General features: G+C 51.0%; 2 protein-coding genes across 9 annotated transcripts in view; both read right to left on the reverse strand.

The window, feature by feature from the left end:
- Positions 1 to 6,444, reverse strand: part of TNRC6A (trinucleotide repeat containing adaptor 6A) — a 42,093-nt gene extending 35,649 nt beyond the window's left edge. For 2 of the 3 annotated variants that reach the window (XM_059484137.1, XM_059484135.1), the window contains exons 1-3: positions 6,287 to 6,444; positions 5,534 to 5,581; positions 3,232 to 3,267 (exon numbers count right to left, since the gene is read on the reverse strand). In XM_059484137.1, coding sequence (XP_059340120.1) covers positions 3,232 to 3,267; positions 5,534 to 5,581; positions 6,287 to 6,291 — 89 coding nt within the window. In that variant the 5' untranslated portion in view covers positions 6,292 to 6,444. The remainder of the gene's footprint in view (positions 1 to 3,231; positions 3,268 to 5,533; positions 5,582 to 6,286) is intronic. The other variant, XM_059484136.1, reaches the window with a different exon arrangement.
- A 24,312-nt stretch (positions 6,445 to 30,756) lies between these two features.
- RBBP6 (RB binding protein 6, ubiquitin ligase) lies at positions 30,757 to 58,401 on the reverse strand. 6 transcript variants are annotated; one of them, XM_059484506.1, is made up of 18 exons: positions 58,171 to 58,401; positions 53,038 to 53,137; positions 51,183 to 51,221; positions 50,508 to 50,544; positions 45,902 to 45,946; positions 43,430 to 43,518; positions 43,214 to 43,310; positions 42,539 to 42,678; positions 41,509 to 41,681; positions 40,553 to 40,656; positions 39,754 to 40,103; positions 38,836 to 38,929; positions 38,669 to 38,747; positions 38,536 to 38,581; positions 37,050 to 37,412; positions 36,602 to 36,703; positions 33,458 to 35,203; positions 30,757 to 32,763 (listed from the first exon to the last, which is right to left on the reverse strand). In XM_059484506.1, exons 1-18 carry the CDS (start codon positions 58,334 to 58,336, stop codon positions 31,179 to 31,181), a joined length of 5,355 nt encoding a protein of 1,784 aa, XP_059340489.1. In that variant the 5' UTR covers positions 58,337 to 58,401; the 3' UTR covers positions 30,757 to 31,178. The 6 variants fall into 6 exon arrangements, with proteins under 6 accessions (XP_059340489.1, XP_059340490.1, XP_059340491.1 ...); XM_059484507.1 differs by lacking the exon at positions 51,183 to 51,221; XM_059484508.1 differs by lacking the exon at positions 36,602 to 36,703.
- Between the last annotated feature and the right edge of the window lie 10,279 nt (positions 58,402 to 68,680).

Raw genomic sequence — 68,680 nt, forward strand, 5'->3', positions numbered from 1 at the left:
TGTTAATCCATGGACTTTGTGTGGCCAAAATGAACAGGTTCACTGCTGGGCTTTCCCCACACCTGTTAATCCATGGACCCTGTGTGACCAAAATGAACAGGTTCACTGCTGGGCTTTCCCCACACCTGTTAATTCATGGACCTTGAGTGACCAACATGAACAGGTTCACTGCTGGGCTTTCCCCACACCTGTAAATCCATGGACCTTGAGTGACCAACATGAACAGGTTCACTGCTGGGCTTTCCCCACACATGTTAACCCATGGACCTTGTGTGACCAACATGAACAGGTTCACTGCTGGGCTTTCCCCACACCTGGCAGCTCTAATCCATCCACCTTGAGTGGCCAAAGTGTTTGCAGCAGCACGCTGCCCATCAGCTGGCCCAGGAAGAGCAGGGACAGAGCATTCCATGGATAAGGGGAATTTACAAACAGCTCTGTGATTCCCCATCACACACCCAGCCTCCACCAGAGCACAGGCTATGTCCTCCTCCTCCTGGGTAACGGGATTAGCTCGCTCAAGGTTAAATGGCCTTAGCAGAAATGCAAACCATATTTTTCAATTTAGATCAAGTGAAAATAAAACACCCCGGCAATAGGAAATCCACGTCGGAGACAGAACAAAGGCCTCCGGTTTCAACAGCTTAACTTGAAAGGTGCTTTATTTTCAAGTGAGGCAAAATGAAAATGGATCTTGATCTCAGGAGAGACTGCACATTTAATGGCTCTGAAGGTGGGCAAGGAGAAGCTGCTGTCATCTGCATAAATTTAAGCAGACCGAGGGTCAGATAAATATTTACCATTATTTATTTAACAGAAAATTTTTGTTCCAATTGTGTACCCCAGCACAATTCTTCTTTGTATACAGCGGAAAAAAATCCAACAAACTACAAAAATACTTCCCTCAATTAAGCTATTAAAAAGCCCAGAAGAAACAAAACCAACTTTTTAGTCTTCTAAGACAGGTTATCAAGACAGCACAAGGCATTTTATTTTTGTATTGCCTGATTTGTTATTTGGCTTCTGAAGTGGAAAAAACTGTCATGTTCTAACTGCAAACATTTCAGGAAATATTTGTATCAAAACGTGCTTCACTTATTACTTTACTTCTTGAAAAAAAAGTACTATTAATGTTTAATTTCTAAAGCTCCAGCTTAGCATTGTAAAAATACCTGGGCTGAAACAGACATGGTTAACCTTTATTCTTGTGTTGCAGAAGAGCAAAATCGAGTTCACCCATATTTCCCCTGGCAGACAGGCTGAGGATGAAGTAATTAATGTTTGTGCAGCTTTGTTATCTTTGCTGTTACAATTTATCAAAGTGCAACATGTTTTGCCACAATAAAATCAAAATTCTATCCCCACACTGAGGAAATGATGGTTGCAACAACTGTGAGCTCCCATCCATCACTGGAGGGATGAACAGAGGTATGGAGCAAATACACAAGTAAGAATTAGAAGTGATTATACACAGCAGCTTCTGAAACCAGTGTAAAATTTCCAGTGCTGGACACATTAAAATTTTTTTTAAATAAATAAATAAATAAATCCTTTCTACCATTTTCTCTTCTTCTGGTTATAAATTAACTTGCAGTGCTACAGGTGGAACACTGCCAGGTAGCTACAGGTAAGTATCAGGCATTGAAAGATCTTTAACAGTTCTGCAAAGACAGCACCACGTGCTCAGCCTACAGCTGATCTTCTGCACAGACTTTCAAATGTTCCTGAGACTGATAAATCTTCTGTATTCTGACCTGCAAGCTCCCTCATCTCTCAATTTTTTGAAAGGACACAATTACATAAAGTTGCCAACGAACGTGATTTCTCAGGTTCTGTAAAAACCAACAGCTAGCTTTCCTACTCACCAGCATTCTACAAAAATCAATTATAAAATGTGTATTTTGATTAAAATGGGATCCTACCATCCTTTATCAATGCCATCCACAGAACAGCACACTACACCAAAGGAGCACTTGGAGTTTATGAAACAGACACGAGTACTTTGAAGTTAACAAAATAATCCCAACAAACCCTGCCAGAGCCTCAGATGGAAAAGCTCTGGCACCTGAACCCACCCAGCGTGTTCCTGGGAGCACTGAGAGCCTCAGGCAGTGAGAACAAAACAAACCCACTCATTTCCAGACGTGTGTGTGTGTTCTTTCCAGCTATTAACAGAGAGGAGAGGTGCTGCCAAGCTAAAAACTGGGAAAAAATACTTCAATGAATAATTAATTAGAAAATGTGTATCAGCTACTTTCTTTTTTGCTTTTAAATACCTCAGGTCTTTAAATTTCCACCCTAAAGGTGAAGCGACAGAATCCTCCCTACCACGTCTGCCATGCCAATCACCTGGAATCCTCTCAGCTTTCCCATTTCCATAACACAGAAACTGGCTCATCAGAATGATACAGGGACTACAAATGGACCAGAATTCTGGAATATTGGGGTTGGCTTTGCCCTTGAGTTTCACCCAAGATGTTTGCTGCTACACAAGCAGACAAAACACAGATCTCCTTCCCAAGAAGTTTATCATCCAGCCACACAGGACTCCAGCAGCAGCCATAAACAATCCCTATCTTCCTGTAACAAATGAGGAACCAGGAAGGCAGATTAAACTGCTCCTCCACAGTCAGCTGCTCGAGCCCAGCAGCAACCTGCCCCTCTCAGGCTGCTGCAGTGCTGCTGCTGCACAGGGGCTGCTGCACCCCTGGAACACCAAAGGGACCCCACCTGGCAGCCCTGCACAGCCTCAAGGGTGTCTGTGGAACAGAAAGGGATATGTCATTTACCCAAGTGTCTGTAAAGGTCCTGGAAGCATGAACAGAATGTTTATGAGGAAAAAGACCCATCCCCAGAAACCCAACAGAAAATCAAATGCTTACACATCAACAGAAACAACTACATTTCTCCCTGGTTTATATGTCTCTATCACTGGGCCAGCTCTATGTTTTCCCTGCAGCAGATAAGAAAAATATCACAGAAATATGGCAGTTATTATTACATGAAAGCATAAAAATCAGTTGTACAGTGATAACTTTACAGAGCACATGGATGGAAGCTAGGGGTGAGAAGCTTGCTCTCCCAACACATGGCCAGTCTGCAACCAAGGTGGGCAGAATCACAGGTGAATGGAAGCAATGGAGACTCTTCCCTATGGTTTGCATGCTTGTGAAGCAACAGCCAAAGCCCTGGGTTTGGGAACATGATTGTCAATGTATTTCAGATATTTACCTTCTCTCAGTTCCACATAAATGAGGCAGGAAAGCCCTGTTTACCAAACAGAATTGAAAAGTTATTCCTTAAATCAGAAGACCTAAATGGTGATTTGTAGCAGTCCTGATTTTAACCAAATTTAACTCTTAGATTTCCCTAGGTAAGAGCAGACACTCTTGCTGTGGCTGACCAGGTGACACTTAATTGGTAACACGATGCCACAACAGAGCGTGGATGGATTTATTTAATCACTGTCGCCAGTCATGCACTAAGCTGATTTTTGAGACCAGGAATATTTGCACAGCACCAGGCATGTATGAATTTTAGAGAGAACATAGACCAAATGAGGATTCCTTTCCAAAAGGCCAGACAAGCCAAATGCTAATCCTGAGTGTGAAACAGGAATCACTCCAATGGGATAAGCAAGCTGCACTGAAAGCTGTAATACTTTTCCTATCACAAACCCACAGTCTAGGCCAATATTCCCAGCAAGATTAAAAAGTGTATTTGCTACCCATTAATTTATAAGCATGAACTCCAGAAGTGACTTCAGAACACAAAACAAAGCCAACATCCTGTGGAGTTCACAGTCTACATCCACACTGTGAAATCTGAGATTAACATAAACTCTAGCACAGGTCTGTGTACCTTGCCAGGAAAGGATATTTGCTCTTTTACAGTTCCACTAGGTCACTAAAATTTAATAAGCCAGTAAATAATGACATTGGAGGAAGAACGAGGGCTATCTGCTGAGCTCTACCCCAGTAAAACAATTAATCAGGTCTACCCAGCGCAGGCATGCCATGGTTTATCAGCTGTGTGCTCACACAACGAGAGCTCCCTGGCTAAACATAAACCAGCCGGGGCATTAATGTGAACTTCAAACCAGTTCAGAACCTTTTAAATTAATAAAACATACTCTTCTGTGTCAGAGAGACACAGGACCCATTCCATAGCAGAATTTACTCTCCAAGCACCAAATTTTGGAAGCGCTGTAGTTTCCTTTCACTTCCCCTCACACTCAGCACCGTCTGCCAGCATGACAAGGTCTCTGCTAAGGTCATAAAAACGTGAAGATCTCCTGACTTACTATGACTGGCACCAAGTAGTGCTCCGAACTCAGCACTCTGTCACTCTAAATAACAGTTCTGAAATCACTTCTGGCATGGCGACTGCAGCGAGTCCCTGAACACTGATGGGTTATAACACAGCAACGTGCCAAAGGCACCTCAGAGGCTCCCAGGCACCCCAAATATTCCCTGCATTTCAACAACAACGTGGGGAAAATCATTCACTGATTACACATCATTAAGTGTATTAGCAAAATAAAAAAAACCAAAAGGAAGACACGCACTGAGAGCAGGGGGGAGCAAAGCAGTTTTCAGGTTCCACAGCCCAATCACAGCTCACCCTGGAAGCTGGAGACTGCTCGGGCTCAGGAGAGAAGGAAAAAAGCAGGGCACCAAGCCTGAGATTCTATCTGCTATACTCAGGGTTCAGGCACATCTCAAAGGGCCCCAGTGGAAATCCCTTTAACGGATCACTAGCAAAAGGCCTTTAAAGGTCTAACTGAAAAAGAACCCAAAAAGGAAGCAGGACAGAAGTTGAAAACAAAGAATGTAACCCATAGAGCGGATACTTGCGAGAAAGTCACCTGACCAAAACCAAACGGTGCAGAAGAAACAACTGCTTAAACACAAAGAGATACACCTTAGGGCACAGAATTCTTCCTTCAACGTGACCCTGAACTCCCGAGTCAAGGAGTTAACTCCCCAGCCCATTCTGCTAATCTCTCATTCTAAAAACTACACGTAAACAGGACATTCACCAGCTAACTCTTCATGGCAAAAGAGGCACAGCCAGTGGTTATATGGCAACATAGAGTTTAATCCAGCTCTTGCCACAACTGTCTTGCCTCCAAACAATATTTGGCTGAAGTGTATAAAAGAACCCAAAACTCTTCATTCATTTTCCAGTTATTCTTAGGTACTACAACTTAGTGCAGAAAAGTTATTTTTCTCTTCAAAAACCTCCCCTATTAAATAAACTGTATTAAACATCTGAAGTAGTTAAACAAAAAAAAAAAAAAAACAACAGCTAAAAAGGTGTTTAGCCTACAGAATTAACTAAGCTTGCAATAGACAGCGTTTTCAAACGCTGTCTATTTCCCCATGCAATAGACAGTGTTTTCAAATTCAGATTTTTTTTTATCCTTACAATTAACAAGAGATTAAAGCTCCCGATAAAGCCCACAACTACTCCTAGCCCTAGGCCACCTTTCCATCTAAATAGTGGGAGGGAATTTAAATGAGTCTCTTACCTGCTTAGTTTTCTTTCGACTTCTTTGGTAGCTTTAGCTTCCAATTCTCTGCAACAGAAAGTGGTATTGGTTTCCATGTCAACAGCAATGCAGCAGGAAAATAAAGCCGGTGCGGGTCAGGATGCACAGGGAGCTCAGGTGGGTTGGTCAGGACGGATGGGGAGAGCAGGGACCGGCGGGGACGGGCGGCGGTGTCCCCGGGGCGGGCGAGGGCAGCGGGCGGGCCCTGCCCGTGCCAGCCCTGCCCGTGCCAGCCCTGCCCGTGCCAGCCCGGTGTGTCCGGGCACCATCCCTGTGCCCGCAGCGGCCACCGGAGCCCATCCGCATCCCGGCGCCCCGCACCCATCCCCGCGCCCTCCCCGCGCTCCGCCGTCTCAAGGACTTTAAGGAAAACGATTCTGCTGCATCACTTCAGCCGCCAGCGCGCTCCGAGCGCGCTCCGAGCGCGGCACCGGTTCGCTCCGTGCGGCACCGGGATGCTCCGTGCCGCTCCGGTTCGCTCCGCGCCGCACCGGCGGCCACGGGCGCTGCCGGCCCCGCAGAGCCAACTCGGAGCCGGGGCGGGCACGGCTCGGCCCGGGCGGGGGGACCGGCACACCCCGCTCCGGGCGGGCGCCGCGGCCCCTCCGGGCGGCCCCTCGGCCGGCGGCGCTGCCGCGGGAGCCCGATCCCCATCGCGCCCGCCGCGGCTCCGCGGGGCTGCCCCGCCGCCCGGCCCTTCCCCGCCCGGCCCGGCGCCGCCCGGCCCGGTACCTCATGTATGTAAAGTGCTCGGAGTCCGTCCCGGAGGCTGCGGCGCGGGCCCGGCGCGGCCGGCGGCTCTAGGCGGGCTGAGCCCGGCGCTGCGGAGCGGGAGGGCCCGGCAGCTGCAGCCGCAGCTCCGCCGCCATTTCCTGCCGCCGCCGCCCGCCCGCCCCGCGCGCAGGAAGCGAACCCGCCCCGGCCGCGCTTCCGGGGCGCCCGCTCGGGGGGAGCGGGGCCGGGAGAGGGGGAACGGGAACGGGGGAACGGGGCCGGCACGGGGGGAGCGGGGCCGGGAGAGGGGGAACGGGAACGGGGGAACGGGGCCGGCACGGGGGGAGCGGGGCTGGGAGCGGGGGAACGGGGGAAGCGGGACCAGGAGCGGGATCCCGGCGCGGGGGGAGCGGGAACGGGGCATGGAGCGGGACCCCGAGCCCGTCCCGGGCCGCTCATCGGGGCTGGGAGCCCGGGAGCCTCGGGCCGGGTCCCGTCCGGGTGACAGAGTCACGGAGTCATCACTTGGGCTGTGCCAGGGGAGTTTGGGGTCCATTCTGGAGAAAGGCTCTTCCCCCCGAGGGTGTTGGCACTGCCCAGGCTCCCCAGGGATGGGCACGGCCTGAGGCTGCCAGAGCTCCAGGAGGCTTTGGCCAGGGATGCTCCGGGGAGATTGTTGGGGTGTCCTCTGCACAGCCAAGAGTTGGGCTGGGTGATCCCTGACGGTCCCTTCCAGCTAAGGAGATTCTGTGGTCAAGGCTGGAGGAGATCTTTACTTCAGCAGCACTACCACTGTAACCCCTAAACCCCAAACCGGCATCACCCAGTGCCAGATCAGACACCTCTCAAACACTCCCAGGCATGGGATCTCCACCACCTCCCTGGGCAGCCCTTCCAAAGCCTAACCATCTGAAAAGTGAACAAACAATTTCTAATGTCTAATCTGAACCTCCCGTGTCTCAGCTTAAGGCCGTGTCCTCTTGTCCTCTCTCTGCAGCATGGCAGAGGAGATGAGCCCCACCTCACTATGCCCTCCTGGCTGGGGATTTTGGGGAGCAATAAAGTCCCACACACGGATGCAGCCTTTATTTATCCCAGTGACACACAGGAATTCCAGGCACTCTCAGCAGAACACAGTGGTTCCTCAGGTGATGCAGGACAAGGCACAGATGGACAGAACATCTATTTCCATGTGTGTTTCCCTGTGTGGGGCAGCTACCCCAGGGTGCTGCTGCTGCTGTGCCAGCTCTATGCCCAGCTTGGGGCATCAGTAACTGGCACATAAAAGAGTTAATGTCTAAATAACCACACAGACATTTCTCTAAACCTTCCACTGACTGTTGGGTTGAGGAAGGGAATAGAAGAGTCCCAGCACTGGCAAACTCGGTGAGAGATCGATATATGTGAACATGGAGCTTAATCCAAAACACACAGAGATACTTCAAATACAGCAAATGAAGAGTGAGGAGTATGTGAGCCATGCTCTGTTACTGGACTAGGCTTCAGTAACAATGTCACAGGTATTAGAAAAATCAAATCAGTCAAAGGGCTGATAATGGATTGGAATTGAGAGTGGTAATGTCAGGAACACACAAAACCGAGAGTGGACAGGAATTCCCAGTAAATGCTTCTGCAGCTGACAAGCACTCCCATCAAGGCTTTGTTGCCATGGGGAAGTTCTTGCTCTCTCCTGAACCCAGCTGCACATTGGCACCAGCATTTTCCAGCCCAGTTTTTGGCCTTTGCTGGTTTTACCAATGCTGGTGAGAAAAGGAATGCTGTTTGATTCGGCTGTGAGACAAATGGGTGCCCGGGGCACAGGAGCCATTGTCCCTGGAAATCTGCTGCAGCATCCCCTGTCCTTCTGCCAGCATGAGTGAAGCACAGCGATTTCCAGCTGAAGAAGATCCTCCAGTCTGAGAGGCAAGGTTTATGACAATGAGAGTAGCCAGTGAATGTATTTTTGTCCTTAGAGGCTCAGTAATGCAGAGTGCATCGCTGTGAGCTGAACAGGCACAGCCGTGAAGTGGCAGTTTGAAATCAGTTCCTCGGCACCTCGTAACAACTTGTAAGTTAATTTGGTCTTGTTTATTTTGCTTCATATGAAAAAGTTTGGACTGTCATGTAATTGTGTGTAACTGAAAGCCATTATTTGCTGAAGTGTGACTCAGCTCTCTCTCACTGCTCCATTCACAGCAGCCCTGTTTCATGTCTCTTTGGAAGCACTACACGTGGTGTAGGAGGGCTGCTGTTAAGTCTGTCCTCAGTTGGGAAGGCTGATGAATTCATTATGTACTCCTGTTATGTCAGTTTGTTAACTGTATTGTGCCACTGTCAATAAAATTCATAGTCAAGGTCTGCAGCTTGCTTTATTATTTTAGATTGTTCTCTGGTGTTATTTATGCACGTGTTCCTAGCAACTAGACCACTGCAGCAGTGCCTTTCTTTCTGCATGTAAGAGCTGCCGCTGGGTCCACACCGTCAGCAAAGCCTCTGCAGGAACCACCCCTCCACCACGTACCCCATCATCTCCTCCTTGCATCACCTCATGATCTTACCTCTCACCCTCACAAGCAGCACTTTGCTCAGCTGAGTTCTGATGTGTATGAAATTCACACTGGTGAATTCCTAGAAGGACTAGGGAAATTCAGGAATCTTCAAATGGAAGAATGTTTTCTTCTAGAAGGAGCAGCAGATTGAGCTTCAGCCAGGCAGCAGCCCATCATCCAAAGCAGGGGTAGTGGGTGCTGGCTGGCAGCAGCACTCAGGTGTTAACCACTCCTGGTCTTAGCCTTAATATGTGCTGAGCGTGGGGTTATTTGGGAACTGGGGTTCTGCAGGACCTTCTCTCCTGCTTACCACAGTCCTTTGGTTCATTCTTTGTCCCTTGGTGCTCTCTGAGGCTTGGACCTCTGGACTTCTTTGCCAAGGACTCAAATTCTGATTCTTCCAGCAAAGGGACAGCAAAACACCTCTGTGCTTAAAATGATGTTCATAACCACCTGGCTTTGGAGCTGCTTCCAGCTGAAGGGTAGATAAATCTGTGTAATCTTCCCATCTGTGGAAAGTCAGTGCTTCTCTTCCTCATGGGCCCCCTGCCCCAGGACCCCTGCGCTCCTGGGTGGGAAGGAGCACTCTGGGCAGCGTGTGCAGGGAGGAACCAGCTCGTGTCCCCATGATGCTCCCTCCTCACGCTGGCACTGTTGTCCTGCCCTGCGTGGGTTTGCACGGCTCTGCAGCACTCTGCTCACACGTGGCATCAGAAACCAGGAATCATGGAAGCAGCTCCTCAAGGGCAAACAGCGGGCCCGCACTCAGGGCTGGACCCGTGCAGTTACACTTTCACCACTGGGCAAACATGCTCTCCTGGGCACTGATCCCCAAATACCCTCTCCCAGCAACAGCAGCCACCACCTGCACCCTGCCGGCCTGGCACACGTCCCCATTCACTCCTTAATTAGGATTTTCGTATCATCAGAGCAAGGGAATGAACTGCAGCAGGCAGGGAAATGCGCTGCCTGAAAACAGTTAAAGAGGAGCTGGCGCCATTTCAGCGTTCCCATCCCCTCCGCCCTTCCCCTTCAGCTGCAGTTTGCTCTCAAGGCAAAGGGAGCCGACGCGTTAGAAAATGCTTTCTGCCTCATGTCTGGGGAAAGCAGAGCTGGGGCTGTCTCAGGAGGAGCTCGGGCCTGGGGACGTGGAGAATTTGCCATCAATAACTCGCAGCCGCTTGCTCCATTCAGCATCGTCACACCGAGCGGAGCCGCTGTCACCGGCAAAACAGATTGTTTGCAAAATTGCTCTTGACTTAAATAATCTAAATGAGCTGATTTGACAGACAAGGGAAAACAGTCTCCTCGTCAGTGTGGTGGCTCTGTGTTCCTCTGCAAGGAGGCTCCTTTCTTTTCCACTGTAGACGCTTTCTTCAAGGATTTAAAAATAGCCCAGGCGACGGCAAGAGGTGGCAACATAAAGGTACTGAGCAGGCAGCACTTCCTGCTAAAACAATCCCTGCCCCAGAGCCTGTCAGCGCAGTCAGCTGGGCTGTGTGCTAGAGCGAACATCTGGGGCTCTGAGGATCCTTAATTAGGAGAAAAACCCACAAATTACATAACTGGAAGTCGGTAGCAGAAAGTGCTGGGCCTGCCTTCCAATCAGCCCTGGAAGCGGCTGGAAACAGACCTGGAAAGGAAGGAACAGCACCCTGTGCTGAGGCTGGGGCTTGCCCAGTGGGGTTTATTTCATGGGCTGCAGCAGCAGCAAACAGCCAAGGGGTCTGTGCTCGGGAGAACATTCCCTGCCTTCCCTCCAGGCCCCGTGCCTTGGCAGCACTCAGAGCAGGGCAGAGCAGGCACTTGGGGTTATTAAATGAGGATTTAATCCTGCCCTTTAAATCAGCAAAAAAATTATCAAAGATGAAGGATTTCCCTGTGTTTCAAAGCCAGCCCAACTCGCATTCCCTGATCTGCCTGTGGGCAGGCTGCCAACTGCAAAATGGAATCGCTGAGCCTGGATTTCGCTCTGCATCCAGCCAATTACGGCAGCCCCGCGTCCCCTGCTCGGGAGTGGTGCAGTACAAGAGACTGACAAGATCCAATCTTTATTTATTTACCAGGGCTGCATTGCACTTCCAAGGGGAATCACAGTGCTGGGCTCACTGCAGCCCTCCCCGGGTCCCATGCCCTGCACTGCTCAGGTGCCAGTGAGCACGGCCCAGCCCAAACCCCTCGTGGGGGCTGCTGGGGGTGTCCCCAGCCCCAAAGGTGCCCCTGGAGATGCTGCCACAGCAGTGGGTCCAGCCCTGGAGCATCACCTGCCCTGTGGGTGGCTCAGCCAATTTGCCCACGTGAAGTCTGCCGGCTCTGCACGTGCTGGACTCCCTTCCACAGCCACGACTCTTTCTAGCTTGTTGCTAATCAAAAATACAATTTCAAAAAGTAGTGGGGCATTTTTGGAGAGCCCACAGAGCTACAAACAATGAGCCAGAAGATAGAGATGATGCATGCAGGGAGAAGTGTTTCCCCTCCCGTTTGTGATGGCCTCATGCAAACACCGATGATGTTCACAGAGGAAACGGCTTCCCCTGCCTTCAGCCCGGCTACACCCACAGCAGAGCTCGCCCGTCCTCCGGGGCTGATCTCGGCCGGTGAATTGGTGAGAGAGACGGGAGCGGCTTCTCCAGAGGAAACGCCAGAGCCCCGGGAGAGGAGCGGGAGCGCCCGGAGCCCGGGAGGGGCCGGTTCGGCGGGGCTGGGCAGGGACTGGGGCCAGGCAGGGCTCACCTGTCCCGGGCTGAGCTCACCCCCTGTTCACGCTCACCTGCCCCAGGACTGCACCCCCTGCTCTGTGCCCTGTCCTGCACCCAGCCTGATAGCCCCGAGCCCCTCCTGATCAATGCTCATCAATCACCTCACTGACACCTGCCCTCTCTCAGCACACAGCCACATTAACAGATTTCACCTGTTTCCTTGCACCTCTCACTGAAATGGCACAAACAATCCTCGCTCTGTCGCAGACCAGCTCTTTTTGTGCCAGCAATATGCTCCGGTTCAGGCTTCAGAGAGCGATCAGTCTGCTGAGTTTCCTAATTATGGAGAATAAAATAGGGCCAGGACACACTTTATCGAGCAGAACCACAGACCACAGCAAGAGCTCTGGCACTCTTTACCTGCTGGGACTGTCTCCAGGTGGGGAAGCGTCCTCATGCAAAGTCATGTCAGTGCTGCCAGGGTGGCTCCTCCAGCCTCTGCCGTGCCTGGGCCACAGCTGGCACCTGCCCTGCTCTGTCTGTGGGACCCTGAAATCCTGAGCTCCCGATTCTCCCAGTGCTCCCAGTGCTCCCAGTTGCAGGCACAGTAGTGGTTACATCTCACCACAACCATGCAGTGAGTCACTGAGGAGAGTGTCTGGGGTTCAGCACTATGAGAGATCCCTCCAGAGATTCCTTGGAGATGAGCTCCTCGTGCCCACTGCAGCTGCAGCCCTGCTGGGCACGCTCAGGCTCTGAGTGATGTGGCCCAAGGCTGAAGGGGTTCCAGTGCCATCCACCCCCCAGAGCAGCAGGACAGGACAAGCTGCTGGACAAACTGCCCTCAGCTGCTGCCCAGGATGGGCTGCCCAGCTCCTGCTGCCCTCCCAGGGGACAGCTTCTCCTGGAGACTTTTGTTCTGGGCAAGGCTGGCACACAGCTGCTGCTTCTGCCCTTAACAAAGTATTCCCCGTTCTCCCATTTTCCTCTCATTTCCCTCCTGCTTCACTCCATGCTCTGAGGGTTGTAGGGATGCCCTGGGGAGCACCAGGACCTCGGCAATGACACTTCACAGCCCCCATTTGTGTCCCCTCCTGGCTGCCTCCCTGTGCCCTGGGGAAGATCCACAGGGACCCGAGTGCCTGCAAATCAGAGCCCCACAAAGCCTCAGTAATACACCTGTGGAGGCATGCACATACCTGCGCATCCATCTCTGCACACCTGAGCAGGTGTGTAACACCTTCCCTTGAACTCCCTGCAAGGACGGATATTACAGCTTCTGGACTGCACTGCCCAGCAGGCCGGCCCTGCCCTGCCTCTGGCACAGCTGGCAGTCACACGGGAGACGGGCAGCAAGCTGGCCAGGATCCCAGCTCTGGGCTGGAGCTCACTCCAGCACTTTCCTCTGCCGGGGGCTGGAATCTTCATTCCTATCTCAGTTCAGCAGGTCCGGCTGCCCGAGCCTCCAGGACAGGGCTGTGCTGAAAATGGGACATCTGACCGTGCAGGGGATGCCAGCCGTGCCAGGGGAGGGGGACAGGAGGGAACCGCCCGTCCCCGCTGGCTCTGCCCGTCCTGCTGCCCTCTGCCCGTCCTGCTGCCCTCTGCCCGTCCTGCTGCCCTCTGCCCGGCGCTGCGCCCGCACCGGCCCCGCTGGGGGAGGAAACGCCGCGTTCCCGCCCGGATTGGATGCCACGGATTTCTGAGCAGCTACTGCACCGATAAAACAAAGGCTGCTTTGAAATGGATGCCTGGGCTGGCCGGCTGCCAGCGCCGGGCGGGAGACAAAGGCTGCGAGCACAAACGCGGCGCTGGAAGCGGCGAGCCGAGGATGCTCTGCGGCAGGAGAGCGCTGCGGTCGCCATGGAGACACGGCCAGGAGGGGAGGAGAGCACCGCACCGGGATGGACCGGGAGCCCCGGGAGCCTCGGGAGCCCTGGAGCCGAGAGGGACCGCAGGGAGAGCGCCTGAGCCCTGCAGAGGGGCTGGGACAGGGAGCTGGCTCTGTGCCACCCCAGGGACCCGGCCTGGCGAGGGGCACGAATGGCATCTGCCAGGCAGACGGTGAAAGTGAGGGGGGATCCATGGGGGAATTCCCTTTCCCCCTTATTTCATCGATGCAAAAGCTGTCTGGGGGAAATATTGCTTGAATGGGTTCATGCAGGGGGCACAAACCCCTGGGCTGGCCTGGGCAAGGACACAGACAGAGAACAGGAAAATCTGTCCCACATCCTTCCATACAGCCTGAATCCCCCGCGGCTGTGCAGGGCACACAGGGAGTGGGAAGCAAACCATCGTTTTTAGCCGAGGGAGACACTCAGGTGCTGCCACAGTGAGGGCTGTGTAAACAGCCAGAGAGACAGATTAGACACAGCAGAGCTCGCTGTCAGCACACACAAATAATGAATGCAGGGTAAGAATCCCCAGGGAGGCGCTGTTCTAATAAATGACATTTCGATCTATAGCTTTAACAAGTCGTCCCAAGCCATCACATTGTGAGTTAGGGAAAGGGAACCCATAACCTGCCCTCAGTTCTGGAGAGGGTCAGGGAGGCAGGAATACAGCTGTGAGGAAGGTGGTGGGGACGCTTTCTGTGCCTGCAGATTGACCACCAGAATCCCTTGTCGGTGATAAAAATCACCCGTGAGTTTTCAATACTGAATTGTGAATGCTCGCCCTGCACAGCCCCAGAGGCTTTGCAGCACAGGGAGGAGCAGGAGCAAAGCCCAGCACAGTGTGTGCACAGGGAGCTGTACTGGAGCCCTCCTGGCAGGCTGGCACCCTCAGGTGGGTGTTTCTCCATGGAAGCCAAGCCCTGCAGAGTCCTGGATGTCCCACCCCTCCCAGGGGTGGCTGTGACTGCCACAGAGCCCTGTCCCCACCAATCAATTACCCAGCACCTGCTCCTGCCCTCGCAGCAGCAGCTTGTCATCAGCCATCCCTGGGACTCACTTGTTCTTGTGAGCAACTAAAACTTAATTTATCTTATTTTAATTAAAGCCCAAAAAAATGCAATAGACTTTGATTTCTCTCTTTGCTTTGCAGGGGGGAAAAAAAGCCAGAAGGATAAAGGGAGAGGCAAGAGAGAAAAGGCTTTGAGACAAACACACACCAGCTCTGTTGGCTTTTATTTTATGTGTAGCCCTTTCCTTAAAAGAAATAATTACGTTTCAAAACCTCCTTTCCCCGTTCTGAGCACTGCCTCTTTCCACATTAACGCTATTTGCATGCGCCATCTCCTCCCACCCTTCAATAATTTAAACCTTCATTTTTTATTCACTCAGTTGTCAGATTCATTTACATATCACATCTCTATATTTAACACTGACTTTGCTCCCTTGCTTTGTTTTTAAACAGGAAATAGATTTCCCTTCTAATTTAGCCAGGTCTGGGGCAGGGCTGGCTGGGGGGATCAGGAGGTGCAGTGGGGCTGGAGGGTGCTGGGGTCTCCTTTGGGGGCTGCAGCAGTGCTGGGCAGCCCCATGGCCAAGCCCTCACCTCCATCAGCTTCAGGGAGCTCAAATGTGGCCTCCTCCCATGTCCTCATCCTCCTCATCCTCTCCCACGCCCATGGAGAGATCCCTCCATCCGGGGAGGGTTTGCCCAGGGTGGGGAGCTCTGCCAAGGATGCTCCAGGGCCCGCTGATGGTTTAAAAGGCCCGAAGGTTTGGTGGCAGCTCCCCCTGGGTGGGCACCGATGGCTCCTCTGGCACATTCCCAGCCAGCCCAGCACGTTCCCAGTCTGCCAGCACCAACCTCCAGTGAACTGCGCTTTGCCAGGTTCAAAATAAACTCTGTTTCAGGAGGAAATGCCTTTCCATGCTCCCAGCAACACGTTTGCAGTCCTGGATGGGAGATTTCAGAGGGATTTCTGTTAGAATTGTCCCTCACCTGTCCCTGCCCGGTGGGAGGGGCAGCAGGATGGGCTCAGCACCAGCTCCCCACTATAATGCTTAAATTAACAGGGAAGTTTTGGTAAATTGAAGAATAATGTTCTCTTGGGAACCGATCATTAAATTACAGCATACTAATGAAAATTTACAGCATCTGGAGGGAGGCTGGAGGGAGGGGCAGGGGGAGCGGTTTGTCGGTGCTTTCCCTTTTTCCCTGGCTGCAGCCAGAAGCGGGAGCTGCCACGGCCCAGCCAGGGGAGACAAACACATCCAGGGGGTCTGAGGGATGGCACCGACCATGGGGGAAGGTGCAGTGGGGCCAGAGCAGCCCCCGAGACCCCAAGAGGAGTGGCAGCAGGGGATGAGAGGATGAGACTTCTCCATCCTCTGTGCCAGTGCTGCGGGCTCGGCTGCTCCATCCTCCCTGCCCAGCTCCATCCTCCATCCTCCCTGCCTGCTTTGGCTGCTCCATCCTCCCTGCCCAGCTCCATCCTCCACCCTGCCCTCAGAGTGAGGAAATGCAGATTTTTTATTGCTTTGACCGTACATAATTTAAATATTCAAACTGCTCTGGAATTCATTGAATTATACATGAATTTCCCAGGCAGCATTTTTGTAAATCTTGAAAGGCATTAATGACTTTTTCACTCACTTCAAAACCTTGGCTAACCCTAAATTCATTTGTTTTTAAATTTTTAGGAATCCACATCAGTCTTGTCCAGAATCACCTTGAGGACGTCACCTCCGCTGCTGGGTGATGCCAGTGTTGGTGAGGGACATGTGGTGATGTGTCAGAGATTTATGGCAGTGTTTGGGCCAGCCCGGCAGGGTGAGAGATCCCTGAGCTCCCTCCCATGAGCCTTTCCCAGCCCCGTAAAGCTCTGGGGAGCCAGCCAGAGGCTGGAAGGGAAGCAGGACCCGCGCAGCCCCGTCTGCAACCTCTCCCTGGTTAGCTCACTCCTCATTATCCTTCCCTACCCTTTTAATTTCCCTCTAAACCCAACCAGCTATTGCCGCTCAAACTGAAATAATTAATTGGAACAAAATTGCCACTGTAGGAGAAAGGAACGATTAAACCCATCCGGCGGACAATGGGGCAATCAGAGCCTAAGCAGCTAATTACAGGGATGCGGGATAATAACGGGGCCGTGGGGCCGGGTGGGCCGGGGGAGGCTCGGGCTTGGCTCAGCTCCGGGGTGAGCGCCTGTTCGGAGCAAAGAGGGAAATGCGGGAGGGAGAGGCCCCCGGGGACGGAATTCCCTGGCTGTGCCGGGGCAGCGGGAGTGTGGGGCCCACAGACCTGGCACAGCCCCACACAGCCCCACAGGGGCCACGCTGCACACGGGTGGGCACACGGGTGGGCACAGGGGGGTCCCTGTACTGCTCACAGGTGGGCACAGGGGGGTCCCTGTACTGCACACAGGTGGGCACACAGTGTCCATGTACCACACACAGGTGGGCACACAGGGGTCCATGTACCACACACAGGTGGGCACACAGTGTCCCTGTACCACACACAGGTGGGCACACAGTGTCCGTGTACCACACACAGGTGGGCACACGGTGTCCCTGTACCACACACAGGTGGGCACACGGTGTCCCTGTACCACACACAGGTGGGCACACGGTGTCCATGTACCACACACAGGTGGGCACACAGTGTCCCTGTACCACACACAGGTGGGCACACAGGGGTCCATGTACCACACACAGGTGGGCACACAGGGGTCCATGTACCACACACAGGTGGGCACACGGTGTCCCTGTACCACACACAGGTGGGCACACGGTGTCCATGTACCACACACAGGTGGGCACACGGTGTCCATGTACCACACACAGGTGGGCACACAGTGTCCCTGTACCACACACAGGTGGGCACACAGGGTCCCTTTACCGCACACAGGTGGGCACACGGTGTCCATGTACCACACACAGGTGGGCACACGGTGTCCCTGTACCACACACCGGGGTCCGTGTGCCGCAGCCGTGCACAGCCCGTGCACAGCCACTGTCGCTCCCTCCCTGCACGCATTAAAGCAACATTTAGCTCCTAGTCGGGGGCCTGGGACTTTCCTTAACAAAGACATTTTCCATCTCCCCAGCTCAGCAGGGCGAGCTCAGAGCGCTGTGAAATTGGCAGCGGTCACGGTGTGCACGGTGCTTCCCCAGGTACGGCACAGGGAGCTCCTGCTGCCCAGAGCACATAAATCCCTGACAGCTCCCAGTCCCTGCAGTAGCAGCTCCTTTCCTGAAGGATTTCCGACTGTGGCTGGAGCTTCTGACAGCCCAAAGGGCTGCTGGATGCACTCAGGGGGGTTCTGATGCTGGGGAAGCCAGGACTGCCCTCAGCCCTTGTTCTGCTCTTCCTGCCCCAGGGATAACCTGCTGATGGGGAAATTGAGGCTCAGGGTCTGTGAGATCAGTGGGAGGACAGGGCAGCTCCCACCAGCACAGGGGTTTGTGTGACTGCCAGGCCTAAGTGGCGTGAAAGACACAAACCATCAAAATCACACTCATGACAAGGAGGGCAAAAAAAGGCAGAGTAAACCCGGTGCACATGCAAGCACAGAGCAACCACGTGGAAGAGTGAGCAGCTGCCTTACTGTTCCCAGTCTTCTGGCACCGGAGGGTGGGACGCTCGTCTTGGCACTTAGAGGGTGACGGCTCTTCTGTGACCTTTATGGAGACAAAAGACAGAGAGGGTTCAGAGCAGCGCTCTGGGGGCTGCGACAGGGACAGGACCATCCCCACGGGAAAGCCAGCACAGCTGGGCTCTGCAGGCTGCACCACGTGTGCCAGGCTCTGGGGATGCTGGGCTGGGCACCACACCCTGCCCAGGCCCTGCTGCTGGCGGTGGCACAGGGGGCACAGCTCAGGCTGCCAGGCAGGCTGAGGCCCTGACACAGCAAATGTGCCTGGCAAGCTGAGGAGGCTTCTGCCAAAAAAAAAGGTTTTCTATGATTATTTTCACACTGTGGCTAAGCTGCAAACCCTGTGCTCTGTCTCCACCCTGCAGATTGGTAGCAGGTATTGGGATCCCACCTGGGATGGGCCCAGCCCTCCTGTGCCCCTGTGGGTGCTGTACCCTGGCTGCTCAGCACAGCACAGGCTCTGCACTCTGAGCTGGCAAAAGAAAATGGGATGGGTTACAGGAACAACTTTGTGGATCCACTTTCAGAAGTTCAGTGAGAGCAGACGAGTCTCTGCAATGTAAGTGTGATCCACCCCTGCAGTGCAAAACACGAGGGGCTGGGTGCCATCCTTGGTCCCTCTGGCACTGCCCATGCCCCTGGACCAGCTGCCCAGGCAGAGGCAGCTCCCTGCAGCCCCGTGGCTCCCTGGCATGCAAAATGCAATGTCAGGAATGCTCTGAAGAGAAGGACTGACACCAAGTGCAGACTTTGCTGCCTGCTCTCCCTTCCAGCCACCTCCACCTGAGAACAAACAGCCTCAGCACAGGCCCACGGCCCCGCCTGCACAGCCCAATTAATCACACTGCTCAGGAAAATGTATTGGCATAATTAATAACACAAGGCATCTCTATTGGCCTCTGCAGAGCAGCAAATCATGAGGCAGCAACGCTTGGATGTGTTGACCTGGGTATCATAAATAATCCATCAAACCATCCCTGCCCGCTCGGGTCTGGGGAGGCACGAGAGATACAAAAAAGATAATTAAACAAAAGCAAGATGGACTGCAGGGGTGCCCCATTAATCACTACCCATGCTGTGGGGATGGGACTCCCAATTTTGCTCTTTTCTCTGCATAGGTTTTGGTATGTTATGGGCTTGGAAAGGAACCTTCTTCAGAGAGGTCCCCAGACACCTTCACAAAGGTCCCCAGACAGTCCAGAGATCCCCAGAGAAATTCCAGTGATTTTCTCTTTCATTGCTATTGTCGGCTGCTGAGAGACTGATGTGTGTTCAGTGGGAGCCCTTCGAGGGGCAGGATCAGGTGAGGGATGAGGATGCAGCTGGCTATTAACTGAAACTGGATTTAGCATCCCATTAGGGAGATGGTGCTTGGCAGCAGCAAGGAAAAGGTTTGCTGAAAAAGACAAAAATATTTCAATGGAGAAAGGGAATCCTCTGGTCAAAACAAAACAAAACAAAACAAAACAAAACAAAACAAAACAAAACAAAACAAAACAAAACAAAACTAACGAGTTTGTTTTCCTCAGCTGAGAGGGCCAAGAAGCTGAGTGAGCTCCAGGAGCTGGGCCCCAAGGCTGTACCTGGGCTTAGGGGCTTCCATTGAAGCTTCACCTACTGAATTAGTTTAATCATGTCTGTCATTAGTCATCTTTGTTGAGTCCTCATTTGGAGGCCATTTAAAGGGGATTAGAGGAAATCTCTGCTCTTTATTCCCCCACAGTAGTGATTAGCTCTCTGGACTCACACAGCATTTTCATATTGATGGAAATGAACTCATAACCACAAAATCCAATGCCTCCACCATGGAGCAGGACCCAGAGCCTGTGCTGGGGGAGGAATTGCTGGGATGACACCTGGGGTGCTTATCTGTGCTCAGGGCTGAGGATGAGGGGCTGGGAGGAGCCTCAGGGCTGTTCAGCACCGTAAATGCTGTTAGGTAAGGTCTGGCATCCTGGGACGGGAGCACCAGGTTCCTGGAAAGAATTTAATTCAGGACAGACCTGACTGCAGGTGCTCCAAAATCATCAAACTCCGTGAAATACACAGAGGAAAGCTTCGGCTGGAGATGCAGTTGGTGTTGTTCCAACAAGTGGGAAATCCTGCACAGGAATCCTCTCCCCGAGGAGCGACTCGGCTCCCCAGAGGCCCCCGCCGGCGCGCAGGGCACTGAATAAACATTTCCTAATCCAAACCAATTCAAAACCACCTGTTGGGCCGTGCCAGCGGCTGGCAGCTCCCCAGGCGCTCCGTGCCGGGCTCGCCAGCTCTGCCCGGTGCCAGCACCACCCATCCGTGCCTGGCAGAGCCAGCCCGGCCCTGCCCGCACCTGAGCGGCCCCGGAGCCCGGGACCCCCGACCTGAGCCCGCCGCGCCCCTCCTGCCTGCCCCGTGTCCAAAGAAGCGCCGCGGACACAAACAGCGCAGTGACACCATGCACAGGACCGCTGCCCGGAGCTGCCTTCGCCCTCCTGCCAGGGCGCCCCGGGCAGGAGCCGCCGGTCCCATCGCCCGCACGGCATCCCCGGGGCTACGGCATCGCCCGCACGGCAATCCCAGCTGCACGGCATCCTCGGTGGCACGGCAACCCCCGGGACGATCTCGGGACACGGTAACCCCGGGGCACGGCAATCCCGGGGCTTCGGCATCGCCCGCATGGTGATCCGGGACACGGCGATCCCTCCCTCCAGCGCGCAGAACGCAGCGGCCGCCCGGCGCGCAGAGGGACCCTTGTTCCGAAAGCTCATCAATCTTTCCCAGAGCCTTTGGGTTAGTTGGGAAGGTTACTCACCCGTCAGCGCCGAGGGATCCCGGCGGGAGCGCTCCTCCTGCGCGCCGCAGCCTTGGTGGGGAGGAGAGAGGAGCAATGAGAGCGGCGGCAGCGGAGCGCGCCCGCACCTCTGCCCGGGGCCGGGGACAGCCCGGGGCCCTGAGCGGGCACAGCCCGGGGCCCGGAGCGGGCACAGCCCGGGAGCGGGCACAGCCCGGGGCCGGGGACAACCCGGGGCTCTGAGCGGGCACAGCCCGGGGCCCTGAGCGGGCACAGCCCGGGGCCGGGGACAACCCGGGGCCCTGAGCGGGCACAGCCCGGGGCCCTGAGCGGGCACAGCCCGGGGCCCTGAGCGGGCACAGCCCGGGGCTCTGAGCGGGCACAGCCCGGGGCCGCGGCCGGACCCGCCGCACCGAGGGACCCCCCCGGCCGCTCCCCCTGGTCCCGGCCCCGCACTGACCTGGCCGCGGCTCCGCTCCGGCGGCGGGCGCAGCACGGCCCGCACGCTGCGGGGCTCGGTGCGGGGCTCGGTGCGGGGCTCGGCCCCCGGCTGTCCCCGACTGTCCCCGGCTCCCCGCGCCGCCGCTCCGCCCGACATCGCCCTCGCCATCGCCGTCCAGCCGCTGCGGCCGCTCTCCGAACGAATCCTAAATCAAAGCGACGCCGGAGCCGCTTCCTCGGCTCGGGCACGGCTCCGGATTTGGATTTAGCGTCTACTGAGCCAAGTCCTCGGCGCATTCTGGGCTAAATAACTAAGGTTAATTTGATTTGATGCACCACTTCATTACCATAAACAGCTCACAGTGTGTCAGTGCTCTGTAATTATGGTTCCTTACAGCCGGCATCTTGCTCATTTTCCATCAGCGCTGGAGCTTCCCTGCGATCCCCTCCCAGCCGAGCCCTCCTGCCTGAACTCCCCCCAACAGTAATTAGGTGTCATTTATTCTGCAGTTGACAGTTACACTCATTTGCAAAAACAAGGGCAAGGATGTAGAATTTCCTTTTCGCGGCAGCCACCCTTGTCCCTGGCGGCCGGGACGAGCCGTGCAGGGCCCGGCGGGAGAGGGGATGCTCGGGGGAAGGAAGGAGCTGTGCTGGGGCTGTGCCAGGGCAGGGAGCCCCGGCGGGGACGGGCCGGGCTCAGCAGTGCCCACAGAGAGCATCCAAAAGCGTCCCACGGTGGCTGTGGGAAGAGCTGCAGAGGCCACGACCAGCCTGGCACACAATGGCAAGGAGCCCAAAGAGCACAGCAGCCCTGCCCTGCTCCTGTTGCCAGGCCTGCAGAGTGACACAGCACAGGGTGAGGATGTACAGGACAGGAGAGGAATAAGAGTAAATGACAGGAACGCCCAGTATGCCCCAGGAGCACCCAAAACCTGAGCAGAATAGCCAGTACACCAGAGGGACACCCGGCGCAGAGGCAGAATAGCCAGTACACCCATGAATCCAGTAGGATGCAGCCGGGGCTCCATCTGCCTGGAAGAGCTGCTGGTGGCTGTGGACCCGTCCCTGGTGGGCTCCTGTGAAGCCCCCAGGCTGGTCACCCTCCCCTGGGCTGGGCACTGCTGAGCTTCCACCCGGCTGAGCTCCCAGCAGGATGCTCCACACACACACAGCCTCTGCTCCCCACAGAGCAAGTACAGAGCCCAGGGGTGCCTCTGCTCCCCACAGGGCAAGCACAGAGCCCAGGGGTGCCCCTGCTCCCCACAAGGCAAGCACAGAGCCCAGGGGTGCCTCTGCTCCCCACAGGGCAAGCACAGAGCCCAGGGGTGCCCCTGCTCCCCACAGAGCAAGTACAGAGCCCAGGGGTGCCCCTGCTCCCCACAGGGCAAGCACAGAGCTCGGCCATGCCTGCCACAGTCACTGATCATTTCTGGCCCTTTCAGCTGCAACATCCCTGAGCTGGAGCGCTGGTGTTTGCACAGACAGCGGCCCCGGTGCAGCGCTGGGCTCTGACAATATAAAATAGACATTGTTAAAAGCCACTTAAGCCTTTCCATGGGAGGGTTGTGGACCTCTGGAGCAGAGCCCAGGGGACAGCCCTTTATTGCCATCGTGACCAGGTCAGTTTCTCCAGAACCCAGCAAATTATTTATGGGCTGGTTGGGCTGTTAAAACATTAACACATCCATCACCTTGCTGCTGGTCCTGCTCCCGCCTTCACAGCTTGTGTTGGGCTCGGCAATTTCCTGGCCGTTGATTTGTTCCAAAGCTGCCTTTGGAAGCAATCCCCACGCCCAGCTCTCACTGTGTCAGAGTTACAGCAGGACCTGCCAGCTGCTCCAAATCCCTGAGATAATTTTCCCTTCAGGTTCTGTTTCTGCTCCTGTTGCTTTGTTGCGTGGTCCAAACAAAGGCACGATTTGGGTCTTTAGTTTGCAGAAATACCTTAGAGCAGTAAAAATCAAATTTAGCCATCACCATTGGAATCTGACCTGCCCCTGAAGCAGGGCTGGCGGTGGGAGTGGGGATGAGGCAGCGCAGCCTCTCCCCGAGAGGGACAAAGCATCGGATCTGGAGCACAAACGGGCTGTGAGGGCTGCGGGCACCGTGGTGACAATCCGTGGTGACAATCGGGCAGGGAGAGGCAGACAGCGCTTCCCGGGAGGTGGGGACACTCATTCCTGTCTGCAAAACACAGGCAAGATGGAGAGCATACAAGGAATGGGAATTAGTGTCTTAATCTACTGCGTTCACTCTCGTCCCTGTTTCCAATGCCTTTGGCTACTCATTTCCCTGCATCTGATATTTTATTATCATGTCTTTTATGACATTTGCAGATACTTATTAAATCAAAAGGGAGAGCTCTGCTTTGTGTGCTGAGGATCCCAGAGACTCTTTGGAGTGGCTGGGGGTGTCTGGGCCCAGCTGTGCCCTGGCTGAGGGGGGAGCCCCAGCCCTGCCCGTTTGGGTGTGAGAAGCAGGAGAAGGAATAAAACCACAGTCCAAGGAGGGATGAGTAGACAGAAAACCACAGTCCAAGGAGAGCTGGTGGAAGGTCCCTGGTGTGGGAGGGAGGTCCTGGTGGAAGGTCCCTGGGGGTGGCTGCCCCCTCTCTTTTCTTCAGGAATCTCCCCAGCTCTGCGGGTCCCAGTCCCTTAGGAGAGATCAGCACATGAACTGCGCTGGAAGCAGCAAGAGGAGCTGCAGGAGCAGCACCTGAGGGCAGCCCTGGAGCTCGTGATCCGCAGGGAGCAGCCGGAGCAGAGCACAGGGTGGCAGGGCTGGGCCCAGCGCTGGCAAGGAGTGAGGAGGAGGAGAGGGGAGGAAATCTCCCCGCCTGGGGTGGCTCTGGCTTTGTGGCTGAGAAGCTGCTGCGGTGGGATGGAGGTGTCCCTCAGCACAGCTGGTGCCTGCCAGGAGCGGTGCCCGGGGCTGCAGGTGAGACCCCAGGGCTGCACAGCAGGCGGGGATGCCGAGCTGGCACCGGGGTTTCCAGCACATCCCCTCATTCACCTACCTCACTCCTACCACAGGGGAGCATTCACAGGAGCAGGTTTTGACGGGGGCAGAATTCCTGCCATGAAATTATTACAGAGCCAATTAAAGCCAATAAAAATCCAGAATGTGAGCAAAGTGCTGCGGGAGAGAGAGCGGGGTCTGGCTGGTGAGCCCAGGGACAGCCGCCTGCCAGGCAGGGACAATCTGTGCGAGCAGCGGGGAAAATCATCCTCCGGCAGCGCCACCGCCGTCCCTCGGACGGAATTAAACGGGAGCGGGTTTGGGAGCGGGAGCGAATGCGAGAGCGGGGCAGGGCGGACACCGGCGCCAATGAAGAGCCCGTGGAGCTCATTCCCGCAGATGGCAAATCCCGGCTCCAAACACGAGCCCGGTCTGCCCGAGCCGGCCCCGCGCGTCCGCCGAACCCGGGGGGATGGCATGGATGGCATTCGCGTTCCGCAGCACCAGAAATGCCTTTCTCTGCTGCTCCAGCGGGATCCTCAGAGGTGCCTCTGCAGCACATGGCTCCCTTCGGCGGCACAAAGGGCTCGCAGCGGCCCAGGAACGCTCCGAGGGTTAAACACGGGATCGCAGCCGCGACAGCCCCGCACGGGATCGGCAGCTCCTATCGGTGTCAGCCCCAGAGAGCTTTTGTGAATAATTAGTTCAAGGACAGAAAACACGAGATCGCTACCGGCGGCTGAGCCCGCGGCGGGTGCGGGGCCGGTCCGTGCCCGCCGTGCCCCGGGCGCTGTGCCCCGCTCCCTCCCGTCCCTGCTGACAGCGCCAACAAAGGCGGCACAGGGCAGTAATTCATCCCCGGCCGGCACGCAGCTGCCCTCTGCCAGCCGCGACTCAGTTCCCATGGTCTCCAGGGAGATGGCGATGGACCTGCATCCTAATGATGGGCAGCGGCTCCCTCGGGCCCTGCCCGGCCCCGGCACCGCGGATCCGGATCCGGCCCCGCTCCCGCAGCAGCCACCGGGGAGAGCGGGAGGCCCCGCTCCGGCGGGGATCAGCGGGGCATCGCTGGGGACATCATGGGGAGCGCCGAGGCGCCGGGCGAGCGCTGGAACAAACCCTGCATTGTGTGGGAGCTGCCGCTCCAATGGCAGCCCGGCATCACCGCTGAGCGCCCGCACCGAGCGCCCTCGGGGGCAGAGGAACCCCCAAACCCCCGGGCGGGACACGCCGCGGTTCGAGCCCGGCACGGGCAGCGGAACCCCCGACCCCCGGCCCGAGGGCCCTTTGGAGCACCAGGACACTCGCACGGGCGCTCGGACATCGGCCGGAGAGGCCTCCCCGCCCTCACGCCTGACCCTGCCCGGCCGGGGCCGCGAGGAGCCCGCGCGTGCCCCGCATGCTAATGAGATGCTAATGAGGCAGGCGGCAGCGGCGATTAATTGCTGGCAGGATCTGCGGGCTCACTCACCGGATGGGAGCCGGGCTGCCGCGGAGGGCAGGGCTGGGCAGCGCGGGCAGGGGACGGCAGGACGCAAACCTGCCGCGAGTTTCGTGTTTAATTTCTTTTTTGTGCTCACGTCGCATTTAGGGTCACATGCTGCCGCAGCACCGGTGGCACCATCACGTGCTGGGGTCAGGGCTCACGTGAGGAGCGAACCTGATGAGGTGACACCACGACCCATTTTGCCACAGCCCTGAAAATCTTAGCTGTAAAAACCTAATTTATAAAGGGGTTAATGAAATGATTAATGTTCGAATCAGGCTTCTAACATTTAGAACCAAATAATTTCGAAGGGAGGGGGCAGGAGAGCAAGAGACAGGAATGAAGTGCCAAGATTTTGATGAATATTTAATGCGCCCTCCACGCTCCTCAGCAGCTCCCGCGCTTGGAGCGGCGCCAGCCCCGTCTGAATCCGTCCTTTGTTAATAACCAAATCCACACCGCTCTTGTGGGGCGGTGTTTGTGCCTCAATCAAGCTGGAATCTGTCACAGCAGGTCGGGAGGGACTCAGTGAGCACCCGCCCATCCCACGGCCGGACAAGGCACCGGGCTGGAGCCCACCCTGCCGCCCCTACAGAACCCTGCTACATCTATATTCACACACTTATATTTAAAAATGTCTATGTACATCTTGTTTTCCCAGCCAGAAAGAGCTGAGGATACTTCCAAAGGCTCGTTCCTGCCTTATCAGGAGCAAATTTTACATTATTTCTTAATTTAAAGTAGAAAATAGCAAGGCATGTGCATTTCTGCAATTCCACAAACAAGTATCTCCCCCCTTGCCTCCTGACCGACCTTCCCTGGGTGGGACCGGCCAGCAGGATTGTCACAACGTCCCGGGGGCAGGCAGGGCACGGGGATGTGACACTGGCACAAGGACAGGGTGACAAACCTGCCCCGGCCCCACTGCGCATCCACCGGCTGTAATTCCAGCCCAGCTCTGCTGCACACTGATGGACAGATCAGGGAAACGCAGAGGAACCTCTTCCCTCTGGAAATGCAGCGGCGCTGCAGGATCAGAGCTCTGTGGAGAGGGTCGGGGGTACCTGGCAGCCAGCCCTCCCTCCTCGCTCACAATTAGTTCAGCTAATTGGGCAGCAGCTCCAGCCCCGCTCCCCGTGCTGTGCTGCTCTGCATTCCCTGCGCTGCTCGCTGCGGGCTGGGCCGCTCCTCATCGGCATTCCCGGCACACGGGACACGCTGCCTGCAGCGAGCACCGCACCGGGCACGGGCGGGGACAAGGGGACAGAGAGGAGCCACCGAGCCAGTCTCCATCTCGGGTTCCATCCGCAGCCCGTGCCCGGGGTCACCGCCGGGCGGCTCCTGGCACCGCAGCACTGGCACGGGGGTGATGGGGCTGGGGTGGCCGTGCCAGCCCCTCCCTGGGCACGCGGTGCCAGGGCTGGTCCCTCACCCCGCGGTGCGGCCCCGTGTTGGTTCGGGAGGTGCTGCTGGAGAGCACTCGCGGCTCCGCAGCATCACCGGGGAAGGAGGGGCCAGTGCCAGCAGCATCCTGCTCTGGAGAGCCAAAAGGGCAGGAAAACCACCGGGATGAGGCAGCCTGCAGCTCTGGGTGCCCGTGGGCCGGCTCTGCAGTGCCAGCCGGGCCGAGTGCCCAAATGCTTTGTTTCCAGTATTTTTTTTTTTAATTAAAAGGCTCATTTTATCTTAACATGACACCAACAGGCATCACGGCATTCCTGGGCTCCAGCCTTCTCTCCCCAGCCACCCCTGCAGTCACAGTCCAGGAGATTCAATTATCCAGCAGAACATGTCCCAGAGGCATCCAGATAATTGCAAACGTAAGTACAAAATCTGCCACTAATTATTAACGAAATACCAAATAAGGAAAGCAAGTGATGGAAAAGTTGCTGCTGGTGCAGAGACCATCCCCACATGCTGGAAGGGCAGCATGTCCCAGGGGTGTCTCTGTCCCGGTGGGACCCTCAGGCCCTGCAGGGCAGGGGGAGAGCCCTGAGCCCATCCTAAGCCCCTTCTTCCCAGGAAAGGCTATTCCAGTGTGGCAGCAGCTCTCTGGCCACAGAGAGCAGCACAACTTTCCCAGGCATTGTCCCGGGGAGGGCTGTGAGATCAGAGAAAAGCATGAGAAACAATTCTTATATTCACTTGCTGCACCTGTTGTTGTGAACATGTGGAATGTGTTATGGAGATCTGTTTACCGAAGGGTGGTTTCTTAATTAGCCAATGGTGATGGTGTTTTAATTGGAGGACCAATTAGGTCCACCTGTATCACAACTGTCTATAAAAGCAGTGGGTTTTTAATAAGTATAGTATAATAAAGAGATTGATTGATCAACCTTCTGAGAATCATGGAGTCAATGTTAATTATTAACTGGCTGGGGGCTTGTGATGACATTCCATCACCTAACACAGTGCCACAGGCTGAACACCCCAGCTCTCCCAAACTGTCTCAGATGGGGTGGGGTGGGGTGGGATGGGGGTGCCTCTGCATCCTCCCCACCTCGGGCTGCTGGTGTCAGCCCAGCTCAGATTCCCAGTGCAGTTTGCTCCTGGTCCTCAGGGTGAAGGACACGTAATGACAGACAAGCAGGGCCAGGGCCACAGCCCAGCCCTGGCTCCCAGCCTTTGGGCTGTCCCATGCCCATGGGGCAGAGCAGAGCTGGCCTTGCCCCCACTCCTGCCCCGTGCCCTGGGTTAGAAACAGCTGGAATAGATGTACTGGGATCCCCAAATCCTCTATTCCAGACCCGAGCACATCCTCTCCTGGCGGGCTGTGGGGACAGGGACACAGAGCACCCCAGCCCCGAGGCACAGCTCACCAGCAGGATGTGTGTCACACAGGACTCGATTATATCTCCAGGGTGACTTCTCCCCCTTGTCCTCATTTCCCTGCATCCTTAGAGCAGCGTGGAGTGTTCCACGAGTTCAGGCCTCCCGTGATGGACCAGGCTCTGTCCTTCCCATCAGCACCATTACGACAGTGACAAACCCAATGAAAACTCTCTCTTTCTGAGAGCATCCTCAGGAAGCCCGGGATTCTGGAGGGCTGCCAGCTGCCCTCGGGGCAGGGCTGCGGGCAGGGAGTTCCCACCTCGGTCTCTGCTTCGGTTCTCAGCTGGCAGAGCACTGCTGAAGGCCGCTGGCTGGGGAACCACAAATGTCACCCACGTTTGCACACATATTTATGTTTTCCTGTGAAACATCATGATATGTCTGTGCTGCTGGCAACGCTCAAAACCAAACAAAGCAAAACAAAGCAAAACAAAGCGAAGCAAAACATCCTTCTCTGGCAGCTCCCAACTGAAGGAGCTGGGGGCGATGCCAAGGCTGCCGAGGCAGGGCTGACCCGCTGGTCCCTCGGGGGGCACCGGGGGCACGGGCTGGCCCCAGCAGTGCCCGGGAGGCCGGTGCCCCTCACACCCTCGCCCGTGGGGCTGCTGCTGCGCACGGCCACATCACTCGGGCGTCGCTGGCCTCGTGTCACCAACCCAGCGCCAGCGAGCCCGACAAATAACTGTTTGCAGCTGTCATTAGCTGAAAACAAGGCGAATCTGCATATGCTTAGTCTTAATTAGGCAGCTTGGCAAGGAGCCCTCGCTCGCTGCTACCAAACAGCCATTTCGCTCACAAAAGGGTGACAGCAGCCCCGGCGTGTGCACACAGACACACAAACACACGGACTGGATGCACAAACGCCGGCGAAGCCTCGTCCTGTCCCGGCCCCTCGGAGGGTGATGGGGCGGAGGGTGCCCGGCCCGAGCTGCCCCAGCCACGTCCCCAGCCGGGGACGCGCGACAGCCATAGCGGAGCTATGGAAAAGAAACCCGAGGAATTTCGCCCCTCAATGCCCCGTCGCTAATTACTGAACTCTCATTTACCTCTCAAAGGCACGGGCGCTGGCAGAGCTCGCGGGGGCATTTCCACGCAGGACGAGGAGCAGGAGCAGAGGCGGTTCGGGGCCCGGCGGGGCGGGCTGTGCACAGCGTGGCGCGGAGCGGCGCTGGATCAGAGCCGGGAAGCGGCGAGCGGAGCGAAGGAAAGCGGGTCAGGGCTCGGCAGCGGCGCTGTCCCCCCGTGCCCGCCTGACGTCAGCCCGGCAGCGGGGCAGCCCGGCCGGCTCTGCCCGGCTCCTTCCTCCCCATCGCCATCCTCATCCTCCTGCAGAGCCCTCCCGCCGCCGCCCAGGGGAGCCGGGCACGGCCCAGCGGGCGCTGCTCCATCGCCGTGCGCACCGACAGCCGTGCCGGGTCTGCCGGGGTGACACCACTCACCACGGGGCTGTCCCCAGGGACACCCGCGCTGTTCAGAGCGGGATCCTGAGCCAGACTCCCTGTCCTGCCCCTTCTGAGCCCCACACATCACAGAGGGGTCACCGCCATGTCCAACACAGACCTAACAGTTCTGTTTAAAACATCACCTGGTGAGCAGCATCGGGAGAGAAAATGCAAATTACAGCGAGTTTAACCCTGTGTGCAAATGTGTGCTGCCAGATCCTGGACTGGTTTTGGCTGGAAGGGACCTCAATGACCACAGAGCTCCAAGCCCAATGGACAACAGCTCTCCAAACAAACCAGAACAAAGCAGCCACGTGGCAGCTTCGTGTGTGACCTTACCTGAAGCACCCAGTGCCAGCACTGAGAGGGGCTGCAGCTTTGGGGCCATCCCATGTTCTACCCTACAAACCCCTACTCCTTGGCACACAGAGCAGCACACACCATCCTCAGCATCTCCTCACCCTCCACCAGGGCAGGTCCTGCCAGTTTTCCCAAAATTAAACCGCCCTGTAAGTTGTTTTTCCCACACAATAGTTCCCACCAACCTTTTCCTCTGGCACTACTGTTAGAATCCTGGAATGGTTTGGTTGAGGGACCATAAAGCCCACCCAGTCCCACCTCTCTGCCATAGGCAGGGACAACTTCCATTACACCAGGCTGCTCCAGGCCAGGATCAACCTGGCCTTGGACACTTCCAGGAATGGGAAGGCTTGGGATGCTCCCTGCTCATGTGCAACTCCCACTGGAAATCTCACATTGGGTCATTTATTGAAAACTTTTTTTATTGTAATCAAAAAGTGACATAACAGGGCTGTAATGTATTCTGCATTTTATCCGCTGGTATTTGGTAACTGGTACCAGCTGCTTCTGCCAGGCAATTAAAAAAAACCCGAATGTGAAAATCTTCACAGTACAGTAAACTCCACCCAAAATAATTAACGGTGGTTAAAAAGAAGATGCCCCAGCAAAACCTTTCATGTTACATGGTCACAACTCACAATTCTGTACAAAATGTTCACTTTTATAAAGCTCTGATGTAAAAATCAAATAATCAAGCAGCAATATTTTAAGTGCAGCACAGGGTCTTTCATGTCATTATTTACAACGCTTGAAGTCGTTTACATTTTAACAAAGATCATACAGATGACTTAGTAATTAAGTCATTTTTTCACTATCTGTCGGTTTATGTCGTGACAGATTTCACTTTTTGGTCGTCTTTCTCTTTATCTTTGCTCTTCTTTGATTTTTTCTTCTTGTGTTTGTGTTTTTGGCTCTTTTCCAATTCTGTTTCATTTCCCATGTGTTTCTTATGCTTCTTATGTTTCTTGTGCTTCTTGTGCTTCTTCTTTTCTTTCTTCTTTTTCTTTTTCTTGCTGTCCTGACTCTCCCCTGAGCTGGCACTGCTGCTGTGGCTGCGTGTCTGGCTCTCGGAGGGGCTGTGGCTGCGGCTGCGGCTGACGCTGGGGCTGCTCTGGCTCTGGCTCCTGCCCACCTCTGGCTGCTCGGCAGGAGCCGGGGCCGCCGCCTCCTCTTTCGCTTTATCCACAGCCTTTTCCTTCGCCTCTTTGGGCGTTTTCCCCGCAGCCTCCTCGTCCTTTGCAGACACGTTGCTCTCGCTGTCGCTCTCGTTGTAGTCTGGCACGAAAGCGGCCTCGTCAGTCTCGCGGGTGAGGTCGGACGAGAGGCGCGCGGCGCTGCTCACCGGCGGCTTGGGCTTCGCCGCGCCTTTATCGCTCTGACCCGCCACATTCTCCTTCTCCACTTTAACTTCTGGCGAGTCCTGTTTCACCGGTGGCTTATTCCCACCTGGCTCTTTCTCCTTATTGCTCTTGACTTCCGGGACATGCTTCTCTTTTTCCTTCTCCTTCTCCTTGCCCGGGTTTTTGTCCGGGGGTTTGTGTTCCTCAGCGGGGCGCTTGGGCTCGTGCACGGCTTTGTGCTCGGCGGGCTTGCGCTCCCGCGGGGGGCTGTAGCTGCTCCGCTTGGCCTCCGCAGGGCCCTTCTTGGGTGGCTCCGCGCGCTCCTCTCTCGGTTTGCTCTTCTGCACTGCTGTGGAGTCTCTGATCCGGGATGGGGAGTCTTTCCTCCGTCCTGATTCGCTCTTCTCATCTCTGCGCTTGGAACTCGAATGCTCCCTGCTGCCATCATGGTCAGACTTCTTGTCCCGGTTGGGAGTGAAGTCCTTCGCAGCGGAGCTACGGCCACTGTCATGCTTCTCTGAAGATCTGCCATCTTTAGAAGACTGAGATACAGTTTTTCCATTTCCTTGTTCAACTGTGCGTTCTGAGTGCTCTTTTTCTGGCTGAACACTGCTCTTCCTCTTCTCAGAACTGTCCTTGTCTGACAAAGAATGATCCCGGTCTTTGGTTTTACCTTTTTCACTTGACAAGGAACTTTTTGAACTCTTGGCATCGTGTTGGGTGCTCTCATAACTTGTCTCTTTTGCAGCCTTCTGTATTTTCTCCAGAGGCTCTGTCTCCTTTTCAGTGTGTTTGAGGGGGTTTGGTGCCTTTGCACTCACAGGTTTGATAACACTGGTTGGTTTTCCTACAGTTGGGGGCACCTGGGTGGTGGATTTGATGTCTTCCTCTTCAGACTCAAAGTCATCTTTATCCCACTTGGACTGAGGGACCTGGATCATGATAATGACATCCTCAGCAGGGGCTGTTATGTCATTGTTATACTCCTCCAGGGTCTTAATGACAGTTCGTTTGGTGTCTGGCTTCTCCTCAGGCTTCCTGACAGGGCTTCCCCCAGTGGAACTCGTGCTGGGAGGAAAAACATGGACATTAGTAATGGGATGCACACACAGCCAGCTCTGGGAACATTTTATAAACTGGCTTGTGTTTCAATTCTAAATTCTCAGCATTTTCCTTAAGGATGTTCAATTAAGGGAACAGACAAGAGAAAGGCTGAGTCCACTGGCTGAGATTATGAGCAATCAATTAATTTAGTATCTTGCTACTATACATTTAATTAAGAAAGACACAAGATTATCAGATTGGGGACTGTCTGATCTGGTAATTCCGTCATGTCCTATTTCTCCCAATGGCAGATAAATTAGATATCCATTCTTCTTTCAACATGAAAGCAAGCAATTATGGAGAGGTACAGACACGCAAAGTTTTATCCTTATGCCCCAGTTCTTCCTTAGAAAAATGGACATTTTAAATACTTTTTAGATTACCAAGACACTATCTTAAGTCTTCAACTAATGTCTTAAATGCTTTGAGTTTGCATCACCAGCAAATGAACCCTACACCAGCTTCCTGTGCAGTACAAACTGCTCGTTTTCCTTAACAACAGCTGAGTTTGACCTATGTACAGTCTCATAAGGAAGATCATGGATTATTCCCTTGTTTAGCACAAATTCAGCTGTTCCTTTCCTTAAGCACCATAAACAACTGGAGGAGGGGAGGAGGAAAGAAAGAAAAGGAAAAGAACAAGAACTGCTTGGGGTACCTGGTGTAATCCACAAGAGTTGAGCTAGCGCCATCAGCTGCTGTCACTTTCCTCCTTGTTTTTCCCTTTGTCTTTTCCGCTTTAACTTTGCTGCTGCTGGGCTCAGGTTTCTCCACAGCTTCTTTTCCAGGCGGCACGTTTTCTCCACTTACAATCTTTTTTCCAGTTTCTCGGTTAAGTTTAATCTTTTTGGATGGGTTGTTAAGAAAAGCAGCTTTATCCTTTTCTGGGGTCCGCTCTCCTTTCTCCCCCTCGGGCTCAGCCTTCCCCTTGGGTGATGTTTTCAATTCTGCACTTTCAGGTTTATAGGCCTTTGCAGAAGTGGCCTCATGTTCTTTATCAGCCTTTTCCTCTGCTTTTCTTTTCCTTTTCTCAAGTTTGGCATCAGAAAGTTTGCTTTTCTCAGCAGGTTTCTTTGACTTCTCCTCCTTGCTGGAGGGCTTCTCTGCCTTGGCTTCTTTAGGGTGTTCTTTCTTTGCCTTCTCCTCCTTGGCTGGTCTGGCTTCTGGGTGGTCCTTTGTCACTTTGGGATGAGCCTTCCGTGGTGTACCAAGAGTCTTCTCATCTTTCTGAGAGGAAGAGGTTTTAACACTGTCTGGTTTTGGCAGCTCTTCTTTGACTTTTTTCACAGGAGGTTCCGTTCGAGGAGATTTTTCGCGATCGGGGTCCACCTTTTCCTGGGAAGCTTTAGCTGGCTTTGCTATGCTGTCTTTCTTTGGAGCAGCCGCCACTTCTACTTTCCGCTTTGTTTTCTCAACCTTTGCTTTTGGCTTATCCTTCTCTTTTTTCTCCTTTTCAGACACTGGTTTGAAAGCAATGGAATCCGCTTCCATGGGCTCATCTCTTACAGGGGTGGCATCATCCCTGCTTGGCAGCATGAATAGAGAGTCTGTTTTAGCATCTTCTGCTGGAACTGGCTCTCTTGGTTTTCTTGCCCCTTCTAACAGCTCAACGTTGGGAAATCCTTCATTCTCATCCCCTTTTCTTCTCTTCCGGTGTTTTTTATGTTTATTGCCTTTTCCATCTCCCAGTGGATTTTCCACCTCCTTCTCTTTTGATTTTGTAGGATCTTTGATGCCATGGCTCTCTCTCCCAGGCTTTTCGGGGTAGTTTCCAGCTACATTACGATTCCTGTGGCTCTGCCCAGCAGGATACTCCTCCCTCCGTCCCCGAGCATACGGTGAATTCTCTCGTCTGGTCCCAGGTGGGCCAAACCGTTCTGGAGAGTAGTTCTCTCTGCTCACTGGAGGCCGTGGCTGAGCGCCCACAGCATAGCCCTTGTAAAACTTCTCGTACCACTCTCTGTAGTTCCTCTCCCACTCTCTGTACCTCTCCTTCTCAAAGGGGTCTCTGAAGTCCACCGAGCGGCCGTAGTAGGCCTTCATGTCGTACGGGGGCACCTCTCGGTAGCGGTTGAAGTACTCGCGCTCGGCCTCGCCCTGCGGGACCGTCCGTTTGGTGGGGGACTGGCCCCGGAACACCGGAGACCTGGAGCGGGAGTGGTAGCGCCGGTACGGGGGCGAGCGGGAGCGCGAGCGGTGGTAGCCGTGCGAGCGCGAGCGGGAGCGGTAGTTCCGACTCTTCCCTTTGCCTCGTCTCTGATAGGGCGGCGACCGCGAGTAGGAGCGGGAGTGGGAGCGGCTGAAGGAGCGTGAGTAGGAGCGGGAGCGCGACGAACCTGAGCGTGACTTGGAGTAGGTGTATGAGCTTCTAGAGTAAGATGAAGCACTATAGGGAGACTTGGACCTTAAAAAAACACAACAAAAAAAAAAACAGATGAAGTTAATTCCAAACAGTCTTTCTCTTCAAATCTTTTCCTCCCACATTTATTTTTTCTTTCCTCTCCACATGCTTATGTCAAAGCTTCTTTCAGCTGCTGACATAAAGCTACTGCGAATTGAAGAACTTGATAACACGTAAAAGTTTCTGCTCACAAGACAGAACAGCTGTTGCTTTGTTAGTGTCAGAACACACAGAAGGGTCAGTCTACTTCCACTCACTCTATCACATGAGCTACCAGAGCTACGGACAGATTTCAGGTGGTTACACTGGCCTCTACTGGTATGGGAACACGCACATTTGTCACTACTCGGCAACCAGATGCAGTGCAAATCATTTTTGTTGCAGTAAGATGAAAAAAGAGCAAATCTGAGTGGCTACAGTGCAGAATCACACCCAGAAAACACCACATAGCCTGAAGACAGCAAAGCCCAATGTTAAAAGACCAGCTCGGTCTATTAACTGCACCCTTTTTTGGGAGTTTGGACAGGATGCACAATCCCAATACTGCAAAGGACCTACAGACAGGCCTGTGGAATCCACACTGCCAGGCAGGTGTCCCAAAAACATCCTGCACATCCCTCCAGCAATAACCAAGGCAAGTGACTGCATTGCAAGAAAAATCCCATCTAAAAGCTTCTACCCTCAGTCTCTAGTCACATGCCCCAGTGCCATGACTCTGGGAAAGCTCCTGACAGCACTGCTAACAACTACTCCTGCCCAAGGGATTTCTGGGGACAGAAAACAGCAGCTACCCTCAGGTCTTCTTCTACTGTTTTTTAATGAATCATTTCACATGATTCATATGTTCATTAGCATCATTCCTCCTCTCCAAGTCCCTCACCATTTTCAGATTTCCTTACAAATAAGTCTCAGCTTTTAATTCCCAATAAAAATTTAACAATGTCACCCAAGAAGTGAAAGCCCCCAGTCTGCAGTATAGGTTCAAACATCTCATGTACCAACATGAGATGGACAAAAGCAGAAATGAGGATGATTTCTCTCACCTATCTCCTCCAAACTGCTTGGACTGCTCAGTTACAATCAGAATAGCGAGACGCTGAAAATGCAGCCCTTACATCTATTCTGCTCCTGGCCTCCTCAGGGCTGTCAGGCAGTGAAGGATACCACTGCAGAGATACCTTAGCAAGACAGATGCTTAGCGCTCCTCAGTGCCTGCTGCCCAACGCTAATTCAGTCACCTGCAATCTCTGCCACACTGGAGCCAATAACTTGCATATGACACTCCTGTCACTGCTCATCCCTCAATCCTCCAATCAATCTAACGACAGGGAGGTGGAGTGGAACTCCTCCTGATTCCTCTAGACAATCTGCTTCTCCATTACGGACATGTAAAGCAGTTACCTGGAAAACGAACGCCTACGCTCCTTTTGAATCTTTTTATATTCCATCAATTCCTTAGCAAAATCATTTGTAAACTCATCAAGTTTGGACTTTTTCTTTTCCCTGTTAAAATAAGTTTGACCTTTATTACAATTATAGTTTGACCTTTATTACAAAAGACATCAAGAAACAAAACATGGCCAATATGAGAAAATGTTTACTGCATGCAATGCAAAAGGTGAACATCCTATTTAAGCAAAAACAGTTCCTACAAGTTTTAGGAAAAGTTCTAGAATTACATTTGTCTTGGTTTAGCTTTGCATATTTACCATCTGCGATGAAAAAGTATATTGGAAGAAACGCTATGTCACTTTTGCTAGGTCAGATGCACTTTAGCGTAACCGCAGTCCAATACGCTCCCCCGATACAGACATGAAAACAAGGCAACGTTAGTGAGCCAAATACTTACTCCTCTTTAAGCCTCCGTTGCTCTCTGTAAAACTCCTCCCTAGAGAGAGGAGGTGCTTGTGTCGTTGGGATGGTGTTTGAATGAGCCGCTGGCACTGCTGTTGGGACCCAAGCTGATGACATGTTTGCAGGAGCTGGGGGATATCCGGGAGGGGGGACAGTGTACCCAGCGGATGGAGGCTGCCCAGGTGGAAACTGAGGAGGAAACTGTGGTGGTGGTACCCCCGGAGGAAGAGGAAGAGCATGGGGTGGTGGAGGATACAAGGGAGGTGGAGGCACAGGCACAAAGACTGGTGCTGATGCTGGCAGTGATGGGGCCTGAGTCCTTTGGGCACGGTCACTGTGCGGGCGTCCTCGATTTGAACTTTAAAGAAACCCAAAAACACGTGTCACTGTTTGTCACAGCCTGCCCTGAGCGTACAGAGGAAAGCGAAGCGGCAGCACGGCGGGAGCACTCCTGGTTCTCACTGGTCTCCGGCTTTCTGTTCACTCGAGACTAAACTCAGTCCTGGAGCCTCGTACTTGCCTTGCACATCTTCGCCCCAGCAGCTCCCTCAGCCTTCTCTCCTTACACTCAGCTTTGGGACTGCGGGCGAGGCTGCCATGAGACCCCCATCTCCCACGAGCCAAGCACCCACTGCTCCTCTGCCCCTGCTGGACACACCTTGAGCTCTGCACTCCCGGGCTTCCGAGCACTGCGCAGGAATTAACTCACCTCTCACAACTCTCCTAACCTCTCCTACATTTGCTTCCTGAGCTCCTGCCTCGCGATGCATCGGCCTGTTCTTGTCCCTGAATTGTTTTTTTCTTGTTTACTGGATTTGAGATTTTAGATAATCTGGGGGATGGATGCTGGATTTTGTTTTGATATATCTTTCAGACTTTATAAAAACAATGACCCTTACAGCCTGGCTGTAACAAATCTCTAACGAATGAAGGACTAATTTGACGCTGCGATAACAGATAAACAGGCTCCTCTCTCTAATGAGAAAAAGGAGCTTGGCACTTTGAGATGACTAAACTGCAGAAATACAAAACTGTTATAAAAATAACAGCCTCTAATTTTTCAATAATTTGCTCAATCAGTATCAACTAAGTTGTTAAAGAAAGAACGTTGGAGGGTGATTTCTACTGGGAAATCAATTTCTTCAGCCCTATTCAGTCAGCAATCAAAAGGGTGCTTTTCCATTTGATCTTTTAATTACATTTAATTTTTATATGTAATTTAGGTTTCCCAAAAAGTGTTCATTAGTCAGAATCTTCTCTTCAATTATGTACTGGAGTTTTATTTTTCAATAATCTTACTGTAAACACAGGTCCCCTTTGTTAAAGTTAATTTAAATGAAGCCACTTGAAAATTAATTACCACTTGAATTCTCCACAACTATTATTTCATTATAAATCAGCTGTTGTCTAAGCGATGTGTTACAGATTAATTTACAACTGGTTACAACTAGTAATACATTCAATTTCTGTTGAATACTTACAGCTCCCAGCCTGGCCTGCGAAGTGCACCAGCTCTCATTGGATGACCTTTTGCAGCAGGGACAGGAAAAAAAATCCCAGTAAGTTTATCTGAAGACAACTTTTTGGACAAAATTCTAAGTTCTAGTTTCTTACCAGTTGTAGGTATTGATTGTCCTTGAGGGCCCAGAAGACTTGGTATCGCTGGCTGTCTCAGTACAGGAACCTGATAGCCCTTGGGAATAAATGCAAACAGTCACAAAACAAGCTCTACTAGAACATAAGAATCATTGTATGTGATTATGTGATGAAATAAAATCTACCTTCTCTTCCAACAAACTGCTGATTGACAAAGGGGAAGATTTGGAAAGCTCAGCAGCAGTCATCAGAGCAGGAGGCAAAACAGCATCGGCATCACTACAAAAACAAAACATTTTTATTACTGAAACACTGCTTTGAATTGAAATATAATACATATTTTTAAATATAAAGTCCAAGGTGAGAAAAGGCTGATTTCACTAAATAAAAAACATATTTTAAAATAATCTTCACCACATTTACACCTGTGAAGTTGGCAGGCTCCAGAGGAAGCACTGCTGAGGAGTCTGTTTGGATGTTGGCATTTAGTGAGGAAGCTCTCTGGAAAAATATTTGATTAAGCAGCACTTGAAAGCATGAGAATCCATATAACCTGTGCACTGAACCTCAGCTTTGGAAGATAAAAGAACTGAAATTCCATTAGAAAATGTTTCTGTGCTCCTTTGAATCGTGATCCTTGTACTGATGGCACAGCTGAGCCTGGCAGCCCTCTGCACACACTGGTTCTGTGCATCCAAGGCAGCAGGATTAAAGGATGTAACCCTAAACACTCGTAACAGATTTTTACATGAAAATATTATTTCCTCAGTAATAAAGAGAAAATAATGAGACACTAAGGTCTAATGGAAATAAATGGGTACTCTATGAATGGCTGGCCACTTCAAATCAAAACCAGTCCCTTCTTCAGGGCAAACTTGCGCTGAATGATTGGTAGGGGAACCTGACAAAAATACTGCCAAGAAAATTCCTGCATGTTCTGCTTACTGAATTGTCCTCATTCCAAGCAAAAACAGAACCACAAGTTCCACAGTGACCTTCAGCTTTCACTAATGATACACTTTGCTAGCTGCAAAGCTCAAGAAAAATCTAACCTGAGCATTTTGATTTCTTTTACATTGCTGTTGATCTCCAGATCTCCTTACCGAAAAGGTCCATCTGGCTTTTCCCCACGGAGAGAGAGGGACACTGCCGGAGGGAGATCGGAGACAACCACAGAAGACGGATTGACCGGCAGCCCAGCTGCCATGGACGGCCCGGGGCCCAGGGAGGAGAGGGCGGAGCGGGAGGCCAGCGAGGCCAGCGGGATCATGAGCGGGTCCTGCTGCCGGGCCATGGCCGGCCGCATCAGCGGCTGCAGGGTGCGCGTGATCGTCTGCCGCATCAGCGGCGGCGGCGGCGGCGGCGGGGGCGGCGGCAGCTGCTGCTGCTGCTGCTGCTGAATCTTACGGAGCCTTTTTGTGTAACCGGTTTCATTCTTGAAGTTGTTGACAGCCTAGAGGTAGGGAAACATGTTTGAGAAGGTGATAATAAACTTCAGTAGAAATATGAATATGAACAAAAGCATTTCTACAGGAAAATCACTGTGTGTTCCTGTAAGTGCTATTAATCCTAAACCAACTAACAAACAGCTATGAACACACCCTATGGAACTCTGGTATCAATGACTGGTACCTCAGAGTCTCTGCATTAAAAGTACTTTGCTGTTAACACCCAATTTGAAAGTGAGGACATCCCATTAAAGACATGTGTATCCTGAATTTGCCAGATTGTCTCTAATGAGCAGTAGGCTTCTGTAAAAACAGATCATGTATTTGAAAAGTAAACTTAGTTTTGTTGAGTTCAGCCTTGCTTAAGGAGATCTAAATTAATATTTTCACCCATTTCAACTCTTTACAAATAGATTTTTCTAACAAAGAGTTCAGGCTAAAGTCACAACATTACCTGGCGCAGAAACTTGTTGGCGATTAAAGCATCAGGAGAAACATCTGTCTGATGGCAGGTAGGGCAGGTGTGTTCCTCGGACTCCAGCAGTGCTGTTCTAATACCTGGGAATAATTAGAATATTTAAGTAGTTTATAGCCAAACTAAGTAAACTTTTTCATTCTCATTAATTACAAAAACAAGCATATGATTAATGGGGAAATATGGTCTCAAACCGCAAGCATGGAGCTGTTCATGTTCTATAGTGGGAAAAACTGGCAGAGGAACAGGTTGCCCAGAGAAGATGTAGCATCCCTGGAAGTGTTCAAGACTAGTTTGGATGGGACTTGGAGCAAGCTGGGCTAGTGGAAGGCCAACTCAAACCACTCTGAAATTCTACAACAATTTCTAGCATACAGCAGAGGGTCAATATTTCATTGCGGTAATATGTAAAGATGCAGAGCAGACTGGCATGTGACAGCTCAATTGGTCTTTTTTCCACTCTGGTACAGCAAAAAGTCATTCCATGTTAATGAACAAAACACATTTCAAAAAATCATGAGGTTTGATTTCTGAAGGTTTTAACCAGCTCTAGGGAAGCATGTGGACAAAATGCCTCAACATCAGTTCTTTGTAGTCCGCACTAAGTGCCCAAAGCTGGATACATAATTCTCTGCGAGGGAAAGGGCTGTGGACAAAATAAATGCATTCTATATCTAATACTGTAACCACCTGCACTAATATGCACTTCCCTCATCCTCTTCCCTCTGCAGGTAAAGAGGATTTAACTAGAAACCTAAGGAAGGAAAAAAGCTTTCTACCTTTTTTTCACCATCTACACAAGAAGAGTCTTTCCCTGCTCACGACACGCTGAAGTATTCAACAGAACTAACACAGCAATTTCCTTATCTCCTATTTCTGCTCTCAGAAAATCAAATTTGATGTCTGAAATTAACAAATTTGGCAGTAACACTTACATTCATCACAGTAACTGTTTCCACAGCAGGGAATAACAACCGCATCCGTCATTATATCCTTACAAATGAGACACAACAGCTCATCTGGAATAGGATCATCTTCTTCTGAGGAGGAGGATGGCTCCTCAGGTAGGAAGGGAGGCTTCTCCTTCTTTCCTATAGCATAAGCTTCCCTGGAAGTAGAGTAGGGAAAACAAAAGAAAGAAGTTAAAGGGAAAACTCTTCCAAGCTTTGAATTTTATCAAAAAAAAAGACAATATGTGGTATTCTTCTCCCTCTCCACTGGCCTTCCTAAATACAGCTGTTTAGGTTGAGCTACTTTTCTATAGCCCTAACATAAGAAGAAGGAGGGAGGAATTCTCCTGCAGAACTATCCAGTTCAGTGGATCAGCTAAGAAATCGGTTCAGACTAGAAAAACATTTGACAGCTTATATCAGGTGACCTGAATCTCCTTTGCCAGAGGCTAAATGTAAATTGGAGGCTCAGGATAAAGCTGGTATCCCAGTAATGACATTGTCCAAGTGAAAGAAGTCTGTGTTACAGCTTCCAAAAAAGGACATCCAGGTGAGAAAACCAGAAGGGCTACCAAGAGTATTTTAGAACAGCCACTGTGCTCAGCACACACAAGTGTTTTCCTAGTTTATAGCAAGACGAAAAATTAAGCCTGCTTCACATCTGAGGGAGGGAGTCACAGTCCAACAGCTGCTTTATTACGTTTTACATGAAACCTTTGAAAGACAAACTAGAATCAAAAGGAGTTCCCAGAGAGAATAACCCCAATTACAAATGCTGCTGGAATGTTCTGCAGAAATAGTCTCAGCACACCCCATGTTTAACCAGCTCCCAGGGGTGCGAGGACCCCCTTCTTTGTTGTTAGGCAGCAGCATGGACTTTAAAGTGAAATCCAGTGCCAATGCTTCCTCCCCACATGTCCAGGTGCTGGCCAACATGGCTGCACCGCCACTCGTGCATTTCTGCCTGGTTTCTCCCATTCCCCTTTGGGATCAGTCCAACCAATTCCATACTTACGCATCTATGGTTGGAATTGCATATTTCCCAGTGTTGGTCAGCATGGCACCCTTTGTGTTGGGGTCCTTCACCTCCATCATAAAACTTCTTGGAATTCCTGTGCTTTTTTTAATTCTGGGAACAGACTCGAAATTTTTGTCCTGTTAAGAAAAGCAGACGTATTTCAAGAACCACACTGAAAATGAGATTTCAGTGACTATTTTAAGCACAAAAACCTTTAACCCTCTCCTCTTACCTAGTGTAAGGGACTAAAATACTCTTTTCCCTAAATTAATGCAGCCAGGGTGTTCCAGAGGCTGGAACAATGTTTTGAACTCATTGACATTCTTTGGCTTAACTACAGATTCCTTAAGGGTGAAATCCCTCAAACTGGCTCCTCCTCCAAAGGGCAATTCAGAGGGAGCTGGACTCAGGGCTTGGAGAAATGTGTTTTGAGATATTTCTAGCATAGGGATTCACAGAAAAGATCTATGGGAATATTTAGTGCCTCTGACCTAATGAAAAGAAAATGTTACAATTCCAGGTTTTTCTAAAATCCAAAGGGTTTTGCAACACGGCCATGTAACCTCTGTACTTCACACCAAAATACACAATTCTTACTGTATTCACGTTTGTTATGTAACTCTCCAGATAAAAATTAAAAACTGAGCACCCCCCAAGGCCCCCAAGTCTTACCCCATTTGTTGGACAGTTCTTTATGTAGTGCCCAGGTTTGCCACAGCGAAAACAGGTGTAGGAGGGTGGAGGTGGCCCCACGGGTTTCTTCATGTAACTGCAAGTTTTTGGGGGAAAAAAGGAAAAGAGATTAATGTGTCTCTCTTATTTAAACAAACCAGCTCTACAATTTTTACATTAACTTCAAAGAACGAGTTCCATGTTAGCAACACTTACTTGACTGGATCATATTCATGGCCAGACTGTGTCATCATAGCTTTTATTTTATCCTCCTCGGAAGCATTGGCTTCAGCCAGATTGGCAGTCTGTGCAACAGGTAATTATTTGACACACACATTAGAAACACATTTAAGCCCACACAGCCCAAGACAACACCACTCATCCAATCCTGTAAAGAGCAGCACTACACTAACTGAGCTTGCATGAGAGCAGCTGCTTATACGAAACAGATTCGTGCTGAAGATGGTCTGGGGAGTCCTTATGCCATGACATGATGTTTATGTGCCTGAGAACCTACTAGAAAAGAGCACTCTTGGGCACTCAAACCTTAGGCTCTGTTTGTACCTTACAGCAAGACTTGTGTAACCAATCCAATTTCCTTCAGATGACTGAAGCTATGTGTAGATAAACAACAATATCCAGTATTTTTAATGCTGATTTTTAAGCTCCAGACTATATTCAGGAGAAGCTCTCCACTGGACAAGGAATTAAGATGGATACAAGCAGCATTATTTACATTTTGTAGTATTAAAAGGACACAGAACTGCAGAGGTGGGGCAGTTAGGTTTGTTTGCTGAAACTCAGCTTCAGACACACGAGTATTAAAAGAACTAAAGGATTTTGCAAACTCTCAGCAAGGCAAAATTCTTTACAGCAAGATTTGCCCAGCAGGAGCTGCAGGGAGTGCAAACTGCATGTTCCCCCTCCTAACTTCTTCCTGTGACTTAACTAGAGTGAAGACTATCTTAGTTTTTTTCCAGTTGACTATGTCCTTTTAACACACAAATTTTAATATAAACCTTCTGTACAACTAGACCTTCAAATTACTGAAGTCAGCTGATTTTTAAGTCATATTTGTTAAAATATTTTTATTACACACTAGTCCAGATACAAGCAGGGTCTAAGGGAGTGACTGCAAATGACTTGGGCCTTCAAGCACCTATCACTCAGCTCAAGCACTCATGGTTTGGTTTTGTATGCATTCATTCACAAAAGCAACCAACTAGTTTCAACATTTTATTAAATGGTTGTTTCATATACACAGTTTCTCCACAGTAACAGAATCCGGATCGCCAACTATGAAATCATTTCCATTAACAGTTACAGAAAGCTTTACAGATAATACTTGACTAATTTGTTTGAACCCAAACGGTTTACAAAACACATCCAAAAGCCACAAAACATTAGTAGGAATAGACCAAAATTCAAATATGGCATTTCATACATAGTAATAATCACCAGAGAACTGTTAACACATTGCCTCCGTGCTGAGCCGGGCTGCACTAGAGCCATTAGAGGGAGTAACAGTGCTGAGCCACTTGGTGTCATCTTCCTGCCATTTCTGAACTACTTCAATATCCTCAAAAGCTTAAATGTGTACCCCCACCCCTTGGACAGCTTTGCACACTTTAGAGTAAAACTTCACATGAGGTTACAGACCCGAGGACACATTTAGGGACAGCACTAATGGGAACCAATTCCTTGGGTGGCTACCTTCCAAACTAGAGATATTTAGATATAATGGGGTTTTTTTTGGCCAAATGTATACAATTTAATTTCTGTAGCGAAGAGGGGAAAAGTTACCAAGTTACCAGTGGGAAGAGATTTCTTTTTATTAGAAATGAACTCCAGCTTTTATCTTGCTGACAAAGAACTAGCTGCTCTGCCTCAGGCCCTGCCTACTCTACTGGCTGTAGCTTTAGGGACTGGTGGTTGAGCACTTGGCTGTCCACACAGTGCAGTCACTAGTGCTTTCCCAGACAAATGACACATTGGTGAGCAAAAATGCAAGCAGTTCCCGAGCAAAACATGGCATTACAACAGTTTCAAAAGGTCACAGCTGCTCAGATGCCACACGTACACATTGGTATATTCCTATAAACAATGAGGTACATTTACACAATTTACACAGTCTGCGTTCAAACAAATTAGATCGGGTTGTCCACTGTATAGATCCCACAATTTATGGACTTGTGCAGCATTCAGAGAATGGGTCTGTAACTATGACTAGGGATTCAAAAATAGCCATGCAATTGTCCATGGTACAGAACCGCTTCTCTTGTGGTGGTCACACCCCCCTGGAATGTCCGTAACTTACAGCCAATTAAATTCTTCTGTACAAACTGGGTTAGTTTCCAACGCAAAATTAATGAAACGTATGAAAAACGGTAAAACAGCTTCTGAAGAGCTTCTTCTTTGTGTCTTGAGGATGAGTAATACTGCAACATTATGCTGAGGCTGATAAGGTACTCCCCTTCTATCTTCCCAAACTGGGAACTACTCTTTACAGGATAGTATCAAAATATACACACATTGTAAAGTTAAAATAAATACTTTAAGTTAATAAAAATTAAAGGGGGCTTTCAATTACAACAGTTATTCACCAATAGGTCACAGTATCAATTTAAAAATAGGAAGCAAACACTTTTGAAGTATTTGACAAGAATATATATATATATATATATATACCTTAGTAAGCTGGGCCAGAGAAATAGATGCAGAAGAGTCATCAATCTGTTCACAAAAAATTAAACACATATTCAAGTTCTACAGTCAAAACACAACAACAGTTAACCTCTACTATAATCTGAATGCCTGCACTACATCCCCCTGAGTGTCACCCAAAGGAAATCCCAACCCAGTGTAATTTGTATTTATTCAAAACAAAGTCCAAACCTATGATGGCTTAAGAGTATCTATGTGCTTATGAGAAGAAATTAAAATAACCAACCCCACTGGAGATCTACTTATTGCTCAGAATATCTCAGAGAGGGACCTCTTTCAAAATAGTAATGGGAAGTTGTGAATTTTCAGCTAAAAAGGATTTTAAAAAATATTTAAGTTTAGTTGAGGAAGAAGTATCACTCCAGGTAACATAGTATTAGTGTAGTTTGCAAATGAATGAGTGAATGTCTCATCATGTCTATATGCACACAGCGATGATTTTGTGAACCCAGAGCTGTCCTGTCAGAATGAAGGCCATCCCCAGCAGCCCCAAAACACACTCTGCCCCTCCTGTCAGTACCCAAATAAACCCAAATACAAGCCAATCTAGAACAGCAGCCACAACCTGTCACTTCTGGAGAAAAGCCAACTGCTTAAATAATTTAAATAAAGGTGTTTGTAATGACAGAGTAGACTATAAAAATTTAAAAACTGATTTCTTGTATGTTACTAGACCATAGGCCCTACCACCCAAATCAATGAGAATTTAGATGATTCCTTGCAATCAGACCAAACCTGATCTTTAATAGCAGCCCAGTACTAAATGAACAAAGGAAATTGCAAAGCATACTCCTGATGAAAAAGACATGGATTCAGAGCACAAGCCTGGAATTTTTGTCTCCATTTTTCTCCTCCCAGTTGCCTATGGAACAGCTCTCAGGAATGACATCCTCAGGCTAGAAGCCAGACAACTAGTGCTGAAAAGCAGTTTTGCCAAAGTAAAAAGGTTAACTCAATCTAGTTCCTTCTGCAGTACATTGAATTTTATCATGCCACTAGCAGCACTTGAGCTAACACAACAGTACCAGAAAGATACCTGAATCACTGCTTACTACATCTAACCTGCTCAAAAACATAGAATAAAAGTTCACAATGTGAACTGAACAGCTCTCCAAGAAGTCACTAAACAGGTCAGCAAAGAGATTAAAACCTTTCCTTAAAAAAGGTCTTGTCCTTTGCTACCTAATGTAGTAGAGAATTCAAGGGAACAGTTTTAGTAGACTGGGAAAAGGTATTTCCATGCACAAGATGATTCCTCACACCACTAAGTTGTTCCTGTTCTGTGTTTTCAGGAAAGTACACACAGTATCCCTGCATTACTGATTAAAGAGCTCTTGATGCTTTGAGACTAAAGTCTTCTTCCTTTGAAGAGGAACACAGAGATCTAGAAAAAAAGACCTTCATTCCACTGCAAGTTGTACCACAAGATTCATCTCTCCTTCCTTCCAGAATGCTTTGTACCTAGTTCTGTTCAAAAGGAAGTCTGCACAAGCATTTTGAAGCTTCATCCTCCATATGCCACTCTTTTACACATGAAAAAGCAGACCAGCATTCTCTCAGGGCAAGCACAGCTATAATTTTGTGTTTTTTCAGAAACAAACAAGAAATTAGGAAAGCTTTAGCATTAAATGGTCTAGTACTGACCAGGAACTGAAACACAAACAGTTAATAAACTATTAATTCTTTTTTCAGGAAGCTGCAATTATACAGCCTGCAGGCAACAGTCTAATTTCTTAAAGGAGGTGATATTGAACAGTTACCTGAAGGAGCAAACAGACAGTTAATGTACTCATCAGCACATTTGCCCATGGCCATCCTTCAATCATCCTATATTTTCTCCAATTTTTTTCCTTTTAGATTTCTACTGAACTATTTCCTGGCAGTCCCTCAAAATGGTCAAGTAGAAACAACATCTCTATGAATTTGCAGGCAACCCTAAGATAACACTGCAGAAGTATTGTTAAAAAACCAAAAGACAACCCAGAAAAAGTAACCCCCAAACCCTAAACTCAACAGCTGATGTTTTAACTCGCATGTCGTACAGCAGACTAAACAGAAACTAACAGCAAGCCAAGTGGGCAAGAGGACAGAAAAGAGGAGGAAGAGGCTGATCTCACTGCTGGAGTGCTACACTGACATGCCAGGGCTTTCCCCAGAGCCAAGCCTGGCTACACACAAGGTCAGCCAGGGAGGCTCCAGGTGTGCCCCTGGTGCTGACCCCACGAGCACAGCTCAGCCCTTCCGCAGCCTCTCCCAGGCACCGACACCGACCCTGCAGCAGAAAGGCTCCACGCCCTGGTATGGCTGGCCAAGGCTGGGATGGCAGCTGGCACGGCAGTATGACAATGAAAAGGTACTCAAAAGAAGAAGCTTTTGTGCATCCATTAAAAAAAGAAAACTGATTTTAACTTTGCAGCTTTACTCTCCATCAATAACTGACAAGATTCCTAGTGATTTACTCCAACTGCACAAGACCCAGCTTCTGCTCTGAAATACATGCAGAAATATTTGTGTTTAAAAAAAAAAAAAAAAAAAAGGCAAACAATCCCCCCGCACCAAGACCTGAATTAACTTTAAGAATAAACTCTTTGTGTTCCTAGCCCCAGAAGCTGCTGAGGCTGCAGGGCTTTTCCAGTGAGAGAGGGCCTGTACAGAGGGATTCAAGGCTTCCACCCTCCCAGACCAGGGACAGTCAGAGCACACCAGGGAATGGCTTAGCTTTTCCTTTCCTGCTGTTAGTTCTCACTCACACTGTTTTCCCTCCCACTCTGGGATTTCTCCTTTTTTCTTTTTGACACATCTATGTTAGCTTATGGTAAGATGTAATACAGACATGCCAGGGAACACAGGAGGCTAAAAGAATGTTAACTTTATTTATGAACATGTGGTTTGTGTTTATACACATGCTAGTAAACAAAAATAAAAAGAACTGTTTTCAAGAAATAAAAACCCTTCTGAATTAGATCAAATACTATAAACGTGGTTTACATAAATGCATTACATTAACTGCTAGGGTCACTGGGCCAGTGCAACTAACTCCAACTCACAATGAGAGGCATTCATCTCCAAAAGGAATTGCAATCAATCAGCAACAGAATTATGGATGTTACATTTAGTGGTTTTAGACCTACACACAGTAAGTTTGCAATTTGAAGTTGATTGTTTCCATGGGAACCAGAGGCTGCATTCTTCCCAGAACACAGCCCCAGAGTTCAGGAATTTCTAGATTAAGTTATCCTAATAGCTGATCAAGTGATCAGATCCAATGATCCAGGGTTAGTGTAATGCCTCACACCAGTCTAGTGAAGGAGAAGCAGTTATACTTAAAATAAAGATAAAAAATAAACCCCACCAAATAGTACTTTGATACTCTAAGGACTATTGGAAAAACACAGTTGCACACAGTACTGACCCAAGTGGCACATTAAGATCTAGCCCATCACCAGGCACGGGTTTCCTTGTGGGATTATCCGTTAGCAGCAGTACAAGTGTTTGCAAACCTGAAGGAAAATGCTGCCCCTTTTTCAAATGTGAATTCCAAGTGGTGGTATACTAAAGAAAGGCTTAACCTTTGGGAATTACAGCAGCAGCCAGCCCTGGAGTCACCCAGACCCAAAAATGTGCTGCAGGCAGAAGTTAAGAAAAGTGACAGGGATTTCACTCCCAAATGCCCCAGGCTCTAACTTGGTGCCAAAATTTGTGTTACATATTGTCATTTGCAAACTGCTGAACTAAACTGCTTTATCAGATAAAGGGGAAAGAATCAAATGCAGAACTTTAGAATACCACTCTGTGTAGCAGCGATATTGAAATTCACGTCAGGCTATTAAAGACATTTCTGTACTCAGGAGGGCCCAAACAATATCACTTCAATTACACAGTTTCAGGAACAAATACCCAAATATTTAAGGACATAAGAAGGAATCATGTATCTGCACAGAACTGTCCTGAAAACATCTGGGATATGCTGGGTTTGGTATTTGTTTGAACCCCCAAGTCAAAAGTAAGGAACAGCACCAAGTTTCACAATAACGATTTCTCAGTGGTTTTTGATAACATTTTCAAAAACCATTAGGCAAAAAAAAGGTATTTAAAAACAAAAGCTAAGTGATACAATGTGAAAATGGCAAAAAATACACTCCAAACAGTTTTTATTGCAAGAAACAAAAAGCACACAACAACCTATACAAACATACATATCACTAGCTATAGACAGACAGATGTAGAACATGGCACCATGTTCAGTGTGCAAACCTTGAGCCTACAGGATCTGGAAACGATCATACATTATCTGTACAACACAGAGTCATACAGGAGAGATTCTGGCATATTCAATATGAAATACAATGCATTACTAGGCACAAATACCAATATTCACATTAGAACTCTGCAAATGATGGCATTACCCAGTTTTTACTATGCTGAATCAAATACAAAGTATTTACAACATACACTAGGTTTTACTGGAAAATATATTAAGTTAACGTTTGGCAAATTAATAAAAGGCTGCATTGTTTAGAACTAAGTGCAGTGTGTAGGAAAAAAAGTGTGAGATTGTGTTTTTACATACTGCTTTTGATGTCCCACTCACTGGCTCACTTCGACTTCTAGAAGAAGAAATAAAGGTGATGAGAATTTGAAACAAATCATTTGTACCCGACACAAAGATTCCAGAACCTGAACATCACATCATGCTCCAATACTCTAGCGAACATAGACATTTATTTGTAACATAAACTGTTCTCTCTTGGTACATTTGGGGCAACTAAAAAACACCCCAAAATCACATTTCTACATTGTCACAAATTACTCAAGACTTACAGATCTAGAACACAACAGTGCAAGAGGAAGTCATGAGACATTTTGTCTCTGCTCTCCAAGTATCAAATCCATGTGAAGTCTGTACTAGAGTTCTGTGTTCTCAAATAATCAATCACCAAAGCGTGGGGCAGCTTTGGCCAACACGTACATCCCTGGAAAGGCACACAGGTACCAGGTACAGGGCTTCAGTTTCAGTGAAGAACAGTGATAATCTACAAGTGCAAGTTTGCTCAAGTGAAAAACAGTCATGTGACAAAGGGGCAACATAACAGTGTCAGCAGCACTGAACAGTGCTAGAACAGTGTTGCTTTGTGGAAGCCCAAGCACTGTGTTCAGAGATCTACTATATTTAGCCATCAAAGTGCCAAAATATTAAACATGTTACATATGCTATATTGACTAAAAGTAGTAGTAGAAATGTCACCTGAAAGTAGTTTCTAGGATTTTGTGCGATTTAGGAGTCCTGTGACAAAAAAAAAGGTCTTAATTGCCAGAATTTGCTATAAGATAATCTTGAATACTTTACAATATTTTAGGAAATACGTTTTACATTTGAAAACTTGCTGAGATTCCACATACTCGGTGGTGTGGACCTGCATGCTCCTCATCATGACCCACTCATGCAGCCACTGAGAGAGCTAACAAACAATCCACGCATCATCCAAAGAGTCCCATGAGCAGAAGCAATGCAAAGGCTGCTGGGGAATTTACATGCCAATGAGGAGGCTCAGCTTCCTGCCACTGCTGAACACCCCCAGGCTCCCAATTATACCTCCTGAGGGTGAGGAGGTGAGGAAATACTTTGGATTACCACACAATAGTTGCTCCAGCCATTTACTGCAAGGTGAGTAGTGCCTTTCTGAAGGCCTCTCACCATCCCAGCAGACATTCCCCATCCCCAAACATTAACCACCCTGCCAGTGGTTTCTGCAGCGTTTCCAGCTGGGGAACAGAAGGCTCATCTGCCTGGTTAATTTCCAACTCTACCACAGCAGTGCTGTTCTTTGCTGATCCCCCACACCAGTAGTGACAGAATCTTTGCTGCCAGCTTTGGTTCTCTGGAGGGCTTTACAGCACCAGGCAAGGTGCACTGGCAGGACAGCACTCAGTGAAACGAGCCCCAAAGCAAGGCTGTGTTTACAGGCACAAAGCTGGGGGGCAGAATCCTGAGGGAGAGCTGGGAAGCACTGCACCAACTCCTGCAGTAACATGCCCCAAGGTTACATGCAGAGCCACATCCATTCGGGGATTTTGCTTGCCAATGGTTCATGGGTACCAGGATGCTGCTGTACTGTTTGTTCAAGACACTGTAACTCCTTAGGGTACTTTCCTGAGAACCAACATTAGAAAGACATGGCAAAACCACAAGCTAATAATATCTCCTGCTGGTGGTGAAGAGGCATGGCTTTAAGGATCTGGACTGTATGAAAACATCAATGCAGCCATAATCCTGGAGTCAGGATTGCATTTGAGTCTCTGTGATTTCAATCAATACTGAGGACAGAGAATCAGGTGTAAACCTCAGAAATACAGAACTAAAATATGGAGCACAGATCCCAGCTCGGGTACAGACGGACTCAGAAATGTACCCAGTACATTTGGTAATGTGCTGAACTACTTCTGAGATTTGACTCTGGACAGGATTAACTGTTTATTTCATGGTACTTGCACAAAAGCCAGTACCCTTTAGGGTATGGTTCTTTATCTCTTGCCTCAAACAGATACTGTGTGTTTAGGAAACACACAGGAGTCACTTAGGAATGAAACTCCTTGTTTGCATGGCTTACCAGCTGGCAACCCTTGGTCTTTCCTCTATGACTACTATATAACCCCCCCATGTCTGAAGCAGAAAAATACCTGTCATATCCTGCCCCACCTCCCCCAAATGCAGGTGACAATCCAACACCCAGAATCAAACTCTTTTGAGCCATGAACAAATGCTAAGTTCATGAATGTATACCTGCCTTTGTTAAAAAGGCAGACACATATAAGGAATCTCCCCATGTAGAGGAAACAGGAATTTCAAAAAATTTGAATCTCAGAAAAATAAACTCCAAACCAAGCTCAATAGAATCATCTCCAAAGTCACCACTGCTGGTGTCTGAACACCAAAATCTAAGTCTCCTTTGGGACAGACACTTTGAAAGCTACCCCATGACTACAAACACCAGCAGCAGTTTTAACAAGCAAGTTACAAGCCCAGTGCCTCTGCAAGTGCTGTCAATAACAAGGTGGGCACACTGACCCCTCCCAAACAAGAGAATGTTTGCAGTACTTACATAACGTATGTTTTGCTGGTAGCTTTAACTCCTCCAATGGGGATTCTCCTCACAATCACCGATGAGTTCTTGGGAATCAGAGCACTATCATCGGTGTATTCTGGAAACAACATCAATACAGAAAAAACATTAGTCAATTTGTAAGAATGTATTTAATAGGTAATTACAGAGCACTTTCGAGAATCCCGTTACAGATCTAAAAGCAAAATTTTATACATAACATCAAGCTTTCATCCTCTCAACACACCAGCAGCACCTGTCAAGGAATCTTCAGGTTTGATTATCAAGCACAAGCAGCAAAATAATTTTCAGTTTTTAAAGTTAGTTTGAATGCCAGGAGCAAAATGGTTTCAAATTACACTAAAGCAGAGTCTGATAATTCATGAGGTTTTTCCCTGATCTGTTTTAAGCTGTTTTTGCTTCTGTTTGGCTATGAAACCAAGAGATCTCTGGAGCAAAACAAACCAAAGCTGAGCCTCACCTGCATAAAACAGATTGTAAAGTCTGTGAATACTTGTCCTGAACAAACCAGGCATCAGCTAAAGCGGGGAAACTCTGCAGCACTGCTTTCAGCTTGTTAAGTACCCCTGACTCCCCTCTGCTGCCCTGCTCATGCCTGACAGAACAGCAGAGGCACCAGCTCTGTGCTTGGAGCTGCACCGTCCCCAAGCAGGCTGGGCAGCTGCCCAGGGCCTGACAGAGAAATGCAACTGAAACTGACAGCACTGGAGTCAGGAGCACAAAAACTTGGGGGTTTCTGAGCTGCTTTCACAAGCAGGACACAAGTGGCTCAAACTAAAGTGGTACCTCCTCCCTTAAGCTCATGATCTAGTCTGAATTAACCAGATGGACACAAGTTCTTTCCACTCACTCTCTGTAGAGAAGAGAGACTCAAACAAAATGACTTCTGAAGTCTTGAAAAGCATTTGGAAAACAGCATGTGCCTGGAGCCATCCCTGCTCTGCCTGGGCCTGTACTGTGCTGGTTGTCTGAAAAGAAGAAAAGCCCCCTGACCTTTTACATAAGGCCCAAAGAAAAATCCAATTCTCAGACACTTTGAATAAACTTAAAATGCAAAGCCCTCTTCATAAGAATGGTTTTTATACAGAACTTACACAGGCTGTATATGACTAAATATTGTAAAGCACCATGAGAAGTCCTTCCCTGTGATGTGCCTGCAGTGTTAGTTATTCCAATCCCTTACCTCTGCAGACTGAATCAAAGCACTGGTCTGAAACCTAGTACTGTTATATATCTAGTCAAGCTTTGTCAGGATGAGTTTGCTCAGTGATCACACATAAAATACGAGTATCTCACAATTTATGCTCAATTTTTCAGTATATTATTCCTACAGGCAGGAACCTCCCTTAGACCAAACATACCTAGCAGAAGACATCACTTCAACCATGAAATTAAAGTTTTACTTCTATTTCCAGCTAACAGAACATTTCTTCAGAAAAGTGAGAAATCATTTAGCTGAAACTAATTTCTGATCGTCCCCCCAGGGAACCAAACAGCGAGACTCCTCTGGACTGCAGAGCAGTTTAAAACTGTGGGTGAAAGGACTAGCAGTGACAGAAACAGCAGCTCTTACAGAAGCCACATCCTGACACAAGCCCTGGAGCTCTGCTCCTCACACAGCCACCTGTCAAAGAGGCCACAGCGGGACTTTCTGATGGAGAAGGAGCTCAAGCAGCGCTGAGGCTGGGACAAACACCTGGAAGACGGTGCCAGCTGCAGTTCTGGAAGCCCAGAGCAGCTGTTTCTACTTGTGCCTGCCCCTGTCTCTCCATGACTCCACACCGCAAGGTGAGCAGTGAGGCCAACTCCACACAGCTACTGCTCACATGTGTCCAAGCAGAGCTCCAACAGAAACGCTCCAAGCTGGAGGCAGCAGCATTGTTCACTCCCATTCCCATATAGTTCAAACTTGTTTTGCCACCAGTGATGGCCAGGAAGTGGCTACTGGAATTTCTCAATCTGAGCTGTGATTGTAAGTACCCAACTAACACAAAATGACTGTAAAAACAAAGAAAAATCTGGATATTAAAGCTTAGAGCAGAAGAGACACAACAGTCTAAAACTTGCTGTTTATCCTACAAGAAAATAGTAGCTTGAAAGAGTCCAGATTAAGTATTTCAAGGCATGAATGGAGGCAAACTAGTTAGTCAGCTGACTGCTGCCTCACACTGACACAGAAATCTGACATCAACTACTGCATCAGTGTCCACAGCCTTCTTACAGCTAGGTGCAAAGAGCTCAGATTTGCTGGCAAGTTTACGCTGCTTCATACTGAATGAGCAATTTAAAACCCCTCTTTTTAATTTATCTATTATAAGAATTTCTGCTAGTTTTAATAATTTGTGTTTATGTATGCTATAAACAAATTACTGACAAAAGTTCCCATGTTATTTTCTGGCCTGCTTTCATTCACGGTTCATCTGCCAGCATCGCCCAAACAGCTCTGAGCACTCTGAGAGGTTTTTCACTCAGGTGGAGTACAGACCTCACCAGGAGTCCTGGGAATGCAAGCCAAGGTGTGCCAGGGCAGGGAACAGCCTTGCTAAGCAGCTGCTGGGGGAAGGATGTGCAGGTAAGAGCTGCAATGCCTGCCAACATGCCAGGCAGCCCCACCAGAACACAGGGAATTCCCTGGAACACATTTTCTCCCTAGACAGGATTTAACTCTGTTCTCATCACCATCACTTGCTCACTTTGGGACAAGCCACTGCTGTAGCTGGCTACGAAGGCACCCTTGAAACTTGCAGAGTAACAGACAGGGCCGCTCGTGCTGGATTTTCTGCTTCCCCCAGAACAAGAATCCCTGATCTGGAACAAGCCGGCTCAGGAGGTCACACAGCCCAGGGAATCTCCACGGCACTGTTTGCACAGCTCTGGCCCCACGAGAGCCCCTGCCCTGCTCTGAAGGGATGAGTCCATCAAACCCACCCAACTCCCAATCATTAATTGCATTACACCACCTGCCCTGCTTTAGGGCCCTCTGGGCTCTGCTGTGGTGTCAGCCTGGGGCTGAACTGCTGGGGCACTACTCTGCCCCAAAACCATTCAGCCGTCCCACACCAGCTCAGAGCCAACTTTGGGGTTTATTTTCGTGGTATTTTGCCCTGTAAGTACGGCACATTTTCCTAGTGTTCTGTTTCAGAATGTCACAGCACAGGAAAGAGCACTCAAGAGACCTCAGTTGTGGAGCTCACAGCTCTTCCACAATATTCTAGGAACACCTGTCATAGAAGACAAGTAAAATAATCCAGATCCAATGAAATGGAGGCAAGTTTAAAAGCACCAATCTCGAGCACAGGCTTTAGAGAACATGCCTTCATAGCAGGTATGGAATAGGAACCCCCTACATAAAACAGGTCCCACCCACCCATTTTGCATTCCCAGAATCTTACACAGTCCATCAGATCCTTTTTTCCCACTGATATTTAAAATCCTGTGTACTTTTGGCCTATATTAGCAGTTCTATTACTAGCTTTCCATTAGGAAAAGTAACAGCTCCAGAACTGTAAAAGCTTCCAGGATCTTGGACCAATCACGGCTCACTTTGTTCTTTCCAAAGATCATTTTAACATTTACTCAGGACTCCTGAATAGACAAAGTTAAAAAACCCAATACTTATGTCCACACGTAAGAATTCCTAACATCCCACTTAGGTAGAATATCCCGGTCTAGTTGTTATTTTAATTTCTGCAGGTTAATTTAAGCATTTACATCTGATTAATAAAAACTGAGATTCATATGAACCAAAGATTTGACAGACACAGAATTTGGAAATACATTCTCTAGCTATGCTCTGCAAACCACAGAGAGATTTTTGCCTTTTCACATGGAAAACAGCCTTAGGAAAGCTTCAATAAGCACGTGTATCACTAATATAGAATTTAAAATTACGTATTTTACATAGTTATATATTTAAAATTTTATACTCATTTTTTAGAGGTTAAAGTGCAACACAACCTGCCTAGCAGACTCAGGACCATCCTTTTTTAACTTCACCTTGAGGCAACAGCAGCTTCTAGTGAGGCAAAGCCCTTTCCTTCCCTGGACTCTGGTTACATGTGAAAACAAAGTAACTCCCTGGTCAATCTGGTACCATGGAGGCTGCAGCAATACCTCATGAGGGGATATTTACCTGCATCATTTTTCTCTTACAACTTTCAAAGGAAAAAACTGCTGAGACACAGAACCACAGGGTGGGGAAAGAAAAAGATTTAACGTTGCAGGAATAAAAATACAATTATTTTTGTTTCTGAAAAGTCACACTCCGAAGTCTTTAATCACATTCAAACTTATCAGGATGGCAGATTACCTAACTGAAGCATCATAGTAACACAAACCCATATTCACACCACAGAATCAAGCACTATTTATTAGATTTAAGAGAATTTATGACTTCCCAAAAAACATATATTCACTGTAAACATGTATTTCTTACATACATTCACTGTAAATGTTCCGCCATAAAACTTCAGGACTGCCCTGATACAGCAAGCACTAAGTGCCAGGAAGAAAAAAAAATCAAAACAACATTAGACAAGAATGATGAAATGATGCTCAGCAGTATCCAAACTACGGCGTCTTTTGTTTGGAAAACTTACATTAACACGAATTTCCCAGAGTAATTTTACTACACAGAACGCTGATTGTGAGAGAGGCTTTATGGGTCTGCAGAAATTGTAACTCAGTGATACACTCGATACAAATTGTTGCTTGCAAGCAATTACTGCAAGGGGCACTTGTCTTCAATGAAAGGCGGGTAAAAAAAGCAGCAAAGCACTTTCCAATGAAGAGGGCAAAGAGAAATTGACGACAAAGTTCAGTCATCAAACACACTTTTCTTCCCTCATTGAAATTAGCCATGCGCTATAATCCTTGTGATAACCTTCACATTTCTCTGCCAGATTTCAAAGAAAGCAGGCAGGTTTGTTATGGTCACACATCCTGCCCCCCACCGCCCCCATTTTACCCACAACTCCAGGAAACCCAAACTTTTGCAGCACCTCCGCACGCAGAACTGCTCGGACGGTGCTGTGAGAGCAGCAGCTACAAAGGAACAGCTCCGAGCCCACAGCAGCCACCGCTCCATCACCGCTGCCCCCGAACCCCACGCACCTTCTTTGGTCTGCGCGTTGGTGATCTGCAGGTCGCAGTCGGCCGCCTTCAGCTTCTCCCGGCCCATGATCTGGCGCTTGAGGTCGCTCAGGGAGATGTGCAACCCGTCGAAGGTGACCGTGTCATAGTTGAGCTTGGAGGAGAACTTGTAGTGCACGCACGACATGGCGGGGCGCGGGCGGCGCCCGCTCTGGCGCGGCGGGGCCGCGGGGGTCGGGCAGGGCCCGCGGGGGTCGGGCAGGGCCCGCGGGGGCCGGGGCGGCGGCGCTGGGGCGGCGAGCGGCGCTCAGAGCCCGCGGCGCTGCGCCATGGCCGGGCCGCGGCCTCAGGGCTCGGCAGGCCTCAGCTCTCCATCGTGGCGAGCCCGCGGCCCCCGCCCCGCAACGACCGCGGCCCTCGGCGAGCGCGGCGCGCCCGCCCGGCTCCTGCTCTCGGCCCCGCTCGACCCGGCCCGGGCCCCGCTCGGTTCGGGCTCGGCTCTGGCTCGGCCTCGCTTGGTTCGGGCTCGACTAGGACTCGGCCCCGCTCGGCTCTGCCCGGCCCCGCTCGGTTCGGGTTGGGGCTCGGGCCCGCTCGGGCCGGCGCCGCCCCGCTCGCTTCAGGATGGGCCGCGCCCGGTCCCGCTCGGCCCGGCTCGGCCCCGCTCGGCCCGGTCCGGCCCCGATGGCGGCTCCCGCGGCCGCCCCTGCCCTCAGCGCTGCGCCGAGGGGTTTCCCGGCCGACACCGCACGGGCCGCGCGAGCATGCGCAGACGGAGCGCGTCCACCACGCCGCACGTGACCCGGCGCCGCGCGTGACACGCGGTCACGTGGGAGCGACGGCCCCGCCCTCTGTCGCGAGCGCCCCCTAGCGGAGCGCGTGGGCTGCTGCCCTCATGAGGGGACGGGAAGGGGAGGGCTGGGACTGAGGGGAATATCGACTGTACAGCCTAAAGAGTCACGGACCGGGACTGAGGGGAATATCGACTGTATAGCCTAAAGAGTCACGGACCGGGACTGAGGGGAATATCGACTGTACAGCCTAAAGAGTCACGGACCGGGACTGAGGGGAATATTGACTGTATAGCCTAAAGAGTCACGGACCGGGACTGAGGGGAATATCGACTGTACAGCCTAAAGAGTCACGGACCGGGACTGAGGGGAATATTGACTGTATAGCCTAAAGAGTCACGGACCGGGACTGAGGGGAATATCGACTGTACAGCCTAAAGAGTCACGGACCGGGACTGAGGGGAATATTGACTGTACAGCCTAAAGAGTCACGGACCGGGACTGAGGGGAATATTGACTGTACAGCCTAAAGAGTCACGGACCGGGACTGAGGGGAATATTGACTGTACAGCCTAAAGAGTCACGGACCGGGACTGAGGGGAATATCGACTGTACAGCCTAAAGAGTCACGGACCGGGACTGAGGGGAATATTGACTGTACAGCCTAAGGAATCACGGACCGGGACTGAGGGGAATATTGACTGTACAGCCTAAGGAATCACAGACCGGGACAGAGGTGAATATTGACTGTATAGCCCAAAAGAGTCACGGACCAGGACTGAGGGGAATATTGACTGTACAGCCTAAAGAGTCACGGACTGGGACTGAGGTGAATATCGACTTTATAGCCTAAAGAGCAATGGACCGGGACAGAGGTGAATATTGACTGTACAGCCCAAAAGTGTTCACCGACCGGCTCAGGGCTTCCTATTGCCATCGTGCCCTGCTTCAGCCCTGCCTCTTGCAATGTAGGCACTGCTGTCATGTTCAACCCGTCTATTGAAACTTACCAACAACACTTCACTTTACAAATATTTACTTTCTAGTTCGTAAATTTCTACACAAGAAACCTTTTGCCCACCAGCTGCTGCATGGCTGTCTTAAGGAAATCTATCCAAAGACAAGTTAGTTTTCAAATAAAAATAGTGAAGCCTTGGAACGAACTCTTCTCATGTAAGGTTTTAGTCTAAGCTTGTGATTCCTGTGGGGAATTGGGCTCCTGTGTCCCACAGAAGCTGCCTGGCTGCTCCCCGGGACACTGCAGCATAAAGGAACTGACCTGGGCTGATCTCAGCCTGGGCTGTGGGCTATGGCTGGGGACATGGACACACAGGCTGGATGGGGTTCTGCGACAGTGGAATGTGTCCCTGCCCATGGCAGGGGATGGATGTCCTTTGAGGTCCCTTCCCACCCAAACCATCTCCAGGATGTGTCATCTTCCATGACTCCAGGATGTGTCACCAGCTCCTGGTTCAGGGAATGCTGCCATGCCCTGGACAAACCTGTCAGAGCCAAAGGAAAGGCCTGATGTGCCTGTTCCAGGCTGTTTCCTGCATGCGACAGAAATGCTCATGTCACATCAAGTGTCCTCAGCCGCCCACATCCACAACTTTAAAAAACAAAACGTGAACTTCCTGATGAGGCAAAGCAATACCCCGTGGCTTTCAGAGGGGCTGGGTTACTCTGAAAGCCAGAAAACGCTAAAGCAGTGTTGAGGCTTGGTGGTCTCTGCACACCTGTGGGCACCCGGGCTGTTCTTGTTATCTTTAAATTAGTTCTGAAACTTTGAACTCTTTCACTTAAAATACATTCCGCAAAAAACTGTTATAGCTGCTGTTCTCTAAGTTCTGCAGAACAACAAAAATGTGTTGGCACTTTTTAGGTCATGCTCAGACATAAGTTTAAAAAATGAGCAATAAACAGAAACTATTTGCTGTAACATGGAGTTTCAGTGTTTACCATGATGGATTATTGGGAGCTGTGTGGGAGCTTCATCTCACTTAGTACTTTGCTGATTTATAAACAGTTTTATCTGAGCACAGTTCTGCTGCTCAGAGCACCTTCAGCTGAGCTTTGGTCTTTGCTGCTTTAATTCTCAAATACACAAGTGCTTGACTTCTAGAATCATAGACTAATAGGATGGTTTGGTTGGGGAAGGACCTTAAAACTCATCCTTTCCCACCCTCTGCTATGGGCAGGGACACCTTCCACTGTCCCAGGCTACTCCAAGCTCCGTCCAGCCTGGCCTGGGCACTGCCAGGGATCCAGGGACAGCCCCAGCTGCTCTGGGCACCTGTGCCAGGGCCTGCCCACCCTGCCAAAATCCCATCTAACCCTGCCCTCTGGCCATCTAAGGCTGTGACATTTGTTCTCAAGCCTTGGATTGAGGCTGACACCGAACTGCCCCTGTTGTACAGCTGAACTGTACAAAGAGGAACAAACAAATCTTCAAAGCTGAGCAGGACAAATCAGGTCTGGCACCTTCCCAGCCACGCGGGCAGGTCTCCTGGACGAGCAGGCTGACAAGGCGGCAGGGTGTGGAATTGCATTTCCTTCTCCCGTTTGTTCTGTCAGCAGCAGGGACGCCACTTGTTTTCATCCTGTGGCTTGAGCTCTGCAAGAGGAGAGGAACTCACCTTGCCCTGAGCTCTCAGGGCTTGGCTGACCCAAGGTCCCAGCCCAGCCCAGGAGGGCCGAGGCTGAGCCCACGGGGCCAGTTTTGCTGGAACACCCACGCTGCTCCCTCAGCCCAGCCCGGTGTCATCACCCCACCCAGGGCTGGGGGCAGGCACTGGCTAAAGCTCAGCTTTACTGAGGAGTGACTGAGGGCTTCCCAGAGCTCCTACCAGCCTGCAATCAATCCATGAGCGTTTGCCAGCTCCCTGAGGCTCAGGGGACTCAGAACTGAGGGAAACTGAAAGAGTTGTGCTGGAACACTGAAACAAATCCAGAAAGCTGCTTTTAGGTCATAGGTAAGGAACAAACAAGGAAGCAAACAAGCAAACCCAGCCTGTAATTACCAAGAGTCCAGCGAGCTGCTCCTCCTTGGCTTTGCTTACACGCTCCAGCACACCACTGACCCTGCTCACCCTTGTGGGCTGCTGGAAGGTGCTGACCCCGTTTTCAGAGGGTCCCAACCCTGGACAGCCCCTCTTTAATACCCTCTGGACTAAGGAGAAGATTTACCCTGTCAATGAGTCAGAAAGAAGATGAGAGCTCGTTCCTCATCACAGAACGAATCAGGAGAGGTATAAATTCCTCCCTGTGTGAGCAGCACAAGAGTTACTATCAGAGTAAAAGGAACTCTTCCATGATAACCAGAGCTAATTTACTCAGAAAACCCTAAAGGCCACTGAGAGCTCCAGCAGCATCCCCAAGGAGCCTGTCCCAGAACAGGGCTGCTCCCACCTGAGGATCCTGGCTCCAGCACCCCACAGCGAACCCACCCTCTCGGGGCCATCCCTGGGTGGTGACCCCAAACCAGAACAAGCTCTCCTCTGCAGAGGGCTTTCCTTTGGTCCCAGCCCCGAAGGATGCCCGGGGATGGCTCGGGTCAGCTCTGGCACTGCCCACGGAGCCCTGTGCCCTGGCAGGGAGGGCTGGGAGCAGAGCCCGCAGCATCCCCTGTCCTGCGGTGGGCACAGAGGGGGATAACGCTGCTGGCGGGCACATCTCGCCCTCCTGCCGGCAATCCAGAGGCTCTGGGAAGAGCCGGCTCGTTGTCTCATCACCGACACTGCCGGACATCACCTCCCAGCCTGATCCCCCTCGGTGTGGCAGCACCAGGGTGGCCTTGCTGCTTGAATTTCGAGTCACTGATTAAGCTGCTCGGCGAAAGAAAAGAGAAAATTAACTGACCATTGCTACCTCGGGAGAGGAGGAGCCCGACGCAATTTAGTTTTTTATTTTAGCTTAGGGTGTTTTTTCACCAAGGAGAGCGAACCCTCCGCCCCCGTCCCCGCCTGCCACTAGAGGTCATTTGAGCACCGGGAGAGGGACCGGCGGCGGCTCCTGCCCTGGGCAGGGACCCCTTCCACTGTCCCAGGCTGCTCCAGCCCTGTCCAGCCTGGCCTGGGACCCTGCCAGGGATCCAGGGGCAGCCAGTTTCTCTGGGCACCTGTGCCAGGACTGCCCACCCTCCCACGGGGGAGTTTATTCCTAATATCTAATCTAAGTGTTTGGAGCCATTCCCCCTTGTCGTGTAAAAAGTCCCTTTCCACTCTCTTGGAGTCCCTTTAGGCACAGAAAGGGGTTCTGAGAAGGCCTTCTCTTCTCCAGACTGAACAACCTTACAGCTGAAAAGAGCTCTGGTGCCTGTTTTGGGTGGTGGTTTCTGTTCAGAAGGGCAGGAAATGCCCAGTCATGGACACACATCTCAGCCATGTCCAGTAGAAGACCAGCAGTGGTTCATGCCCAGCACAGCCCCGTGGCTGCTCCCAGAGCCCTGGCTCAAGCTGCCCCAGAGGCTCCCACGGGCACGGAGCAGCCGGGGCTGTGCTGTGTGTCCGAGCCCTCTGCAGAGAGCAAACACCTCTGGGCACCTCTGGGCACCACTGGCGGGCACTGGGCAGCTCCCGCGCTGGTCCCAGTGCCAGCAGCTCCCGTGGCAGCACCAGTGTGTCCATCCCCATCAGCACTCTCACCCTTCTGGCCGAGCTCCTCGCCTCCAACCTTTCTTGCTTCGGGAATCTGTGTCCTCTGTGCAGCCTCTTGTCTGCATCCATCCACTCGCACACATCAAAGCAGCCCCACCTTCCCTCCTCATTCTCAACTCCTCAATAGGTTTGAAACCAGAATTAATTAGAGGCATCAAAGGGCCCTTCTGCTGCGCCCTGGAGCCCTCCCCTCCCGGCCAGGCTGGCTGCACACAGCAGCTATCACGGGCTGCAGATGCCGAGGATCAGCAGAGGGAGGGCAAACCCGAGCGCTGCTCCTCTGCAGCTCCCTGCGTGGCTGCACTAATCGCTCAGCAGACGCTGCTGAGTTTGTGGAATTGGCTGCTGATGGGACCGTGCTTGACTTTATCCCTGGATTCTGTCTGTCTTTGAGTCATCCTGGTTGTGAGTCACACAGCCGCTAATCCCTTGGAGATAAGGGCCTCATCCAGCTCTCTCCACGCAGGTACTGCTGCCTCTGCCTGCTCTTCAAACCAGCAATAAATCCGTGTGAGCTGAGGCTGTGGTGGGAGCACTCCGGGACACACTTGGGGGCTGTGCCAGCTCCCTGCCACCTTGGGAGCCGGCCTCCCCAGAGCCAGGGCTCTCAGCCACTCCTGCTCAGCAGCCCTGGGGGCTCCTGCCTTCCCAGAACCATTCACCACACAGCCTGTTCCTCCAAGGCCCGGGGAGCTCCCCCCTTCCCCAGCACAGCCCTGCATCCCCAGCAGCAGGACCAGCAGGACCCCCTGTGCCTGGTACAGCTCCCCAGCAAGGGTGAGCTGAAATCCAGCATCTTTTGTGCCCTTCATTCTAACACCTTGTATGTGTCTGTCAGTACATTGTTCCTACTTTAATTTCTCCCTTTGTTAAAAGGTGTTTTATCCTAGTTTAAATCTCTCTCAGTTACACAGCTGCTTGTGCCATCCATCACCAACTTCCCACATGGCAACTGGAGACCACAACTGAGTGATCTTTAACCCCCTCGACTCACCTCTTTAATCTTTCAACCCTGGCAGGTTTCCAGCCCTCAAGCAGCTCTCAGAGCCCCTGCCAGGACTCTGCAGCTTCTCAGCCTTGCTGGGAGCAGAGACACCAGCACTGCCCCCAGGTTGTTACTGGGCTGGCTGGTGCTGTGCAGGGAACCTTCCCCTCTGAGACTTGCTTTGGCATTTCCTGTGGGTACCCAGGGATGAACCACATCATTGCACTGGGCTCATATGTGCTGGTACCTACCCTGTCTTTGAGCCTGTCCAGTGCTCCCATCTCTGGGATGTGCCCCCCTTTGCCCCTGCTCTTCCAGGCCATGCCCTCACCCTCTGCTGCACCCACTGCCATCTCAGCCTGCAAGGCAGGGCCCAGTGTGGGTCTGAGGGGCATCAACCCCTGGGAAACCCTCTTTGATTCCCACTCTTTAATTTCCCTTTTGTACCTGCAGCGATTCATGAAGCCTGTGCTGTTTCCAGAGGCAGCATCCCCGTTCCCAAGCCCACCTAAGCCCCAGGAGCAGGGGGGAAGGCCCATCCTCTCCTGCAGTGAGGCACAGGTGAGCGTTGGGTACTGCCTGCCCTGATCCAGCCCACCTACACTCCCCCAGAACCCACCTGGCAGTGAGCTCAGCCCCAGCTCTGCTTCTCCAGCCTCTCCAGCCACCCACAGGTGGGACACCGTGCTGTGCTGGCCTCACCCGTGTCACCAGGGATGATGTTCTCCTCCTCTGTTGTTCTCCCCAGCCCAGGGAGTGGAAGCCACATTTGTATGCAGAGTTTGAGAGCAATTAAATTGAATTCTAATTATTGTATATCACAAATTAGCAATTTCTACCATGCTAATATTAATTGCTAACACGACGATAAGGCGTATCAGGCAGTGAGGATGGAGCAGGAGTTTGCTTGCTCTGAGAGATGTGTGAAAGCAGGAATTGCTGCAGACATGGATATCCCACAGCAGGGAGAGCTTCCTGGGCTGGGGGCACTGAGGTTTGGATTCAGGCTCCAGCTTTGCCAGGCCTGGAGCTCAGAGCAGGCTGGAAGTGCCAGTGCTCAGCTTGGCCTCCTCGGGAAGGGCCAGAGGGCACCTGAACACAGGCCAGGTGTGATGCAGATGTGCCTGCTCCCTCCTCCCCAGCTCAGGGAGTTTGGGTGTGCCTTGCTGCATTTGGGAAAATTCAATTTTAAAAGCCAATGCCTGGTTGGTTCTCGAGAGACAGCTCCCTAATCCCTGCCTGGAGCTGCTCTCCCAATACCCCTGGGATGCTCCTCCTCTGGAGAGGGAGAGGTGGTGAGAAGGGGTAGGAGACCCAATGCCGTCATGTTTATCCCATTCCATGAACTTTCCATAGGGACCTTCACCTCTGCCAGGCTGGAATCACAGCTAAAACCACACTGGGGCTGTGGGCATGGGTGCTGGTGTCTGTGCGGATGGACAAGGACGCCCAGCTCCAGCAGACACTGTGCTTAGGCAGGACCTGCTCTGAGCCTGTCACTGTGGCAGGGCCTGGCTGTGAGAAGTGCTCACCCTGTCAGAGCCAACACCCACAGCATCCTCACATCACACGGGAAATCCAGGAGATCAAAGCAGGCTGTGGATGAGCCCTTCCCCTGGGAGAGCTAATCAAGGACACCACAACCCCTGCAGCTGTGGGACGGACCCCGACAGAGCCTGAGTGGCACCGAGCTGGTGATTTGCGAGGAAGCCCCTCCGAGGAGGCTGCTGCAGGTCCCTCGGTGCCCTGGCAGTGGCTGGGCTTGTGGGGGCTGCCAGGAGGGGAGCCAGGAGGGCAGGGATGTCCCTGGCAGCTGGAGTGGCACTGGGACAAGGGCTCAGCGCGGTTCTGTGCCGGGAGGGAGCAGGGAGGCTGGGGCAGATGGAGAGCTGGGCAGGCTGGTGGCACACAGGCAGAGCTGGGTGAGGCTCAGCAGGCACAGGAGGAGCAGCCAGCGTCCCCCAGGACGGGCATTTCCCATCACTCATCCCCCTGGGACTGCCATTCCCCGAGGAGCTTGTCCCAGGCAGACGCTGCTCACCTGCAACTCCAGTGATTTAATATCAATGAGGTAATTTTGTCCCCAGGGTTATTTATCCGTCTATTGAAAAACCCCAGCCCTGTATGAGTCACTGGGCTGCACTACAGCCCTGTGATGAATTACACTTGGACACATGCTAAATGACATTTACCAATAAATTTATGCAGATTTCTCCTGTAATCCTTCTCCTCATCAGAAGTAGTAATGCTTTCTCTAATGCAAATGCACTGCGAGAGCCTCACCACATCAAACGGGAGCCGGGCTGAGTAGTTCGGAATGCAGAACGATCATCTTCCTTGTGCTCATGAATAACCATTTCCTACAGATGAATATTCAACAGAGCCCTGGCAGAGCCTGGCGCTCCTGCCAGAGCGTCCCTGAGGCCTGTCCCAGTGCCCGTGCCCAGCACTCTGGCCAGCCCTGCAGGCAGGTTTCACTCTCCTTGATTTCACACTCCCTGATTTCACTCCCTTCCCTCCTGCTTTGAGCCCCAGAGCTCCTGGGCTCCACTAGGGAGCTCGGAGTGGGTGCAGAGCAGTGCTAGACTGGCAGCCTGTGGGTGCTGTGCTGTGCTGAGCTCTCCTCTCCATCCAGACCTTTCCATGCCACGAGCACAGCCTCTCCTGGCATCCTCAGCCCAGCCTGTGGGCTCCACGTGGGCCCCAATTGTGGGGTCACACCATTGTTGAGACCAGGAGGGTCCAGCACCCGGCTCACCCCATGGCACTCACCCTTTGGCACTCACCTGCGCTCTTGACTTCACTGGCACAGGTGCCCAGAGCAGCTGGGGCAGCCCCTGCATCCCTGGCAGTGCCCCAGGCCAGGCTGGACATTGGGGCTTGGAGCAGCTGGGACAGTGGAAGTGTCCCTGCCAGGGCAGGGGTGGAATGAGAGGGTCTTTAAGGTCCCCTGCAACCCACACCGGTTTGGGATTCTCCGATTCTTTCTCTGAAGACCCTACAAAAACCTGGCAGCGCCTGCTCCTTCAGCTCCCAGTGCAATCCTGTGCTCCCTGCAGTGCTGCAAGGAAGGCTCCAGGTTCCCAGCTGCTCTGGAGAGGGCAGGAGAAGGCAGGGACAGCTTGGGACACCAGGACAGGTCTGCTCAGTGACTCCCCAGCACCCAGGCAGGGACACTTACCCCACAATGCCCCAGGCTGGGCACAGCAGGGATCACCGAACACCCCCAGGGTGATGGATGGGGATGCTGAACACGTAGAGCCCTCAGCCACCTCTGATCAGTGGGGTTTACATTTTTGTTCCTTTTAAAGATGATTACATTCTGAGCAGCGACGATCCAAGCTAACGAACCGCCTGCCACTTGGTGGCTTGGCAGGAAAAGTCGTGGGCTTTTTCCTTCAGCCCAAAACACAGACAATATGGAAATAAATGATTTCTTTCACAGTTGTTTAATATAATTTTCTCTGTTCTGGGTTTTATGCCCTGCCATCCTGGCAGTCTCAGCTAACCCAGGGCAGGGGCAGCTCCAGCACTCCAGAGAGTTCCCTGCCAGCTGGATCAGTAGGGAGGGATGGGAGAAGAGCCAGGAGAGGCTGCAGCTGAGGCTGCTGAAGGGGCTGCCTGGCAGAGGGGCAGCTGAGCAGGGCACCCACTCTGGCTCTGCTGAGAAAAACTGCCCCAAAGGCTTCTTTGGGGCCCAACAGCACCGGCTGCAGGGTTTCCATGGTCTGGCACGGTAAAAGGCACTTTTAAAAGGCAGCTATTAACCAAGGTGAGAGCCTCTGGGACACACTCTCAGAGTGATTTATGGCTTCTCCACTCACACAGAGCCAGCTCCATGCCCTTCTTCTACTTCTATTTATTTTTCGTCTTATCACTGTGAAATAAATATGAAGAGGATCTAAATTCAGAGTCTCAACCGAGACCTTGCTGCTGCAGGACCAACAAAGGGGGAGCTTGGGGCTGTGATTGTACAACTCCCAAATCAGGAGATGTTTTTATCACACCTGCTCTGCATGGGAAGTTCCTACCTGCTGTAGCTGGAGGCAAAACAAGCTTGGAAATGCACAAAAACACCCCTGGAGGAGTGGGGGGTGCTG

This window comes from Ammospiza nelsoni, chromosome 17 (assembly GCF_027579445.1).
Source record: "Ammospiza nelsoni isolate bAmmNel1 chromosome 17, bAmmNel1.pri, whole genome shotgun sequence".
In the NCBI taxonomy this organism is placed as follows: domain Eukaryota; kingdom Metazoa; phylum Chordata; class Aves; order Passeriformes; family Passerellidae; genus Ammospiza; species Ammospiza nelsoni.

What these genes read in the sequence shown, in the direction of transcription:
- RBBP6 (XM_059484506.1), bottom strand. Translation starts at nt 58,336, where the DNA reads ATGTCGTGCGTGCACTACAAGTTCTCCTCCAAGCTCAACTATGACACG. An exon ending in CATGAATATGATCCAGTCAA is followed by an intron (nt 43,311 to 43,429) that starts GTAAGTGTTGCT and finishes AAAAACTTGCAG; the next exon opens with TTACATGAAGAAACCCGTGG. An exon ending in AAACAGTTACTGTGATGAAT is followed by an intron (nt 40,657 to 41,508) that starts GTAAGTGTTACT and finishes AATTATTCCCAG; the next exon opens with GTATTAGAACAGCACTGCTG.